Below are 72,089 nucleotides of genomic sequence, written 5' to 3'. Positions count from 1 at the left end.
TTGGAAGTTTATTGTCCCTCAGCGTGTTCTTAAGTTTCACCGCTGAAGCCAACAAGTATGTTGTATTTTGGACTTATTTCAGTCTCGGGTATATTCATCTTTTTTAGAACATCAGCCTGGATGATGTTCACAAAGCTCCCGCCATCCGCAAGAATCATGCGAAGGTAATGATTAGTTATAAATAATGTAATAATTAACCCATCATGATGAGGGTCATGAAGATGCATTCAATCTTCCTCATCAAAAATTATGACTCTTTGATTAGTCAAAGTGGTTGTTTGGATAGGCCGTTCTCCATTCTCTAACTTGGTCTCTTTGGCGTGTGGTTTTGCTAACGAGAAAGAAGTTCCACAGATGACTGATCCTCAAGAGATGAAGTTGATTATTTGTGCATTTGCCGGAGGTGGAGCAGCCTTTTCTGGAACTTCCTTAAGATCATGGATCCTTAATTTTTTCTACCCAACAATTCTTTAAAATGACCTTTGCTGAGGAGGTATCCTATCTCTCTTCAAAGGCCGAAGTATTCATCGGTAAGGTGACCGAAATCTTCATGATAATCACACCACTTCGATTTGTCATTGTAGGAGGTTGACTTTTTGGTCTTTCTTGGCCATTTTACTTTTTCTCCTAGATCCCTCATGGCACATATTAGTCCAGCAGTGTCAACGGAGAAATATTACGATATGCTCGAGTATTCTTCTTCATCCCCGTCTTCTTCTACTGCACGGACATTCTGGTTGTTGATTTTTTGTATAAGGCTTAGAGTTGTTATTTCTGTACGAGTATCCTTGTTTCTTATCGAGCTGCTCATGCTTTGTTGAAGTTTGTTGAAGCACCCAGATTTTCTTGGATCTTCTTGTCAGTGTCTAACCTTATGAACCTTAGAGTCATGTTCATGGCTTCATCTAGGTTCCTGCACTGAGTCATAACAAGATCATCACAAATAGGGGAATCCTTTGGCAATCCCAACTTGAATGCTTCGACAGCCGTAGCCATATCAAGGTTTGGGATTTCCAAGGCTTCCCTACCAAATTTGGTGAAAAAATCCCTTAAGGATTCATCACGAGATTGAATAATACGATATAAATCACTAGTTAACTTCTCAAATTTTCTACTACAAAGAATTAATTATTAAAAAGATAAACTAAGTGAGAAAATAAAGTAATTCAATAGGGAGGAAGACTAAGAAGCCATTTTATAGTAGATCTAGTTAGCGTGGATCCATAACCATTTTATAAACATGCTTCTTTAAGTCTTTATGGGATGGGGTTAATCTCCATTCTTTCTCTGTATTCGGCTACTGTTGTGCCATCAAAAACCTTCATGATGGGAGTATGGAAACACTTTGGTATCTCAGTATCATAGATGGGTGGAGCAAACCTAGATATCTTGTGACTTCCATCTGGGATTTCAGGAATAGGCCTGACCACTCCTGGAATACTAGATATCATATCCTTTAATTTTTGTAACTCCTTAGCCATAGCTTGATTGATACATTTATTCTGCATAAAGCCATGGTTAGTGTCTAAGGATATATTATTGTAACTGTTACCTCTTGGTTGATTAACGGATGGTATCCCAGAAAAATATCCAGGATAGGATGTCTTATCCATGGCAGTTGGTCCACCAAGAGTGATAGTCTGCATAGGAACGATGTCCCTTTCATTTACATCCGACGGTCTTTGGTGTTGGATTCCTAAGAATCCCTGACTCTGCATAAAGGATCCTTGTGGCTGATAGTTGGAGGGTCCTTGATGAAACATTCCTAAGGATCTTGATTAAAAGATGGATGATTCTGGTTGAAAGATGCCTAAGATTCCTGGTTGAAGGATAGATGATCCTTGAGCATGTTGAGACATGGATTCTGGTTGAAGGACAGAGGATTCTTGAGCATGTTAAGCCATGAATCCTTCTTAAAGAATAGAGGATCCTTGAGCATGTCGAGCCATGGATCCTGGTTGAAGAATAGAGGATCCTTGAGCATGTTGGGCCAAGGATCCTGGAGTGGTGAAATCCAGCATCCTAGGCACCAAGGGATTTTTATCCTCCGTTGGCCTTTTTGCTTTCTTAATGTGTTCAATCTCACGCAGGATCCTCTTGTTAGTCTTTTTCTGCTGCTCCATGTAAGCCTTAACCTGTGAACATAAAGCAAAAACATCATTGTTAGTGGTTACCATAGGAATGGCAGCAGAGGATTTTGAGCTTTGGAAGACTGGAGTTTACGTCTTGCTCCCAGTGACGTTGGTCCTTTGCAATCCTACAGTGGGGGAGGAGGTATCGGCAATGAGACTTTGGATGAGAGAGAAAAGAATAATGGCATAATGGTTAAAGCAGGGATTTATTGAGAGACCATTGGTTATGGTATTGGTTGAAAACGTTGTAATTGGTGAGAATTCTTCTGGATTGAAGCACCACTTACCCCACGGTAGGCTCCAAATTGTTTTGGTCAAAAATTGAATACATGGATAATGTAACCAAATCAGTTTTGTGAGGTAGGGTGCTTAAACAACAACAGTGATTATGTATGTAAAAAATGGGAATGAACACAAGGATTTTGTTACGAGGAAAAGCCTTGGACCAGTTGTTTGGCCACAAATAATTGAGTACAGAGGATATGTTATTCTTGAAGACGAGTCTGGATCAGTTATCCTTCTGAAGAGTTCCGGAGTTGTGTCATGATCAAGGATCCTCAGTAATTGGTAATTTTAACAATTGTTTCTTGTGTACAAGTTGATATTTAATAAGTGTAACGGCTACAAGACCTATTCCACTTGATATCTCGCTACTGGACTTGTCAAACACGTGGTCAAAGTCATGGATAAATATAGTGGGAAGATGGCCGATTTGTAGGGCTTGTTTGTTAGTTGTATTTTTAGTTATAAACTGAGTTTATGATCAAATCTAGGTAATGAACATGTTCACTGGCAACACACATTCAGAAATACTCTCTCAAGAACTCTCTAAGCAGTTCATACACACACTTAGCTTCTTTGTAATCTTTGATCATAAACTCCATCTTTGTAACCCGATTTTTACATTAATAAAGTGGTGATAGACGATTTGTCATCACCCGGGGATTTTGTGCCGGAGATCCGAACCAGATCAAGGGCTTTTCCTCGCAACAAATTCTTGTGTTTGTGTTTGCAATTGATTAATTATCATATTTGTCAACTTAGCACTAAACCTCACCAAACGAATTTGGTTACTTAATCCTTATTAGATTTTTTGACCAAAACAATCTGGCGCCCATTGTGGGGCAATTGGTGCTATAATCCAGAAAATACCTTATCGATATTCAACCTTTCATACCCATATCACCATCAATGGCCTCTCAACAATCTTCTGCTTCATCAGCCATGCCTTCCTCGGTTTCACTCCCACCGAGATCCTCACTACCAATGCCTCCTCCAATTGAGGAAGCACCAAGGGCTACTATTTCTGGAAACAAGACGCAACTACTAGTCTTCTAGAGCTCGAAAACCACTGCTGCCACTTCGGTTGTTAATTCTAACAATGATGTTTCTGCTATGTTTTCGCAGGTTAAAACATACATGGAGCAGCAAAACAAGACTAATCAGAGGATCCTTCGGGAGATAGAAGACCTCTAGAGAACTAAGAGTCCAGTGGAGGATCAAACGCTGTTAATGCCTAGGATGTTGGATTTTACCACTCCGGGATCCTTGGCTCAACTTACTCAAGGATCATCTATCCTTCAGCCGGGACCCGTGAGTCAGCAGATTCAGTGATCCTCAGTTTTCCAACAAGGATCATCCATCCTTAATCCAGGGTCCATGGGTCAGCAGGTTTAAGGATCCTCGATCTTTCAGCAAGGATCATCCATCCTTAATCCAGGGTCGATGGGTCAGCAGGCTCAAGGATCCTCGATCTTTCAGCAAGGATCATCCATCCTTAATCCAGGGTCAATGGGTCAGCAGACTCAAGGATCCTCAATCTTCCAACAAAGATTATCAATCCTTTAACCAGGATCCTCTAGGTTGTATCATCAAGGATCCTACAACTCCCCGCCTCAAGGATCCTTCTTCCAGAATCAAGGATCCTTAGAAGTTTAGCATCAACAGTCCTCCGAGGTCCATAAAGGAGATATTATCCCTATGCAGACCATTATATCTGTTGGACCAACTCCCGTAGCATATGCTTCCTACCTCACCTATTCTTCTGGGATGCCAACATTCACACAAAAAAGAGGTAACACCTATAACTCTATATCCTTATATGCTAATCTTGGTCCTATGCAGGGTGCAAGTTTCAACCAAGCTATGGCTAAGGAATTGCAGATGCTTAAGGATATGATATCCAACGTGCCAGGGGTGGTCCGACCAATCCCTGAAATACCAGAAGGGAGCCACAAGTTGTCCATATTTGCTCCACCTATTTGTGATGCTGAAATCCCAAAACTATTTCAGACCCCCAACATGAAGGTGTATGATGGAACAACTGATGCCGAAGAGCATGTGACTCGATACAGGGAGAGGATGGAGATTAATCCAATTCCTGAAAAACTCAAGGAGGCTTGTCTATGCAAGGGTTTCGGATCCACACTAATAGGATCTGCATTTAAATTGCTGCTAAGTCTTCCTCCTTATTCTATTACTTCTTTTTCGCATTTAGTTAACTTGTTCAACAGCCAGTTTTCTTGTAATAGGAAATTTGAAAAGTTAACTAGTGATTTGTATAAAGTTGTCCAGCCTTGTGATGAATCCCTTAGGGATTTCGTTACAAGGTTTGGCAGAGAAGCCCTAGAAATCCCTAATCTTGATATGGCTACTGCTGTTGAAGCATTCAAGATGGGACTTCAAAGGGGCTCCCGTTTTATGATGATCTTGTGATGACTCCATGCAGGACTCTAGATGAAGTCAGAAACAGAACGTTCAGATTCATACAGCAAGAGGATGACAAGAGGATCCAGAAATGGTTAGGGGTTCAAACGAAGCAAGAATCTCTCGACAATAAACAAGGATCCTCGTTCAAGAAAAACAACTCGAAGCCCTACTCCAAATTCAACAATCAAAATGTTTGAGTTGTTGAAGAAGGAGATGATGACAATGAAGATTAACCAAGCATCTCCGAATATTACTTCTCAGTGGATACTCATGGTTTAATTTATGCCATGAAAGATCTAGGTGAGAAGGCAAGGTGGCCTCGGAGAAACGAGAAAACAACATCCTTCAAAGACAATTCTAAATGGTGTGCATTCCATGAGGACTCCAGCCATCAGACTGACGATTGTACTGGTTTAAGGAGGGAAACTTGATACCTCCTAAGTAAGGGCCATTTGAAGGAGCTCTTAGGAAGAAAGAAGTTCAGGATCTAGGATCCTGAAGAGGTCCCACAAAAAGAAACCCTTCCCCCACCAGACACACAAGTAATCAACTTCACCTCCGGTGGCTCAGATTTATGCGGTACTTCATTCTCCAAAGCAAGAAGAATCGCCAAAGAAACCAAGTTGGAGAACAAGGAACGACTAGTCATAGCCACTACTTTGACGACTGACAAAAGTATCTTCTTTGATGAAGAAAATAAGACAATCATCCAGTATCCTCACCATGACAATTTGATTGTAACTTTGTTTATTGCTAACCATTTTGTGCGCAGGATTCTAGTCGATGGTGGAAGCTCGGTCAACGTCATCCAGCATGACGTACTGCAGAAAATGAACATCCCAGACTCGGAAAATCATCCTGAGAACGTCGGTGCTAGTAGGTTTCAGTGGTGAAACCAAGAAAACATTGGGGGACATCAAACTCCTAATATACAACGAAGGGTTAAACTCTTACCAAAAGTTTTTGTGTTATTGACAATCTTTCTTATTGCAACGTTATTCTTGGTAGGCCTTGGATACAAGGAATGAAGGCTGTAGCCTCTACGTACCATCAGTTTATCAAACTACCAACTCCTTGGGGAGTAGTAAGGATAGATGGTGACCAGGTAGAAGCCAGGATTTATTAATCTTCATCCTTGAAGCCAACAGCTAAACAAAAGATAGCATAGCAACCACAGCAGCATCCTAGGAACGTGTTGGAAGCTCAGGAGCAAGACATAAAAGAAGTATCCTTGGATCTCAAAGGTCCAGACGTGAAGTTGTTCCTAGGATCCAGTATCCCTAATGAGATCGAGAAAGATATAATATCCTTCCTAAAGCGAAGAAAGTCCACATTTGCCTTCAGTCATTCAGACATGACAGGTATTTCTAAGGAGGTAATTATTCACAAGTTGGTAACCTGTTGCCTTCCATAGTGAGCAAATGATATGCCCCCTTTCCTGCCTCCGAATCGATCAAATAAGGGCCTTCCCATTTGTGTGCTAGCTTTCAATCTTCCGGATTGGTTGTATTTTGGAAGGTTTTCCTAAAGATCAGATCTCCTTCTTGAAATTTTCTGATCCTAATACTCTTGTTGTATGCCCCAGCTACCTTTTGTTGATACGCTGCCATTCTGATCTTGGTTAGGTCTCTGAGTTCTTCAACAGTATTTAGGTCTTCGAGAAGGATTTCATTATTGACCTTAGGATCACGGATGCTTGTTCTAGCAGTAGGGACCACCATCTCTGTAGGGATTACAGCCTCTGAGCCAAACACCAATGAGAAATGTGTTTCACCTGTTGCACTCTTGGGCGTTGTCCTGTCAGCCCAAAGAACATATGGTAGCTCTTCACCTTTAAAAGCATATGAGCCATTAAAGTGGTTAACTATTAATAATGAATCTATATACACCTAAAGATACCTGATTCTCATCTGTTTCGCTAAAAGTAAACATGCGATAAGTGCTTCATATTCTGCCTCATTGTTGGTGGTTTGGAATGCACATGCAATGGACTGGGGTATTATGTCCCCCTGTGACGATTTCAGTAGGATACCCAATCATGTTCCTCTTACTTTGGATGCTCCATCAGTAAAGAGGATCCAAGGATCCTTGGTTTCTTCCAGTTGCTGAACTTCCAAATCAACTTCCTCTTGCATGTCACTACTGAAATCAGCCACAAAGTCTGAAAGCGCTTTTGATTTAATGGTTGTTCTAGGCTTATAATGAATATCATATGCACTCAGCTTCACATCCCACTTGGCCATCCTTCCTGACAATTCTGGTTTTCTAAGCACATTCTTAACAGGATAGTTAGTTCTCAAAATAATAGTATGTGTTTCAAAATAGTGTCTCAACTTGGTTTTAATTAAAGCAAGAATTAATTTTTCAAGGTGAGAATACCTGACCTCTGCGTCTAAGAGGCTTTTTACTTACATAATATACTAGATGTTGTTGACCTTCATGATCCTTGGCCAGAACAGCACTGACTAAATTACCTGAAACGGCTAAGTATAGAGACAATGGCTCACCATCTATTGGCTTCATCAAGGCTGGTGCTGATGATAAGTAATCCTTAAGAGCCTTCAGTGCATCCTCATGCCTTTGAGTCCACTCAAATTTCTTATTCTTCCTTAAGATATCATAGAAGTCTTTGCACCTCTCTGAGGATCTGGAAATGAATCTGTTGAGGACAGCTATCCTTCCCATCAACCTCTGGACATCTTTAGCATTAACGGGAGACTTCAAATTGATGATGGCTTCAATCTGTTTAGGGCTTGCTTCTATTCCCCTTTTGGTCACCATGTATCCTAGAAACTTCGCAGCCATAACACCAAAATGGCATTTTGACGGGTTCAATTTCATATTGTACTGATCCAGGATATTGAATGCTTATTCAAGATCTCTGAGGTGATCCTCAGCTTTCTTCGACTTCACTACCATGTCATCTATGTAGACTTCCATGGTTTTGCCTAACTGATCCTTGAACATCATGTTGACCAATCTTTGATATGTTGCCCCTGCATTTCTTAGTCCAAATGGCATAGCAATATAACAGTATATGCCAGCAGGAGTCATGAATGTTGTATCCTCTTGATCAGATCGTTCCATCTGCATTTGTTAAAATCCATATGAAGCATCCATGAAGGTAAGCATCTCATTTACTACCGTTGCATCCACCATGGAGTCTATATGTGGTAACGGGAAAGGATCCTTGGGGCATGTCTTATTTAAATCGTTGAAAACGACACATACCCTCCATTTTCCATTCTTTTTGGAAACAACAACCACATTAGCCAACCATTGAGGATATTTAACCTCTCTGATCATACCGGCCTTAAGAAGTTTTTCAACTTCTTCCTGTATGATCGCGTTCCTCTGAGGATCGAATTTCCTTCGCTTCTGATGGACGGGTTTAATAGAATAATCAAGGCCCAAATTTGTGAGTAATTATCTCCTAAGAAATACCTGTCATGTCTGAATGTCTGAAGGCAAATGTGGATTTCCATCGCTTTAGGAAAGATACTATATCCTCCTCGATCTCAATATAGATATTGGATCCTAGTAAAACTTTCACGTCTGGATCCTCGGGATCCAAGGATACTTCTTTTAGGTCCTGCTCGAGCTTCCAGTACATTCCTAGGATTTTGCTGTAATTGTTATGCTATCATCTGTTTAGCTATCGGCTTCATGGATGAGCCATAGGTTTTAGGTTTGATTTTTTACCTGTTGATTCTAATGATGGGTTCGTTGGATTAGCTTTGCTACTCGGATTTTTGGTTGAAAAAGTGGATAACCTAGAAATAGGGGATAGTCCATCATTTTTTACATTTCTTTCTTGGCACCCACTTGGTCACCATCTATCCTTACTACTCCCCAAGGAGTTGGTAGTTTGATGCACTGATGGTAAGTAGATGCTACAGCCTTCATCCCAGTAGCCATGGCATGCCAAGAATAATATTGCAACAAGACAGATTGTCAATAACACAAAAAATTTTGTAAGAGTTTAACCCTTCGATGTGTATTGGGAGTTTGATGTCGCCTATTGTTTTCTTGGTTTCGCCACTTAAACCAACTAGCACCGACATTCTCGGGATGATTTCCGAGTCTGAGATATTCATTTTCTGCATTACATCATGTTGGATGATGTTGACCGAGCTTCCACCATCGACTAAGATCCTGCGCACATAATGGTTAGCAATAAATAAAGTTACAATCAACCCGTCGTGGAGAGGATCCTGGATGCTTGTCTTATCTTCTTCATCAAAGAAGATTCTTTTGTCAGTCGTCAAAGTAGTGGATATGACTGGTCGTTCCCCATTCTCCATCTTGGTTTCTTTGGCGTGTCTTTTTGCCTAGGAGAAAGAAGTACCGCATATATCTGAGCCATCGGAGATGAAGTTGATTACTTGTGTGTCTGGTGGGGGTGGAGTTGCTTTTTGTGGGACCTCTTCAGGATCCTGGATCCTGGATTTCTTTCTTCCCAGGAGCTTCTTGAAATGGCCCTTGCTTAGAAGGTAACCAATTCTCTCCTTAAACCAATACAATCATCAGTCTTATGGCCGAAATCCTCATGGAATGCACACCATTTGGACTTGTCTTTGAAAGTTATCATTTTCTCGTTTTTCCGAGGCCATCTTGCTTTCTCTCCAAGATCCTTCATGGCACAATTTAAACCATGAGTATCCACAGAGAAACAATATTCAGAAATGCTTGGGTAATCTTTATCATCATCATCATCATCATCTCCTTCTTCGACTGCTCGGACATTTTGATCTTTGTATTTGGAGTAAGGATTCGAGTTGTTGTTCCTGAATGAGGATCCTTGTTTCTTGTTAGTAGATTCTTGCTTCGTTTGGGCCCTAACCATTCTTGGATCCTCTTGTCATCCTCCAGCCGTATGAATCTTAGTGCCATGTTCCTTACTTTATCTAAATTCCTGCAAGGAGTCATCAAAAGATCGTCATAAAAATGGAAGCCCCTATTTAGTCCCATCTTGAAAGATTTCATCGCTGTAGCCATATCAAGATTAGGAATTTCTAGGGCCTACCTGCCAAACCTCGTAACAAAATCCCTAAGGGATTCATCATAAGGTTGGACAACTCTATATAAGTCACTAGTTAACTTTTCAAATTTCCTACTACAAGAAAATTGGTTGTTGAACAAGTTATCTAAATGTGAAAAAGAAAGAACAGAAAAGGGAGGAAGACTTAGCAGCCATTTTAATGCATATCATGTTAGTGTGGATCCGAAACCCTTGTATAGACAAGCCTTCTTGAGTCTTTCAGGAATTGGATTGATTTCCATCATCTCCCTGTATTGAGCCACATGCTCTTCGGGATCAGTTGTCCCATCATACACCTTCATGTTAGGGGTCTGAAATCGTGTTGGGACTTCAGCATCACAAATAAGTGAAGCAAATATGGACAACTTGTGGCTTCCTTCTGGTATTTCAGGGATCGGTCGGACCACCCTCGGTACGCTGGATATCATATCCTTAAGCTTTCGCAGTTCCTTAGCCATAGCTTGGTTGATACATGCACCCTTCATAGAACCAAGATTTGCATCTAAGGATATAAGATTATAAGTGTTACCTCTTTGTTGTGTGAATGTTGGCATCCCAGAAGAATAGCTGAGGTAAGAAGCGTCTGCTATAGGATTTGGTCCACCAGAGACAATGGTTTGCATGGGGATAATATCTCCTTCATGGACCTCTGAAGACCTCTGATGTAGAGTTTCGTAGGATCCTTGATTCTGGAAGAAGGATCCTTGAGGTTGGGAGTTGACGGATCCTGGATGATACAATCCAATGGATCCTGGTTGAAGGATGGACGATCCTTTTTGAGGGAACGAGGATCCTTGAGCTTGCTGACCCATGGACACTTGTTGGATGATTATTGATCCTGGCTTGAGGGACAAGAATCCCTGAGCTTGCTGACCCATGCACCCTGGTTAAAGGATAGATCATCCTTGCTGGAAAATCGAGGATCCTTGAGCTTGCTGACCCGTGGACCCTGGTTGGAGGATAGATGATCCTTGAGCAATTTGAGCCAAGGATCCTGGAGTGGTAAAATCCAGCATCCTAGGCATCAGAAGAGTCTGATCCTCCACTGGCCTCTTAGCCTTCTTGAGATCCTCTATCACACGAAGGATCCTCTGGTTAGTCTTGATTTGATACTCCATATATGCTTTAACCTGCGAAAACATATTAGAAACATCATTGTTAGAATTAACCACCAAAGTGGCAGCAGTGATTTTCGAGCTCTGGAAGACTGGTAGTTGCGTCTTGTTTCCAGCAGCAGTAGCCCTTGGTGCTCTCGCAAGTGGAGGAGGCATTAGTAGTGAGGATCTCAGTGGGAGTGAAACTTATGAAGGCATGGTTGATGAAGCAAAAGATTATTGAGAGGCCATTGATGGTGATATGGGTATGAAAGGTTGACTATTGATAGGGTATTTTCTGGATTATAGCACCAATAGTCCCACGGTGGGCGCCAAATATTTTTGGTCAAAAATCAACTAAGGGTAATGTAACCAAATTTGTTATGTGAGGTTTAGTGCTAGATTTATAATAACGATTATGAAACAGTTTCAAACACAAACACGGGGATTTGTTACGAGGAAAAGCCCTTGATCTTGGTCGGATAGCCGGCACAAAAACCCCGGGTGATGACAATTGTCTATCACCACTTTATTAATATCAAAAATGAGGATATAAGGTTTGGAGAATATGATCAGTATTACAACGAAAGCTATGCGTGCGTGTGTATGCTGCTGAATTCGTAGCGAATTGTGTGTTTTTCGGAAAAACACACAATTAATTTGGTTGTGATGCATATGCGTATTTGGTATTAATTTATGATCAATTTATTGTTCCATATGCGTCTTTGTGAATGTCTTTCATGTATGGATGCATATTAGGTTGTTTACTGTGTGTTTACAACTAGTTTACGGTATATAGTTAACGTATTCCATAGGAGCGGTAATTAAGAGTTTAGAGATACCTTATATTCTGTCACTTGAGAGACCGGGTGGTAATTAAGTGTCGTCTGCTTTGGTCTTTTGCGGGTTTGGGTAGTGATTGCACGGGAGTGAGTTACCCTAGATTCTTTTAGATTCTTACGATTCCGAATTATAACCGAATTCAATAAAAATACCCCTTTACGCCTTAGGGTGTTTTGTGATTAGAGAGACCGGGAGGTAATTTAGTCTTTGGGTACCTTAGCATAGTTAGGTAAGGTGAGACCGGGAGGTGATCCGAACCATTTAACCGTTGATATTTACATGATATATATAGGGTTCTTAGGTATTGTTGGTGAGACCAGGAGGTGATCTAGCTTACTTAGTTATTCCTTAAATTTCATATTTTTAGAATTCGGTTACCGATCATAAATCCAACTCCGAGAGTTTACGAGTTCACTAGTAGGATTCCTTGCCTAGGTAGTTGTTTCCCCTATTTGAGTTCTAGTTCTATTTGTCTGTGTCTAGTTTAGAGTAAGTATTATTTATTTTATATTATTTAATATTTAATAATTAAAAAGACAAAAATCAATAAAATCAATTTATTTAAGTTATTAGTCAGAGTCTAGTTTAGGTGTCGCTAGTATCCTGTGGGTTCGACAATCGAACTTCATTAGGCTTTACTGCAGTTGATAGGTACACTTGGCTGTCTAGTGGTCTAGCATTAGGATGGTCTAGATTTATAAATTTAAAAGTAGAGTATCTAGCTTAGGTTAAGTTTTTAGTAAACCGTTTTGCGCATCAAGTTTTTGGCGTCGTTGTCGGGGATACTTAAGAGATAGCGAAACTAGCTTTGATTGAACTTAATTGATTAATTGGTCTTTTTGTCTTGAGTTGTGGTATGACTTGTGAGTATGTATCTTAGGTTAAGCGTGTCTAGTCGTGTTTAGGATATTTAGTTTGTGCTTTATTTTATCAAGTCTAGTTAATATGTTTAATAGATAGAGTCAGTTTAAGAGTATTTTATATCGAAGATGTTGGAAAGAGATGATGTTGGAAAGAGCCGAACAAGAGGAACGTGATAGACTCCAAAAGATTAATGCAATAGAAGCCAGGCTTGATAAGTTGATCGAAAGAGAAAGACTCCGTAAGATAGAGGAACTCGAAGCTAGGTTAGATGAGATAAGTGCTAGATTTCAAATTGATAGTTTTTCTTACAAGGAGAAGGAAGTCGTCTATGAAACAGATGATGACCTCTGGAATGATGATGATGATGAGGGTATGACAGAAGAAATGGAGTTAGGGCTACCTGATTACACGGATCTGAGCGAAGATGTCGTTGTGGAGCCACTTGGCCAGATGGAAGATGACGAAGAGGAGGAGCATGCACCATCTTGGGAAGATGAGTTTGGTGATGAGTTAGTGGGTTTACCAGTTTTTGAAGAACAAGAAGAATTTGACCCTGTTTGCGATCTTATCTATTTAGAAACACTAATCATGGGGAAGCCAACAATGGAGATCAAAACGTCACCAGAAGAAGAAGAGGAAGTAGAAAAGGAGGATGATCAGAATATGGTAGTAGTTGAGTTGCCACATCATATGAATGTTAAGATTTCTATGGAGGAACTAGATAGTGAATCTCCACCGAAATCGACAAAGCCACGGAAGAGGAAGCGGAAGTGCTTGGATCAACACGTTTTGAGGGTTCAAAAATGGTATATTAAGAGTTGTAGGAGAACAAGGAAATGCAAGAATAAACATTTTCCTCATTATATGCCACGTATTAGGTTTGGTCCGGGTAAGTTTAAGTATTGGTGGTCCGACACGTTTGAATTTTTTAAATTACTCTTTAGTTTCACTATGTGTTATTTGATTAAATATGTTGGACGGGTGGAATTAAATGGGTTAGACCGGGGTTGGATAAAAGAAAAGCCTCCTGATTAAGATTTCAGGAGCGAGTCTGGCTGAAGACTCTTCTGTAAACTTAGTGCTTCCCGGGAGGCAACCCGGTAGAATGTTTTTGTTTTACTTTTATTTTTGTTTTGGGTTTTCTTGCTTTCTTGTGCTGGCTGTTTCTTGGTTTGCTTTTAGGTTGCTCTAGGATATTGGATGATTGATGATACATGGTTTGATTCAAGTGTGGGGAGGCTATTTGCTTATTGATCGCCCCTTTCGTTCATAAGTGACAGCTTGGTAGAGAAAACTGGAGTATGAGGCTTTCGTTCGAATTGGAGGGCACGGAACACAACTCGCAAGCAATATCATCATATTTACCGGGGGAGTCTGTTCCACTTTACTTATTTTTGAATGTGCTTTAATTTTTGTCTTTTTCCTGTCTCATTGAGGACAATGTGACACTTAAGTGTGTAGATGGGAAACTGACGTTTTTATATTATAAAAAAAAGTCAAAGATTTTAAAAAATAATTAAAAGAATATTCAAAAAAAATTCCCGAATATTTATTGAATTTTTTGCAAATAATGGAAAATGATAGAAAATTTTGAGATTGGTTTTTAAAACTACTATTATATATGAGATTAAATAAAAGATAACGCACTAAGCTTGTGATGTGTCGGTAGGACCAACTAACTTTGATAGTCGTCTTTAGCAAATTTTATATATCTAATAATTTGAAAAACGGTGAAACCGAATTTCGATGTTTAGGGAGGATTACCATAATCTAAAAACTTTGAGATGGTAAGACTTAGATGCACTCAACCCATCACACCACCGCCATGTCCACTTTTTATACGAGTTTAGAAAAATAGTTATTTATTAGAATAAAGATGCCTAAGAGCACCCGAAAAAAAAATATGTTTTGAAAATGTATTCCAAGAATTGATCCGAAAAGCAAAAGAAAGAGAAAGTTATGTATTTTAAAATGCCAAAGAAGCATTCTCAGAAATAGAAAAAGATGCCAAAGTGCACATACTAAAAGGGACTAAGAGTTTACGTGTTACCAAGGGGATGGTGACTCTGAGGATACACTATTGGGGCCCAAGGTTTTTAATCAATAAATATTTTTTTATGGAATATATATGACAAAGTCCAATAATATTTAGGGTATGCTCGTACAGCCACCACATGACCATTCATCCATCAAATTCACCGAGTGCATCTACTTAGTACCAATAACGAGTCCTTGGCTTATGGTGATTTGTCAAACCAGTCTGCTTTGACTTTAGTTTTTCTAGCTCTCTTTGTCTGAGATGGGGTAGGTGTAGCCGTGGTTTTTAAACTTAAAGCGCTTAATGCAATTGGGGGCTTAATAGGCTAGTGGTTGGGTTTAAGTAGACAACAATATCGGCAATCGCGGTTTTTGCGTTTATTTGTGCTTAAAAGATAACCTATATGTTTTCAGATCAATTTCGAATTATGATTTCATTGCAAAATACTTTTTCAGGGACAAAAAAGATTTTTAAGTGTGGGGATATTTGATGTGGTCTAGAATATACATATTATTATATAAATATTTCTTACACTTTAAAATACTTGGAGCCATGTTTTTGTTGAATATTATTATTAATTGGTTAATATGTTGGTTTATAAGCTTTTATGAGACTACGAGCTAAAATGAACAAAAATGAAGAGTTATTGAAAATTGAATATCATATATTTATGCTAATTTAAATAATTTATAAGTAAATTGTTAAAAAAATCTGATTGCAAATTAAAAATCATTCATCACCACATAAAAGGTAAAATATTTATGTTTACTTGACTTTGTTTTTAACATAGAACCCACGAGGGCTACAAATTAATGTTAAAAGAATGTGGGATGCCCTTAACCCAAGAGAAGTAACACAGATATTGCCATGTCTATTCAGGCTGAGGTGAAACAAGAATATAGGGCCGACTTGAATGGAATCAAAAGAGAATTGAACATGGGCTGCTAATTAATTAATTAAAAGTTCAAGTTATTATTTTTGCCTTCTTGGGCTTTGGAGTCGGTTACAACAGAAAAATGGGGAGGATATAAAAAAGGAATATCAATTCAGGTTTAGGGTGGTTAGCTAAGGGGGCGCCCCTGTTAGGCAGTTAGAGCTCGGAACGAAAGGAAAAAAAAATGTTGATAAGCAAGCTCCCAAGCACGTCTAAATAAGTCACGGAAAGAAATAAAAAGAGAATTATTCAAGCAAGCAGGCTGATGAATTAATTTTACGAGGCACATAGCTCATTATTTAAAAAGCAAGCTAGTAACTCAATTAATTTTATTTCTTATTACGATGAACTGTGTTGGTGCATGACACCAGTAGTTCATTTATCTAGTGTTTATTGTGTCTGTAATCGTTACATTGTTCTTATCTTGATAAACGTGTTAGTTTGCTTTTTGTGTTGAGCGAACTTTTTAGTAGCGAAGTTAGGAACAACTTCGCCTAGGATGTTTGGAGAAGTTGTCACACTATATAACCTAACTTCGGCCACTTTTAGAATAGACTTTTTGGCTGTTAGGTTTACGTAATAAGGTTGTTACTTGTTTGGCTCCTTTGGTTCTCGATTTTGCAATACAACAAGTACTCGTTTGTGTTTACGTGTTTGTGTGTCATTCAAGTATTGCTCGTGTAAACACTCGTATCATATACGTAGGGGATTGCGCACCCTCGTGTTATGAGATACTCCTGTGTAGATCCGGCTGGGAACCTTCAATTGGTATCAGAGCCTTAGGCACTTATGCTATGGTTCGAGATCTGCGTTTTGGTGTTTTTGGCACGTTTCAGATTTGATTTTAGTTGGGGAAGACGGAAACGGCGAAGTTACAGGGTTTTGGCGAAGTTGTCGATCGATTTTTAGGGTTTTGGCGAAGTTAGTAAGTGGTGAAGTTAAAGCCAGGCGAAGTTAAAGCCAGGCGAAGTTATAGTCAGGTGAAGTTAATTCCAGGCAAAGTTAATGAAGGACAAAGGGTGAAGTTATCTGAAGTTAACAGGTGGTGAAGTTATCAGCAGGTGAAGTTAAAGATGGGTGAAGTTCACAGGCGAAGTTATGCGATGTTCACCCCTAGGTCAGTCTAACGATATGTTTTCCTTTCCTCCGACGTTCAAGATATGATTATCCAAAAAAAATTCTGAAAATTTTCTTGAACGAAAATTTTCATGTCATTCATATGAAGAGAGGATCGTTGAGGGAAAATTTGGTGATAATATTTTTTTGGAGTTGACCAACTGAAGAAAGTCAAATTTTGTTCAGGTTTTCGCCATTATTGGATCGTGTTAAAAGCATATTATTTATGTTATTTTCAAGGCGTTCGAGACTTGGATCCTGAAAACGTGGGATATGAGCATCTGAGATGCTTATTTATTAAGGTGAAAATTTTTGAACAAGTTGGATTTAATTAGGAATTAAATTGTTTAAGCTCTCAACCTAAAAACGTGGGTTACGAGTATCTAGGATTCTTATTTATTAGGGGTGAGCTACTTAAATAATTTCATTCTCGGAAATAATAAGAAAGTCATTTGATCGTTATCCCTGGTGATTGAAGATGCTTCGGTTTTATCGGGTTGATTCGTGAAGATGCGAGACATGGTTCAACGAAGTTTTTGATATCATAAGTCAAGGGGGTGATTGTAAGGCCAATTTTAGTGGCTTGAGACATCAAATGAGGAAACCCGTTATATATTTATGGTCAAGTGTGTTAGATTCTGTCAATGTGGTTTTGTGATGAAACTGATCACTTGATGTTGAGTAGTTGAAGATTGAACCTTATCTTACTAACCAAATGGTTGAGATGATCAATTAGGCACTGGGATGCAGGTCATAGATCTCGATCGATATAGTTCAGAGGGGCTTACACTGAAGGAGAGATCTGATATGGAAGACGCCGGGTGATTGGTAGATTTGTGAAGCTACAAGAGAGTTTCAGACACGGCTGGTTGAAGACATTATTGATGTTGCATGTATATGTGAAGTTCAACCTTGAAGATCACAGTGCAATGTCTGAAGATCGAGTCCTACAAGAAGAAGAAACAGAAGATTATCAGTTTAAGGGGGTGTCTGTTGATGCATGTTTTGTAACAGGTGATCATTTGTGTTTGTTAGAATTGAGAGCACCGGTCAAGGGGGAGTCTGTTGATGCATTTTGTGACCGTCTCTATGCAATTCCGACTAGATGGGGAGAAGTTATAGAGGGAGCCAACTTCGTCATAGGTGAAGTTAGAACAACTTCACGTGTTGGTGAAGTTAGGAACAACTTCACTTGTTGGTGAAGTTAGGAACAACTTCACCTTGAGGCCCAAGCCTAAGCCCACGAAGATATTTAACTATATATATGTATGTTATGTTTAGGGTTTGTGGTTACCTGTTCAGTTGTTTAATTTCGTGGTTTGAATAAAAAAGAAAAAGTTAGTAGTTCAATTGTCAGTTGTTTAGTTGCATAGAGAGAAACAGAAAGAGAGAGTCGCGTGGGCAGACCCGAGGTAGAGCTCACCTCGGGTCGACCGTGTTTAGTTTTCTCGTTCGGTATGTAATGCATTTTGAATATTATATAAAGGATCTGTAGATTCTTTTATTTCTTTCGTGTGTATGTTTGTGTTTATTCGTGTTTATTCGGGTCGGCCGAGGTAGAGCTCACCACTTGTAAGTCCCCGGGGCGATGGTGATCGATACGAGATCCGCACGATGTCTAGGAGTGCGGAATCCTCCTAGACTCGTTTATGGTGTTGGAGATGAAGAACATGATTAAACACAAACAAACTCATAAATGGGAAATATACACAGTCTTGATAAGAGATGATAAAGATTTTGAAACTTTTGAGTTGGAAACGGTGGTCAATAAGTTACGTAATTATGAGCTAAATATGATAAGGAAAGAGACTCCTACTGATCAGGTTCAGGATCCGGGAATGTATGGTGCAAAAGGGTCTCCAAACTCAAGCTCTAAATCAGAATCGACTGCGTATTACTAAGGAGGCGAACCAAATTCTACTCAAGATGGTCATGTGGTGATGAATATGGATGGAGACATATGCTTTGTAGCGGGTGGAAGTAGTTCGTCAAAACCTCAGTCCTCAGCTGGTAACTCCTCAGCCAGTGCTTCTAGCAAGAATTACTCACAGATGCCTATGAGTGTGAAATCAGCTGAACAACAATTTGCTCTTTATGCCTCTTTCATTGCTTCTTATGAGAATTACATCAAAGGAAAGATAGTCGACCCTGCAACCTTGGATGAGGACTATGATCAGATAGATGCTGATGACATGGAAGAAATGGATCTTCAGTGGCAAATGGCAATGATTGTAAGGAGGGTGAAGAGATTTATGAAGAAGACTTGTAGAAAGTTCGTTGGAGAGAGACCGGGGTTCGACAAGTCAAAGGTTCGCTGCTACAATTGTCAACAAAATGGACACTTTGCTAGAAAGTGTACAAATGAAAGAGTCGAACAAAGTCAGAACACGCCTACTCAACAGAATGGAAGTGGAAATGAAGTCAAGGCCATCGTGTCTCAACAGAACGGTGGGTATAATTGGAATATACAAGTTGAGGAAGTGATGAACAAGCAAATCTGGTGAACATCGAGACTGGAAGATGTGACAAAGAGTCAGTGGAGGATCAAGCATACATGGCTGAAGTGAATGATCAGCTCTCAAAGGTATGTTCTGAAACTCAATGTGAACAATGTGAAAAACTATCTGATCAACTGAAAGCTTTAACGGATCAGTTTGTTAGTTTGGATAAAGAATTAAAAACGTTAAAAGAGGAACATTATTATTCTAAAACTAAAGAAAATAGCTATTCGGTAAAAATAAAGCTAGTGAAAAAGACATAAGAAGCCTTAAGGCCACCCTAGCAGAAAAAATACAAGTCATTGATCTTAGCTATGAAGTTGTAGAAGAAAAGACCAAACTGATAGCTGAAAAAGATAAACAGATAGCTGATTACCAGTTGAAAGTGGTGGAACTGAACAGGAAGATTGAACAATTTAGGAATTCCTCAGTAATGCATGATCATATACTGAGAGTTCAACGTTCCCCAAATATAAAAGAGGGAATTGGATACACTAAAGTTCCACCACCATTCAATAATAATTATACTTACAATCCTAGTAATCAGTGATCCATTTGTGTTGAAGCTGTTCAGACAGTCCCCATCAAAGTCTCTTCAAACAATACCGATGTTAATGTGAGCAAAGTGGCTCAGACAAGTTCTAATGTCACAAGTCCTTGTTCATCAAATTCTGACAAATCTTTTGAATCTGTTAAAACAAAAGATGAAGTTATGTTACTCAAACGGGGAGAGGATTACAAGTTTGACAAAAAGAAATCCTCGTTAAACCCATTTGTTCCTCCCTACGTGAGACAGACTGAAAGTAACACAGCCTCATCGTCTACAACAACTTTTGATACGAACGTTAAAGGGAACACAAATTGTTCGAACAAGAGTTGTTTTAGATACAACAGGTTAGGACACTTTGTCAATGACTGTCCTCTGAAAAGGAGAAATTCTAGAAATGTGAGGACAACTAAAATTGAGAATAATACCAACTTTAAAACCGATGCTGGTAATAATACTAATGAATTCAACTTTAAACGTTGGAAAAATTCAAGATTTCAAAGAAACCAACCTCATTTTTTCCGTAAAAACCACAGATCAGGTAATTTTGAATTCAATAATGCTAGATGGCCTCAAAACCAGTTTCCTAGAAATCTTTCATTCAGATCACATGGATTCATTCCTCAAAATAACTTTAGACATCCAAGGAGTTTGATGCAGGCTAACAAGTTTGACCAACCCAAGACTAGAAGGTCTTGGGTCCCCCGCTTCTAATTCATTTCTTTAATTGTGCAGGAACAGTCGAGCAGGACTGTAAACAACATGTGGGTTGTAGACAGTGGCTGTTCCAGGCACATGACAAGTAACAAGAAATTGTTACGTGATTGAAGAATGTTCAAGGAGGAAGGGTTAGTTTTGTGGAAGATTTAATTTTGTGGAGGGAGAATTACTGGAATTGGTACTGTTGCAAATGGGAGAATCAAGTTGGAGAAGGTTAATTTTGTGGAAGATTTAAAGCACAATCTCTTGAGTGTCTCTCAGATCTGTGACAAAAAATATACTATGCATTTTACAAAAGATGAGCCACTCGTGCTTTATCCTGGTTTCAAAATTCCTGAAACCTGGGTTGTGATGAAAGCTCCAAGAGAGAAAAATACATATGTAATGGACATGCGGTCAACCGAGATGGCGACGGAAGAGTAATGTCTACTGTCAAAAGCAACAGAGTCTGAGTCAGAATTGTGGCACCGAAGAATGGGTCATATTTATCTTCGTAAGATGAACTACATTGTCAAGAATGGGCTGGTACTTGGGGTTCCATTAAAGAACTTCAACTTTGAAGATCAATGTTTGTCATGCAAGAAAGGAAAGCAGCACAAGAAACCACATCACTCCAAGAGGGTTAACTCAATTTTCACCCCTTTGGATTTACTTCACATGGATCTTTTTGGGCCCATAAATGTCAAAAGTCTATGTGGAACGTCATATTGCTTGGTTTTGACTGATGATTACTCACGTTACTCATGGGTTTATTTTCTGAAGGCAAAATATGAAACAGTTCAGTTGGTAATTAACTTGATTACCAAGGTGGAAAATATTGTTGGGAGAAAGGTTAAGTTCATCAGAAGTGATAACGGCACGGAGTTCAAGAACTACCAAATGGAGATGTTTTGTTTGCAGAAAGGGATTGAACATCAGTTTAGCGCACCATATACTCCGCAACAAAATGGAGTAGCTAAAATGAAGAACAGAACTCTAATAGAAGGCGCCAGGACTATGCTGGCAGACGCTAAACTTCCTGTGGTGTTCTGGGCCGAGGCTGTTGCCACGGCCTGTTATATCCTTAATCGTGTTTTAATTGTTAAAAGATTAAATAAAACCTGTTATGAACTTATGCATGGTAGAAAGCCAAATCTGAAAGGTCTTGAACCTTTTGGGTCCCCATGTTCAATATTAAAGACTAACTCAAAATTTGGTGAGAAAGCTGACGAAGGTGTTTTGGTTGGCTACGTAGTTGGGACACCCAATAGAAGAGTCTTTAATTTATCGAACAACAAGGTTGAGGTGGTCTGTAACACTGACATTACTAGTTACAAATCACCAAAGCCTAGCATGGGACCAGCTGAGGCTTTCGACTATGATAAATTATTTAAATCTTTTAATATACCTTACTTAGATTTTGTAGACACGGACGAGAGAATGGCCACCCAGATGCTATTTGATGAAGAAGAGGCTATTTTGCATCGTCTACAGTGTAATGAAAAACAATCTACTACGTCAAGTGCGGTTGAAACTCCAGCTGTCTAGAGCGATGATGACTTTTTCAATCCGTTTCACACTCAACACAACTCAAATGAACTCTCTTCGAATCTTGAAGAAAACTTACAACTGGGTCCCGTTCAAACTACTAGGATCCACAAGAATCATCCCCTAGAGAACGTGATCGGCAATCCTTCTGATAGTGTGCGAACCAGAAGAAGTGTGGAGGAAAACACATATTTGTATGCAAGCATTAAAGACACTGGTATTATGAATGAATGCTTGTATGCATGCTACATCAGTCAGATTGAACCGAAGAACTATTAGATGGCATTAAAGGATAACTCGTGGGTAGAATCCATGCAAGAAGAACTGGCTCAGTTTGACAAAATGGAAGTATGGCGTTTAGTTGAGAAACCACGAGACGTGAATGCAATCGGTACGAAGTGGGTCTTCAAATGCAAGAGCGATGAGAAGGGGGTAATCATTCGTAACAAGGCAAGATTAGTTGTCAAAGGGTTTAACCAACAAGAAGGGATTGACTATAATGAAGTGTTTTCTCTTGTGGCAAGATTGGAGGCAATTCGACTGTTCCTGGCCTTTGCTGCACACAAAGAGATGAAAGTGTTTCAGTTGGATGTTAAAAGTGCATTTCTAAATGGAAAAGTTGATGAAGTGGTATATGTCGAGCAACCTCCGGGTTTCCCTGACCCAGGCTTTCCGGATAATGTGTACAAGCTCAGTAAAGCGTTATATGGTCTACATCAGGCCCCACGAGCTTGGTACGCAACCTTGTCAGATTATCTGCTGGAGAATGGGTTTGAAAGAGGAAAGATAGACAGCACATTGTTTGTAGAAAGGAATGGGAATGATTTTCTTCTTGTCCAAGTCTACGTGGATGATATCATCTTCGCTTCCTCAAAAATTTCTATGTGTCAAGAGTTTGAAGCAGTCATGAAGAAAAGGTTTGAGATGAGCGCCATAGGTGAATTAACTTTCTTTTTGGGTTTACAGGTAGATCAGAAGAAAGATGGCATGTTCATTCATCAGAAGAAATATGTTTACAATGTGCTCAAGCGTTTCAAGATGGACTATAGTACCCCGTTTGACACTCCAATATGTGTCAACCACAAACTGGGTGCTGATTCCGAAAATGATGAAGATGTGGATCCCACTCAGTATCGAGCTATTATAGGTTCTTTGATGTATTTAACTGCCTCTAGACCTGACATTATGTTTGCAGTTTGTCTCTGTGCTCGTTTTCAGGCCAACCCCAAGGAATCGAACATGAAGGGAGTGAAGAGGATCTTGCGGTACCTTAAAGGAAAGCCCAAGTTGGGTCTCTGGTATCCAAAAGGAGGTGAACTAGATCTGGTAGCATACACCGACTCTGACTATGGAGGATGCAATCAAAACAGGAAGTCAACAACCGGTGGCTGTTAGTTTCTTGGAGGAAGATTGGTGTCATGGCAGTGAAAGAAGCAGACCTCTGTAGCCATATCCACCTGCGAAGCAAAATACATGGCAGCATCAAACTGCTGCTCCCAGGTTTTATGGATACAACAAAAATTGCGCGATTATGGTCTGAATTTCACTCAAACTCCTATTTGCATTGATAACACTGTTGCAATCTCAGTAACTAACAATCCCGTCAAACATAGTAAAACTAAACATATTGACATTCCTCATCATTTCATATGGGATTGTGCTGAGAAGAAATTAATAGTGCTTGAAAAGGTTGATTCATTGGATAATTTTGCCGATCTTTTTACAAAAGCGTTTGACCGATCCCGTTTTTAAAACCTTGTTGAGCTTAATGGGATGATCAATCCCGAGTAACCTTGTTTTCTTTGTGTTTTTATTTAAAAAAAACATCACTATCGCTGAAAATTAGGTCGTTAGCTTAAGTTTGAAGGACATATTCTTGAATATGTTTGGTCCTTGCATCTACTTGTAGACTATAAGGATATCCATTAACCTAATAACTGAAAGCAACCGGGGCGGTTTATGATGAGTTTTTATTCTTTCGCTGAAAATTATGTCAATTATACTTACTCGGAGGGACACATATTCATATGTGGTTGGTCCTGCTAATCCACTGGATTTTCTAGGATAGTCGTTTACCTAAAGACTTCAATTGATCGGGGCGTCTGAATATAAATTTTTTTTGGTTAATGATATATTTTTTCAGTCTATAACTTCGCACGAAGTTTCAAAATTGGTGTTAAAATTGAAAATTGATCCAACCTTAGAAAGTGATAGATAAACTGATTTTGTGTGCCTAACCGGTTTATTAGGCCTAAAAGACTCTAGAACAGTCATTGTATGATATGGTAGCTTTCTATGGTGCGTAAAAGTAGAAGTGATACAAACTAAACATACTCGGTTTACTGTGGAGAGTCATTTTGAAATATGCATGTCTTCACATATATCCCGCCGAATGATAGGCAGAAAAGTGACTACCCAGTCATACACGAGCCCGTGAGTGTCTTGATCCCCGCGAAGATTGTGTTCTTTTTCTGCAGTGATCCAGATTCGGGACTTGCAGCTGTTCGTTATGTTAAAAAAAAAAACTTACGATCATTATGTCTTATGAAGATTATCAGTTCACAAATATCAAGGATGAGGCATCGACTGAGTCTAGTGAAAGCAAATTGAAAGTATTGTAAAGAGGACTTGTATATATTGTTTGATTGGACACTACGGGTCAAGGTCAAATCGGGAAGATCTGGGAAAGCCAAATACACCTTGAGAATAGATAGGAGGCATCACAAGTTTCCCAAGTTATGTCCATATAAATTTTGAGCTTAATTGAACATAATCCGTATCACAGAAGCAATGAAAACCATACTAAGTTTTATACCTACCTACAACCTGTTTCTCTATGTCATAATAACGCTGAACATGAATCCGTGTGACAGCCTCTTAATCAGTATGATTCCTGTTCGGATCTTTTCTAAAACATGCAGGGTTTCCGCAAGACTGAAATTTGATCCCGTTCTTTTATTTACCTTTTGTTATGTAGTGTGTTATATGGTTTATCTTCACTAAAATCTTGGTTACTCGTTTTTGATCGACTCATAAATTTTTAAATTCACTGTGGCGAAGTTAAGGACATGGGCGAAGTTACCATAACTTCGCCCCTGGGGTTTTCAACAACTATATAACTGGAAAACAAAGGTCAAACCAAGTCAAACTTTTATTTCTTAAACCCTTGGCGAACTTATCCTTTGAATCAAACTCATTATAATCCATTTCTCGTCTGCAATCAAGGTTCGTCAGCATATTTTGACTCATAATTTATATCTTTTGCATGTGAATCAGTTCCACAATGTTTGTTTTTTATCTTTAATCCCTAAGCGAATTAGTTATTTTTTATCTAATCCCTATTTGTGTCTTTTCACCTAATCTTTTTGGCAGCTTTTTGAAATTTGAATGCAATTTGACATTTGTGAATTTATCATCAACCGCCAAATTGGGGGCAATTGTTAGGCCCTAAATAATTGAGTCTTGATCATTTATCCTTTTGAAGAGTTCCGGAGTAGTGTCATGATCAAGGATCCTCAGTTATTCTTGAAGACGAGTCTTGATCAGTTATCATTTTGAAGAGTTCCGGAGTTGTGTCATGATCAAGGATCCTCAGTAATTGGTATTTTTAACAATTGTTTCTTGTCTACAGGTTGATATTTAATAAGTGTAATGGCTACAAGACCTATTCCATATGATATCTCGCTACTGGACTTGTTAAACACGTGGTCAAAAGTCGGGTTTGTTAGTTGTTATTTTTAGTTATAAACTGAGTTTATGATCAAATCTAGGTAACGAACACATTGACTGGCAACACACATTCAGAAATACTCTCTCAAGAACTCTCTAAGCAGTTCATACACACGCTTAGCTTCTTTGTAATATTTGATCATAAACTCCACCTTTGTAACCCGATTTTTACATTAATAAAGTGGTGATAGACAATTTTTCATCACCCAGGGTTTTTATGCCGGCGTTCCGAACCAGATCAAGGGCTTTTCCTCGCAACAAATCCTTGTGTTTGTGTTTGCAATTGATTCATTATCATATTTGTCAACTTAGCACTAAACCTCACCAAACAAATTTGGTAATTTAATCCTTATTAGATTTTTGACCAAAACACCCGTAAGTGATCTCTGGCATAAAAACCTTGGGTGATGGAAATCGCCTATCACCACTTCTATTAATAATCAAAGTAAACAATTACAAGGTGGAAGCTCAGGCAATGATTACAAGAGAAAGCTAAGTGTGAGTGTTACATGTGAGTATTCATTGTGTGTCCTATATTACTGCCAGGGCATCTATAAATAGAAAAAATACAAATAACTAAACTCCTACTTTTTTGTCTCTATTCAAGCTCACTTCTCACATGTAGCTGTTACATGCTTTGACAACGTTGCTAAATGACTTGGACGGCGAAATAATAGGGTAGACTTGGTCAATAGCCGTTTTACCTGCTATAATATCAATAATAAAGAGAACAATCATTAGTAAACAGTAATAAGTGCTGAGGATCCTTGATCCTGACAAAATCTGGAACATATGCTAAGGATAACTGATCCAGAACATATTTCAGGGTAATATATCCACAACATCAAATTTTTAAGCCCTAACAATAACCTAAAGCTAATCTATGTGATCTTCAATCTTCACTTCAAACCAAAGAATAATCTGCAATATACCTAAAAATATATATTTTTTTTTTCAACACAAGGTTGAGTGAGAAAATTATCAGTTTTCGACACTAATTATAATATGAGATAAAAACTGCAAATATATCATGAGTATCAACAATTAAATGAAAGTAAGTAATGGGTGTTAGTTGACCATGCCTCACTAATGAGCTATGGAAACTATGACGACATGCTAGAATCAATGATGGACCTCTCTGAATTGCTAGTATTAATCAAATAAGCAAGTAAGCAACTAGCAAATAAACATTTAATTGATAAACAACACAATAATCATGATTTGCAAGTATGTATAATATGTAGTATGAAAAAAAAAGAATAGATATGCATAAAGTCCCCAAAAGTATCGAAAAACGGTAAATTAGGGGAATGATTACTCACCTTATTGGCTAGGCGAATAAACCGAAGATTACGATTAAACGAGTGAAACTAGTGTGTCAAGTTATCTGACCCAAACAGACCTAATACTTATACAATTGAAAATAGAGTTAAAACCGAGAACATAGATGCTGGAATCAATCCAAACGGATGCATAGAACTTCGGTTAGGATATTTTTAATGAATAAGTGAGTTGTACCTTACCAGAATCTGAACTGCGAGTAGGGAGTCGGGTTTTGTTCAGTAGACTCAAAATCTCAAAATAAACATAAAAGTCTTTTGGCCTGAAAGCTAACTTTGACCAGAAGATAGAGAATCGAATAGCCATATATTTTGACTATTATGCCCTAAAACGGACCGTCATCAAATTGGCACGGTAAATCCCCTCACTATCATAAGATTAAGGACTTTTGTAAAGGAGATCAAAATCTACAACTCGAAGAATGCAACTTACCCAAAAGTGGATTGGAACTAAGAGAAAATTGTGGTCAACGAGGTCTTGAACACCAAAGTCACCTAGTCTTGATTAAATCTTGAAAAATTTGATGACAGGGAATGGAAATTTCATGGGATATGGGGAGGATGGCTGGAAGTCAGTAATTTTTAGGGTTTAGATATGTATTTTGATTAAATATTAAAAGTTATAATGCATTTATGAAGTAATCCACTCGATTAGGAAATGAAATAAGCTATTAATGAGAAAATCATGTATAATAACTAACAAATATTCAGCTTAGACAACAAGAAAACAATTATGATGTTTTAAAACATTATTTGACATATCTTGTAGCTTAAGTTTTGTTAATTTAGTTGAAAATAGGAAAGATTTGGCACAATTAGTCATTGTACTTCTGTAAACGTGATTGTTAGCCGTTTTAAGTGATTTTAAAAGTTTCTTAGCATTGTTTGGCGAGTTTGAAAGTAAAGAAAATATAAATTAAGTTAAACAAAGTTAAATAACAATAAAGAATTTCATTCCCCTCCCTAATCGGGTAAACGAATGCGAATACAAATATGAAAAATCCGAAATGTTACAGTCTCCCCTAATTTTGGTAATTTCGTCCCAAAACTAGAGAAAACTAAAACAAATATAGTGTTAAAATAATTATTTAAGGAAAATCTTTTTAAATAAAATTTAGCATAACATGGAATGTCAAGTAGTCGGAGAAACGCTTTAAATAAATATCCGATAAGGGCACTTATATATAGGATGTATCAGCGGCGTATCCATTATGATCTTATCATCTTTATATATTTACTGTTACTCAAAACTATTTTCGGTACTAAACTATGACACACAACTGTACGAATTATGATTTCCATGCGAGTACTTAGATAATTATGTATGCATCAATAATTACTTAGATCGTCAGATGGTCCATATAATTCGTCTCATTGTGTGGGTTACAAAAACATTTTAAAGACGTAACTTTGTGAGAAAGTAGAAGTTTTAATTAGTCTTAAACGTAAAATCAGGAGATCATAAATGTATAAAATATTTATAATAAAGCAAATGAGATGAACATTTGAGTTTGATTAATGAAAATAGAGAAATTTTTAAAACTTCTTAAAACTGAAAGGAGACGAAATCCTTGACGTTGATATTAAAATTTTTGAATGAGATAACGAAAAGATTGATTGTGGTGAACGAGCATAGGAATATAAGATAACCAACCAATGAACTTTTGTGAACTTAACAAATAAATATAACAAACAAGATTTTTATAAATTTACAAAATATAAACAACGTGAAATTTTCCATCATGTTAAAGGTTACCCTATGATTTAGGAATTCACTGTATACATAACTAGTATTTTACCGGCACATTGCGCCGAGACAAGTCGGTAACAGTCTAGCGTTGTCGGTCCTAAGCGTTGATATGGTAAGTCGACGCAAATTCAGTCGGTTTCGGTTACGTGCGTTATTGTACCGGAACTAAAACAAACAAATTATAAAATTGAGGTAGACTAATGAGATGGTGTCAGCTGGTATAACTCGAGTGTTGGTAAAACCTGATCGTTGTCAATCCTGGAGTTAAAGCTCAAGTCTACGCAAGTTTGGTTGGTTTCCGGAACGTTCGTTACGGTATCGAATATAAAAGAATAAATCAAAGTCAGTTGGTTTTCGTTATGTTCGTTACGATGGCGGTGGATCAGTGTAGCCAAGGCACTGTAAAATAGGAGCTTTGTCGGTCCCGGTCATGCAGCGGTGTGTTGGCGCGAATTTGCTCATTTTCGGTTACATTTGTTAGAGTAACGAAACTAATACCCAAGTGTTGTGAATATCGGGTTTCGCGGAAGTGAGTCGGCAAAACCATAACATTTTTAGTCCTAGCGTTGCGACGGCGAGTCGACAAAAATTCGTTTACATTCTTTACGATACTAGAACTAAAACATAAAAGGTCGGTTAAACCCGAGTGTTGGTAAAACCCGAACGTTGTCGATACCAGGGATTGCGACATTGAATTGGTAAAACCCGAACATTTTCGGTCTTGGGCATTACGATGGTGAATTGACACGAATAACCATTTAATTATTAAAATTAAAAAAAGGATTACTTAGCCAATATCATAGTGACAAATGGACCAATAATACTCTTGTGTCGTCAAACTTTTCATTTATATTATATAATAATATCTAAAATATTATTTATAATAGTATCAGGCGTGCTTATATAAAAGTTATAAACATCAAGTTGTAAGTAACAAAAGACTTGTATCAAAATCAAAAACCATAAAATCAATTACTAGTACATATGTTTTTCATAAATCCAAAATCAATTACTAGTACAGCTGTTTTTCATAAATCTCAACTACATTTCAGAGTTAAACAGCTCCCAGTTATTTAATGAGAGACGATGTTTGTATTAATGTATTTTATACTAGGATAAAGCCCCGTGTATCACACGTGTGGTTAAAAAAACAAAAAAGTTAAATTTATTAATATTTATAATAATATATCTTATGGATTCATAAGATATAAAAAAATACATAGATTAATAAGAATAATTTGTATTTGTATTTTAAAAGAAATCAACATGGAATTTTGTGAATCCATACCAATTAAGAAAAAGAGAATGATATCATCAATTCATCATAGTTGAGTTGTTAAGCTACAAACATTTTAAAAGCAAGGCAGTGGGTTTTGATTTCCACAAACAACTTGTTTTTCATTTTATCATTCAAGAAGGAAAAATTGTAAAAATGAAAGCATGTACACTTGGCAACCTATACGTAAGGTCTAATTGAATGGCAGTTCAATTCCCATATGTGAAAGGTATAATTAAATAACATGTTTTATATATTATCTTACTTGCACCATATTTTTTTAGCAATTTTAAACGTTCTCCTTTTCGACCTTTTCATGTGTTGTTTCACTTATATGGAATTATGTTTTATATTGAATAGTTGAATGATATGATATTTTAGAATATAATAAATTGTCTTTTAATATTTACATAACACGTTTGGCTAAGTAATTTGTAGTTGTATGCCAATAACATTCGTTTAAAATTATATTATGTTACACTTTATAATAGTCCATACACAATAATCGATCAACAATTAAGCAAACAAGAAAACATCTGGCCAAAACATACTGATAAACATTTTGTCCACATACATTAAAATAAAAGTGCACCCCAAAATGCATCATGTTCCAAACACAATGTCCACATACATAAAAGTAACTAGTTCACCCTAAAATACATCAAGTTTTAAACGTGGTCCACGGCTCGTATAGGCTTGTATGGTCGTTTTCCGGCAGCGATTAAGGCAATCTGAATTTTTCTACAAATGTTTTCTATACGGTTATATAGGCTTATACGAGCCATATAGACATACTAGTTTGATCCTCCCGTGTTACGGGAGTTTATTTAAGTTTTTGTTTTTAATTGTTTTGCTATTTTATGATGATTTATTTTATATTTAAATGTAGTTTGTTTTAATGTAATACATATATATTAGTTTGTTATTATATTTTTTTGCGTTTTGGTATTTTCAATTGAGATGTATAGGTTTTTTAGATTTTTAACGAACAAAAATACACGAACACGCAAATGTTGATTTTTTTAAATGAACAAACATGAACACAAATATCTGTCTAATGAAAAAAGGGACGTTGATGTAGTTGACGATGGCGGGTAGTATCGGAAGTTAACCGGCGATGGAGATGATAGACCAACAATGGAGAACATATAAAGATAAATTAAATTAGGATTTGAGGATGAAAGTTTTTACCAATAAATAAGATATTATAACCCATTTGAGAGCTATTAGGGTTTAGCAAGACATATAACCCGTTGAAATTATTCTCACAAATAAATGAGATGTAATAACCCGTATAAGGGTTATCCGGGTTTGGTGAGACCCATGACCCGCGAAAATTATTGTTTGATTATGAAAGAGTTTCACAAATAAATGAGATGTTATAACCCATTTAAGACTATCTGGGTTTGGTAATACCCGTACCCACGATTTCGGGTCAAATGCATGAGAAGCCTCCATTTAGAAATCTTAGCAATCTGGTGGCTCTAGAGAATGGGGGAGAAGAACAACACGCAAGATGTTATGGTAGACAATTATATAGATAGTTTGATGGGGGTGGTGTCGAGAATTACATCCCCAAATTAATCCAATCTTTTTGTCGAGAGATTTGTGTATATTTTATTGAAGCAAATGGAGTCGGGTCGGGTATAAATAAATAAATATTGTTGGCTTCAAACACAAATCAATCGGTATTCTTTGCCGAAATCTTGATCACTGTAACAAGAACTCGAAGTCACACCTAAATGGCTCCAAAGAAATCAAAGCAGCAGGAATTATTCACACCTAAAAAGATGAAGCTGAAAAAGGATTCCAAGAAGAAGAAATTGAAGAAGAAAAAGATATCAAACGCCGCAGCACCGGCGGCTACCGTCGATTCTGATTGGTGGATTTCCTTCTGTGAGAAAAACCCACCTCTTCCTGGTACTATTATTATTATTATTATTATTATTATTATTGTTTCTTTCTATCATTTTCCTTTCAGTTCTATTCTAGTTTCTTACATTATTTCATCTGTACAGATTTAGGGTTTATCTTAAAATCTTGTGATTTTTAGGTTTGAAATTAATGCCAATTGATTATTCTATTTTCTCACATTATTTCATCTGTTCAGATTTATGGTTTTGGAGCTTATTATTTGTGATTTATATGTCATATAACAACAATCTAAAATTGTAAATGCTGTGCCTGTTGTTTTTTTTCTAATTTCTCAATACACATGTAAAATGCGTTAATTCTTTGCATATTTCGTGTCAATTGAAATCAAAAAACTCGTTTTTAATGCTTTGTAAATTGTTCTAATCAGTTTACAACACCACCATAATAACACGTTTGCAGGTTCAATGGTGCCTGAAGACGAAGAACAAGGATTCAAATACTTTTTCCATGTATCAAAGAAAACCTTCGAGTACATATGTTCGTTAGTAAGAGAAGACCTAATTTCCCAACCCCCTGCGGGTCTCATCAACATTGAAGGAAGACTTCTTAGTGTAGAAAAACAAGTTGCAATCGCATTAAGACGGTTAGCGTCAGGCGAGTCACAAGTGTCGGTCGGTGCATCGTTCGGCGTCGGTCAATCCACCGTTTCACAAGTCACGTGGCGCTTCATAGAAGCCATGGAAGAACGAGGCCGACACCACCTCAAATGGCCCGATGATAATAATTTACAAAGCGTTAAAAACGAGTTCGAGAAAACGTTTAATTTACCTAACTGTTGTGGCGCGATCGATGCCACTCATATAATTATGACTTTACCCGCGGTCCAAACATCGGATGATTGGTGTGATCAGGTTAAAAATTATAGTATGTTAGTACAAGGTATTGTTGATGACAAATCAAGGTTTCTTGATATTGTAACGGGCTGGCCCGGTGGTATGACGATTCCAAAACTATTGAAGTTCTCGGGTTTTTATAAACTTTGTGAGTCGGGTGAGCGATTAAACGGAAACCCGGTAATATTATCTAACGAAATGGAGATCAGAGAGTTCATCGTCGGCGGTGCTAATTATCCGCTTCTTCCATGGTTAATAACGCCTTATAACGAGAGTGATGAGGTGTCGGGTTTGAATGCAGTTCATGAGGCTGCGAGATCTGTTGCTGTGAGGGCGTTTTCACAACTAAAAGGAAGTTGGAGGATTCTGAATAAGGTTATGTGGCGGCCCGATAAGAAGAAGCTGCCTAGTATTATTGTGGTATGTTGTTTGCTTCATAATATTATTATAGATTGTGGGGATTGTATTGAACCGGATGTTTCATTGTCGGGCCATCATGATTCGGGGTATGTTGAACAATGGTGTAAACAGGCTGATCCTGTTGGTAGAAAGATGAGAGAGAATCTAGCTGCACATTTGGAACATATCAAGTGAGAATGATTGTAATTGTTCTTGAAACAAGGATATTCTAATTTTATCTTAATTGCCATTGTAAGGTTGGGTGTAGTGGGTGACAAAAAATGGCGAAAAGGGCGATTTTTTGGTTGAACACCGCCCCCCCAAGCGATATTGGGGCGAAATTTGGGTTGGGGGGGGGGAGGTGATGATTGTTGGTCGCTGGGTGTGTGTGTGTGTTTATTAATACTAGACGGGTGCCCGCGCGATGCAGCGGGAAACATAGACTTGGTAATCATGTAACATATTTATGGGTGTTCATTGTTTAATTTGAAGCCGTAAAACTGTTGAAATCAGTCATTGGTATGATTTCACGGTTGATCTTTTATTTAGCTTTTAGCCAGTCGTTTTCAATTTCAATGGTTCGGTGTCGGTTTACGACAACAAAAATTTTTACTAACAGTTTGGTTCACGGTTTAACTTGAAAACTATCAAAACCATACCGCAAACACCCATACACAAAATGTTATTTTTTTAACTAAAAAAAACTATAACAATATCATACTCAAATTAAAAAGAAAAATATTCTTGTTTTTATGGTAAAAAATTTTTAAATAAATATTAACGTACGAAAAAGTTATTAACGTTTAAAAATCATTGTGGAAGTTGAGTTAAAAATGAAAATATAAATAAACATTAGTAAAAGACTCTTTTTATCCTTGTTTAAATTTATACTATGTGCTTTATTACTTGTAAATTACTTAAAAAGATGTGTTTTAATTTACCCTCATTTAGTGTATTATATATAGTAAAGATTATATGTGTATGTGTGTGTAGGGCTACAACACCGTTACACCCTAAAACAAAAATTAACCATTTGGCAACTGGACGTCACATGCCGTAAATCGCCCATTTTGTAGCCCCTCCACTACACATAGTCTAAGTGGCATAGGTTTTGAGTGTACTTTTATGATGTTTATTTCTTTAGAAGCTATTGAAATGTACGGGTCGGCCTAGGTAGGTAACTATTATTATTATTATTAACTATTATTATTATTATTATTTTATATTTTTGATGTACTTTCTTTTTTTAATCATTTTGTTTTAACCTAACGAGGCTATGTGTAGTGGAGGGGCGACAATTGAGGCGAATTGTGATACGTGGCGCCCAGTCAACAAAGGGTGTGATTTTATTTTTGGGGTGTAATGGTGTAAGGGCTACAAGTTGGGTCTACAGTTTCTTTTTTTATTATTTTCTTTTTATAATTAAACTAATTAAATAAAAACCAATTTATTTTAATAATTAAATAAAAATGTACTAAAATTAAAAAATAATACAAAAAAATACATAAAACTAAAAAAAAACACACAAATAATAAAAATAAATTATAATAAAAAAACACACCACAACAAAATACATATAAAAATACAAATAAAAAAACTAATCTATTCGTCCTCGTCGTCCTCCTCCTCCTTGTCTTCGTCCTCCTCTTCGTCCTCATCTTCGTCCTCAACGGGACGATTATCCCACACGTGTTGAACCAAATCCGCCTTCAGTTGGTAATGTATATCACTTGAGGTGAGCTGGTGAATGTTATACGTTCGTTGGTCTTGGGTTGGTTCAGGGAACTGTTCTGGAACGCTTCCTGGTATATAGTGTTGACATATTGCTTTTCCCTCGTCTTCTAAAATCATATTATGCAATATGATACACGTATACATGGCATCGCTCATTTTTGCCAATGTCTATACACGACAAGGGTTTTTCACATAATACCAACGTTTTTTTAGAACCCCGAAACACCTCACTATATCCTTTCTCGCGGACTCTTGCTTCTTCTTAAAATAATCTCTTTTTTCTTCTATAGGGTCTTGAAACGTCTTGACAATGATCGAGTACTCTGATATATCCCATCTCCCAAATAGTATCCGTGACGATAAAAGGTATCGTTGGCATAAAACGGTAAGACCGGTATGCTACGGCTGATGTAATACTCTAACACGGGTGACGCGTTGAGAACGTTTATATCGTTGTTGGACCCGACTGAGCCGAAGTAGGCTGACCAATCCAGAGGTCGTGTGAACAAATGGCTTGAAGACTAACCGTTTGCATCCCATGGTCACCACGGTGTATTGACCTCGTCATGCGGTTGGACAGTTGGCCCACTCCCAATGCATGCAATTTATACTCCCGATCATGTCTGGAAAAGAATGTTTGCTTTCGTGTACATCATATATGCGAGTCAGGTCGTTTGAAGTAGGAATCCTCAGATAACGACGAGGGTATAATTGTATTATCCCGATACAAATAAATTATTAAAAAATATTTATATTAAAAACAATAGTTAATACAAACAATTTAAATTTTACCGATGAAAAATTCTCCAACGCATCTCTCGTTGTTGTCTCAGCCATCTTTAAATACTCGTCGTTGATATCGGTCGTGTTGCCGTATGCAAGGATGCGTAAAGCCGAAGTACACTTTTGGATGCAGAGAATCCTAAATATCCTCTTGCGTCGGGTTTCTGTTGAAAATACTCATACTCCCGCTCCATATCTCCAGCGATGCACAAAAATAAACGCTTGGACATCCGAAAACGACGTCGAAACATAGCGTCGTTAAATGTAGGTGTGTCGTTGAAGTAGTCCTTCATCAAACGAGCGTTCGCTTGCGTACGATCCCGAAGGATATATGACCGTCTACGTGGTGCCGTAGACGGAGCAGAGCCGGTTACCATGTTATTGGCGACGGCCCGAACCACGTTCGTGACCTCTAAATGCTCTTCCACCACTTGTCGATGAATCTGATGAATTCTTCTGCTCTCGTTGATTAATTGATCCCAAATCTTGGCAGAGTTCGTGGAATCCGGGGAACCCATTGAGTTTGAAGAAGTATGAAAATAATAAAAATGATTGGTATATTTATGTTTGGGTTTGTGTATGATATGGTGAAAATGGTTTAATTGGTTTGATATTTATATTAAGTTTTTAATTTAATTTATTTTTTTATAGCCGTTGCCCCCCCCCCCCCCAACGGTAACATTATTATTATTATTATATTATTATTTTCAATTCTAGTCGGCGACAAGTAAACCCCGCCCCCGTCCCAAATCGCCCACATATCAATCGGGGGGCGGTGTTTGCGCCCTTCCTCGCCTCATTTCGCACCCAACCTTCGCCCACTACGTTTGGCCTGATGACCTATGCTGGATAAGATATGTGTTTGACGATAGTTTCCATGCCATTTGAATATGTTCCTGCGTGTGCATCAATAATGTGTTAAGTTGTTAGAAACATAAAATTATATAAAAACTAAAATGATAGGAATACAGATTTTACTTAAATATGGCCTTTCCCTTTTTTATATAAAAAAAATGAAACTGAGTAACAGGTACACCCGATACCCTCGAGTATGCCCAATATCTAAAGAGTAATTACTTCAGACGGTCAAAAATAAACAAAAACTAAACCCAAATTGAACCGTTAACTTATTTGAGATTGTCGAAAATAGAGAACAAGTTTCTTAACACGAATACAAGGAACACAAAATCTAATGCTTTGATCAACAAGCTTAAAAGTTGAAAATTCTTAAGTAAAAACATTATCAACTTTCTAAACAATAAGCCTAGCCCTCAACTTATAAGTGAGAATCATATTGTAGTTTGTAAATAGTCAATCAGATAATATAGGAAACTCAATTTAAATAAAAATAAAAATAAAAAGCATCTTGATCTTCTCCAAAGAAAATATGCCCAGTCCAACAAACTACAACTCATTGAGATAATATCATCATATATATCTTAAAACGTGAAGAGTCAATTTTGGGTTTCATACCGTTAAACTTAGGTTATACGAAGTATATTTTTTGCCCTTTTCATTTTTGTTTTTCTGAGATGTTCACGGATTTTGTTCTCATTTCTTACAAATTCGGTGTAACGCATGGGTTGTAAAAGCTTGTATATAAGAAAAAACAAAATTAACAACTTGATTTTAATAGCATCGTGTGCCCTGCTTGTGGTGCGCGCATATAATGTATATATGTGTGAACCCTCGGGTGGGCAAAAGTAAAATTGCACTAATTTTGACGTTATTTTACTAATTTTGTGAAAATAACGTTAAAAGTGATGGAAGGTTAATCAGGCATCATGTGGTGGCGTTAATAGACGAAAGACAAGGGTACATGCACCAATCAACCGGCGTCCCGATGATTGAGTGCTATGTGCCTTATGTAATATGTCCAAGGCTTGATGCAAAACTACTATCGAGCCGGGGGTCTCACCGGAAGCAGCCTCTCTATCCCCATGGGGTAGAGGTAAGGCTGTCTACATCATACCCTCCTCAGACCCTACCATAGCTTTGCTATTGGTGGGATATACTGAGTACGATGATGATGATGATATATTTTAATAGCATCGTAACAATCTAGATTTAGTACATTAAAAATTGTGTAGTGGAGTCCTATACCTATTTAAGAGTATCCTAATTTCTATCCACTTTAAAATAATGGCATGATTGACCTAAGATAAAGTTTACCAAACAGTAATCATACAACCACTTTATTCCTCGTTTTCACTTACTGATGATGATCATTTATTTAAAAGGTGTACCTTCCATTTTCGTTCACAAATTATTTAATGTTTTCGTTATCAAATATTAATCGTTGAATAATTAACCATTCAAATTTTGATTTTGCGTAAGATATTGATAAGGTTTATCTTGTCAAGTGATGAGAGTTTAAATCTTATTGAGTAACAAATAATAATAATAAAAAAGAGAGTTGTTTAATAAATACGTGTAAATAAATTTATCTTGATTAAGTTTTGGTTTTCTTTTATAATATGACCTTATGTGACATAAAAGGTATATATCGAAATTACTTTGTCTTACAAAAGTTTTATCATAGTTAAATAATAAATGTTGAAGTGCAAAAAGCAGAAGAGCAAGCCTTTACTTCACCCAAAGGAACGAAAGATTACTTCTAATGGAAAGGGTGAAACGGGTTTCTAACCCCAACCAACCAATAAGTTTCAAAGAAATTGTTGATTGCCAGCTTTAACAAATAAAATTGTTTAATATTTTTTTTATCTTTAATAGCATATGGAGAGAAATCGTGTTATTTCTGTAATCAGGTGTGAATTGAATTAACAAGATAGTAGAGGATATTGATAAACTATAAGTCAAACGTATATTGAAAGAAATAAATCAATATATAAATGATGAAACACGAAATTCCCCTCGGTCTAATAATTACTTAGTTCAAGGGAAAGATCAAGTGTTTCTCACGATGGGTTTAGTATTATCCGGCGTGAATGAGTAGATTCACATATAAAACAAAACACTGTGAACTCGTTACGAGAATGAGATTGGGGGGGGGGGGGGGGTTTCTTCTCGTAACCCCCATCCGACGTGAGAATCAATATTTGTTATGACTATATAGAAACAATATTCTCTCTTGGAAGCTAGAGAGTGTTGCCAAGTAGGTATTCCAATGTTGGATCCTTTACCGTTTGTGGGTAATTTGGTATTTATAGCCGATAGAGAGGAGAGGGTGCCTGGAGACATAACATCCAGCGCCTTGATATACGTGTGGTGCATGAGATAACAGCTGACAAATGAATGTTATTAACTAATTGACGAGTTTGATACCCTACCTCTACAATACCATTAGAACTTAGAATAGTACGATATCAATCAATTAATCAAGCCCTGTATATCCCACCACATAGCACGCTATCAGTAGGGTCAGAGGAGGCTGGGATGTAGGCAAGTCTTTCCTATATCCGTGAGAATAGAAAGGCTGCTTCCAGAGAGACCCACGGCTCATAAAGCTATATAAAGGTAAACATAGTAAAGATACATCCTACAAGTAAAGACACTTAGCTATATATAGATAACAAACTATCAAATAGCAAGGAATCTATAACAAACTAAGAATATGGCATAAGAACAAAAGCAACATCAAACCAAAAATATACATAAACAACAAGGAGCTAGGCTAGCCAACTAGACCTTAAATACAAAGCTAAGCTAACTAGGTACATTCCCCTAGAAGTCGCTAACATTAATCCTACGTCTCCACGAATCTCTATCCTGGACAATCAAATCAAAATCTACCAATATTATTGCTTGAAATAAAATTAAATTTGTAGTGTATTATTTTATTTATTATATGTTTTAATTTTGCCGGTAGTTTTCTTATTATTTATTTTCCATGCAAATATTTAAATGAAATAGAGTTAAAGAGACCCACCGGCTATTATCTTCTCCACCATCAAGATTCCCTCACCGCCCTTTTCATATTAACTTTCAAATTCTCCACTTCATTCTCTAAATTCCCCAATAAAGGATTATATATTTATCCACTTCTTCCCCTTTGAATTTTAAACATTTAATTCTTAAATTTAAATTCAATCCTTTTATTCACCATTCTTCACAATTCATAATATATATTCTTGAGTTTTCATATGTTGCAAATTGTAACTTACAAATGGATATGAAGGAATCAAATATGTCTGAAAAGTCAAACTCCCAATTGGGTTCAAAGTCAACGGAATTGGGTGTTGACTTTAAGAACTTTGATGTGCAACTGGATAAACATTTAGCAAAGATTTGGTCAAAGGAGAGAGAAATTCAGGAAGAATGGGAGATTGATTTGACTAAACTGGATATAAACAATGTTATTGCTGATCATGCTACTGTTTACAAGGGTGTCTATGATGATCAAGATGTGGCAGGTTATTTTTTATATTTATTTTCTTGATATTAAATTGTCACTATGCTATTATAAGGTTATATTTACTGAATTATGGAATTTTATAGTTAAGGTATTGGATTGGAGCGATGGTGGTGGTGTTACTGTTGCCCAGGCTTTCGCTCTTCGTGCAACGTTTGAGCGAGAAGTTGCGGTTTGGTATAAACTCGATCATCCAAATATCACAAAGGTCAATTTCGGTTATTGTTTTATTTCTAACGGGTCAAATAAAAAACAACAGCGTATAAAAAGTGTTTTTTTATGCTTATAGTCTGCTTAATGGTTTTATTTAAAAAAAACTAAATTAAAATGTTTTCATTTCACCTGTGTCACTCTTAGTAACTTTTTTCTTTTTAATTAATGGTGACTTGAATACAATTGTAGTTCATTGGGGCTTCAGTGGGAATATTGAAACTCAAGATCCCATCAAACAACGATTCGAATACGGGCCAAAAGCCTCTACCATATCGCGCTTGTTGTGTTGTAGTCGAATATCTTCAAGGCGGGACTGTCAAAAATTTCTTGATCAGAAACTCAAGGAAGAAATTATCTTTCAAAGTGGTCATTCAATTTGCTCTTGATATATCTAGAGGGTGAGTTTTATTTTTAGCATGGTGTATTGTTTAGTTATTAACTAGTTCACCATTGTTCTCTCAGATTAAGCTATCTTCACTCCAAAAAGATCGTTCACCGAGATGTTAAAACTGAAAATATGCTGTTAGATACAGATGGAACACTTAAGATTGCTGATTTTCGAGTTGCTCATGTTAAAGCACAAAATTGTAGAGACATGACTGGTGAAACTGGAAGTCTTGGATACATGGCACCAGAGGTATGTATAACGGCTATAGGTGATAAGAATGAACGGGTTAGATAACGAGTCATAAGTTCATAATGGGTTGAGTAAACCCAAATTGGTCCAAAAAGTTTAGATTTTCTAAAGATAATAATGGTTATAACAGTTATATATCTTTTTAAAGTAACATAACTTTTATAATATTTTATGCTATGAAAATATATATATTTTAAATTACTCTGTTGTTTAATGGGTTTGCCTTTAGGTTCTTGCAGGAAAACCGTATAATAGGAAATGTGACGTTTATAGTTTCGGGATATGTTTATGGGAGATTTATTGTTGTGATGTGCCTTATGCCGGTCTTAGTTTTGACGAAGTATCTTCTGCAGTTATTCATCAGGTACCATTATAATGATAATCGTTGTTGTAATTACAGTTACTGACTCATTTTCAACTACAAGTGTTGTTCGGTCATTGAACCAGTGACTATTGTTTTTTTTATTTTAACAAAAAGATTGGTTAATCTGGAGATGGGCATTGACTTGTGGGTTTGTTTAATTGCATACAACTTCATTTTCAGTAAATCTATACAGAAATTTAAGAAAATAAATAAAACACAACAATGCATTCCGCTGTCTTATAAATATCGCTATCTGAGATAACGACATTGACTTTTCCGATGACGTCGTTATCTTGGATGACGACATACCCCTTTTTAAACATTTATAAAGAGTCACCTTCGCGGTATCCTTGATTTTATAACCAACCATTCTTAAAAACAAAAAGATTAGACTTAGTAGTTCTATAAATAAAACAAATTTAAAAAGATATATACTATTTAAACTGAACGATATATTTGAGACATTTATGTATTGATATTTTTGTTGCAGAACTTAGTGCCTAACATTCCAAAGTGCTGTCCAAGTTCTTTTGAGAGCATTTTGAAGAAATGTTGGGATGCAAACCCAGAGAAAAGGCCGGAAATGGAGGAGATTGTGAAGTTGTTAGAGGCAGTAGACACTAGCAAAGGTGGTGGCATGGTGTTGGAGGATGACGAAGCCCCCGGTTGTTTCTGCTTCCTCCGCCGTGGTCCTTGATCTTATGCCCACCATCATTTGTAGGGTACTACGGTTGGGTTTTATGCAAAATGATTCAAGAGGTTTATTGCCTTGTAAATAACATTTTTTTTGTTTCTTAGTTTTTTCTCACCTGACCAGCTTTCTTTTAAGGTATATTTGTTATTTGAACTCAAAAGAGAAAATATAACATAATTTAACCCATTCCTAGGTGTTGAAATTGCCATATGATCATCTTAAATAAACCCTATTCCAATCCAATAGGTGGTGGGCCGATCACCTTTATTTTCGGGACACTTGCCGAATCAGAATCATTGTTCGTATATTACACATAAATGTGAGTATGTTGTGGTGCTGCCAAAGTGGCGTGAAACAAGCCAGGTCAACAAGGTTAGCGCCCACCACCATAACACATTGAGCCACATGGGGCGTTAACCCCTTCCATCGGATCTCCTTCACGGACATCACACACGTGAAATGTACGAAAGCTCAACAATTTAAGTTTATTCACTCTTCCACATTTAACCCCACCATAACACACTTGTTAGTTTGTTAAAATGTGAAAGCTCACTTTTATGCAGCTGGTTTCACCCCTCCCACGACACATGTCTCAAACACTAGAAAACTTCAAAGATATTTCTCCCAGTGAGCCCGCTCCAGTACCCGACACTTGAGTCCGCCCCTAATTCTAGTGATGTATGCAGAAATCAAAAAAATACAAAACAAAACAACGTTAAGTTACAATTATAAGCGTGAGCATGCATATATAAAGCAAACTCCCATATAACCAAAATTTCATTAGTATAATGATAGCCGCAACGCTTCCATAACCTGAGACTATAGAACGTATATATGTGTTCTCTCTTGTAACACCTAACATTGTTGTAACATCCAAACTTATCTATACTACATTATATTATTATAATTATAATAAATTATAATAGAGATAGACAACCTTTCATTTCCCGCACTCTCTTTCTTCAGACGCCCTGAAAATTAAAAGTTTATTAAGGGCTCCGGCAACTTCACGGCCCGGTGAAGAATCAAGATCCGGCACATTCAACACAATCATTAAGTCATTTGTTCCCTCTCATTCTCTCCTTCAATTGGTGTCTGTTACGCACTCTCGCATTAACAATCGGCTTAAAATCCATTAAATACTATAAGTTCCATCTTCTCATCATTCATCCGTATAAAGCAGAATCCATTAAATACTATATGTTCCACCTTCTCCTCATTCATCCGCATAAAGCAGCGGCCACTACAAACGGAAGCCAAAACCCTAATTCGAGGAGGAAATATGACCGGATCTGAACAAGCCAAACAAGCTCCTCTGCATCTCCGCCGGCGGTAAGTTTCAATTCTGTAGTTGTATATTGTGTTAATTGTAACTCTATTATGAAGATTTAGTGATTATTTGATGTTAGGTCAAAAATTCACCTAGAATTGAAATTAGAGGATCAGTTTAATTGAATTAGAGGATCAGTTTAACAAAATCATATATCGAGATTAAAAGCATATCAATATGTAGATGTAGTTTTGACGCTTGGAATGTGTTGTTTATGGAAGAAGGCAATTTAGATAGGGAATTATTAGAATATAATGAATAGGTTTACATAATGAATTGTGTTTAATAATAAAAAGTCAAATCTTGATGTAGTTAATTATTTGAAATGTAGATACCAGATGAAGAATTGGGTGATACAAATGCTGATTCAGGCTTCACTACACCAGCTACAGAAACCCTGATAGCTGATACAACTGTTTCTGCTAAAAAGAACAGTTTGTGTAAACAACCGGTAAGTCCGTTAAAGTGTACTCTTCGGTCCAACTGACTTGTTATTTTTAGCGATTTACTGATTAAAGTCTTGACATGTGCAGGAAACTAATTCTGATGTAGTAGTTACTTACAGCGGGAGAAAAGGAAATGGGAATTCAGTTGAAAACAGTTCATGCAGGAAACGATTCAAATCTTTAGCAGGTGTGTGACATTTATATACAACTGAAGTTGTTTCTTTTAACAGGAAGTTATATTTTGTTGATTATTTAAGGTATATGTGGCAATGGAAATGCAAAAGCCATTGTGTCGGTTTTGGAAACAAATGGATCGGATGATATTAATAAAGATTCATTAATGGTAAGCAGTTGTTTTGGCACTCTAAATTGTAAGTTTGTAACTTAACTAATTCACATTTGTTATTGTTGTTAACAGCAAACCCATGAGGCGGGGGATGGACAGAGCCGTCAAAAAAGAAAACATGGAAGACCATCAAAGTTGTCGGTTAATAATGCAATTGGTTTACTAAACGATACTGAAGACACTATTAATCTTGATGAGGCGCCTCTATCTGTGTGGTTTCAAGGCATGCAACCGCTATTAGTTTTAAAATGTAAGCTTTTTTTAAAGACATAACTAACATGATTTCAAATTTTGGTAATCTTATTGTTTTGTAACTTGATCAACACTGGTTAATGTTTATAGAAAGCTCTTGTTTACGTTCTCCTGGCAACTCACCGGCTCAAGCCATGGTAGTCACCAAAAGTGGTGGTTCTCGAACCAGAAACACCGCTGACTACCAAAACGATTGGCCATTTATCAAGCGGTCCCCGATCTGGGCCACCCTTGAAGCACTTGAACTATACCAAACACCGCCTCAAAAGCCACACTTTTCACCGTTGAAGAAAATGAAGAGGAAGTTTGTGAGGGAACAACCATTGGTCACATGGTGACATTTGGGGGCATTGTTCAGATGCTTTGGGGCTTGCAACTGAGTGATTCTGTTGACATAATCAACTCCAGTTTGGCGACTTTATGTGAGCTGGAGACTCATGGGTTTGATGCAGGTTCCGTGCGGGCGTGCTTAACAGAGTTGGCTTTGTTGAAATCTAAAGCGGGCCTGTGTGAGATTAGGCGGAAAGAAGTTGAAAGTGAACTGGAAAAGAGCAGCAATGAAAAGTGTTTACGTCCTCCTGGCAACTCACCGGCTCAAGCCATGGTAGTCACCAAAAGTGGTGGTTCTCGAACCAGAACCACCGCTGACTACCAAAAAGATTGGCCATTTATCAAGCGGGACCCGATCTGGGCCACCCTTGAAGCACTTGAACTATACCAAACACCGCCTCAAAAGCCACACTTTTCACCGTTGAAGAAAATGAAAGAGGAAATTCGTGAGGGAACAGCCATTGGTCACATGGTGACATTTGGGGGCATTGTTCAGAGGCTTTGGGGCTTGCAACAGAGTGATTCTGTTGACATAATCGACTCCAGTTTGGCGACTTTATGTGAGCTGGAGACTCATGGGTTTGATGTAGGTTCCGTGCGGTCTCGTTTAACAGAGTTGGCTTTGTTGAAATCTAAAGCGGGCCCGTGTGAGATTTGGCGGAAAAAACTTGAAAGTGAGCTGGAAAAGACCAGCAATGAAAAGTGTGGAGTCGATAAAGAGTTGGACCAGTTACAGGTGGATATGCATGTGTTGAAAGAAAAGACTGAGCAGCTTGTTGTTGTGCAGAAAGCCTAGGAAGAAGAGGTTGTGTGTGAGATTGAAAACGAAGTTGGATCTTGTTGTTGTGCAGAAAGCCAAGGCAAGGTTCAAAAATGAACGGGTCAAATGAGCTGGATAACAGGTCAATACAACTGATCTATCAACATGTCAAACGGGGTCAAGGTTGCATAAAACACTTTCCCCCCCAAGAAAATAAATAATTAGCGTGCCGGATAAGTATAAAAACTATACCATGTCAATAATAATCCTTTTTATGAGATTAATAGAAAGTTTCATGCATTACTTACACTTTGAGCTCATTTGACCAGTTTCCTTTGTACCCGTTAGATAAGCGGATGGATCGAAATTGCCATATTGGTTCTGAGCATTTTTGTTTATGTAAATGCAGTTGTGTGATAGATTACCAAACCCGATGTGAGAATCTGCAGTTGATTGTAGCAGTCTTTCTTCCATCCCCAATATTGCCTTTACTATTGGTAGTAAAACTTTTGAGCTCACCTCAATTCATATTATATCTGTTTTTTTATCTGTAACGAATTGACTGTATTTTAGGTCAATGCCCTGGGTCCCCCAAATTATATCTATACTTGAGGCTGCTTTATGTGTCCCCAAAAAAGGTATATGCAGTGTAAAATGCATATATTTCTTTGTTGCGGTCAACAAAGGTAGGTAACGTTTTACTTTTTTTGCTTTAAGATGTTGTTATCATAAACATAGTATTATTGTTTTTGTCTTAGGATGGATGTTGTAATTTCTCATGGATCAAAAAGCTATTACGCGTGTGTTGGGAAGAGTCCTAACGCTTACCAAAGCCCGTCAAAGGATCTCAAGGCTATTTTTAGAAACAGACTATTATGCTCATCATACGAAGACCAAGAAGATGATAATCAAATGAGGTGCGCACGTTCTATTTTTTAAAACGACACGTGTGCACGTATTATAATGAATTATATATATATTTTTTATTTAGTCCCCTGTTTTTTTATTTAATTTTTGTAAACTCAGTTGTTTTATTATTTGATGAAATAGTTTATTAAACGTGCTCGGGTTATAACGGTTTCTTTAAAAAAGCTGAAAGCATAAAATTATTTACCCGCCGATCCGGCTCGGTCTCGTTGACTTGTTCAGCTGGTTTGTTGGCCTGTTTGATTTTGGATGTTAGAGGCAAATTGGTCATATTTAATTGAAAGGGACAAACCTTCTTGTCAATTTTGACTTTTGGGTCAAAACTGTTTTCGGACATTTTTGAATTTTCAAGTTAACTTTGACATTTTAGTTAAGGACTCAAGGTTGCCTTTTTGTTAGTCAAAGTTAATCATCAATCTGGGCATTTTCTAGATATCATGTTATATATGACTTTTTGAAGGTAACTAAAGAATTTAAGTAACAGCTATATATATCATTACAGTTACACAATAATAAATTTAAATATAACACTAATCATTTTATTAGTCCCTGACAAAAACATTTTTATAATAATTACTAATACACAGTTTTATAAGTAATGTGTAGTTTTTTCTTTGTCCATAAACTATGTTGTGTAAATAAACATATTTGCAATGCACTTTAATTTTATTTAGTAGGTCATGTTTTGGCGACGTAGTAAACGGTATGAAAACACGACTGTTTGAAAGGCTTATGAGGAAATTAGTGCTCAGGTTGTGCTAGGAGACTGAACTATAGAAATAACGGTATACAACTTTACCTATTCATTTTTTTGTTACTTCAATCTTGAAAGGGAGTATACCTTGCTGATTCTTAATTGGGATGTGTTCACGGGTTGGCAGGTTCATCTTGACATAAACGACAAAACATGGGACCTCCAATTGCTGATTCGATCACTGTTGTTAATTACTTGGTATCACAATAGTATGATCTATCATTAATCCTGTTCAAGCTTTTAGGAGGTCTTTTCGTAGTCAAGGGTATATTGATGATAATGAAAAGAAACCAGTGTTTAAATGTTGACAGGTAGTTTTGTGTTTTTTGTATGTTAATACAAAAAGGGCATTCGGTGTTGTTTTTGGCATCTTGACGAAGTTGGTAACTAAAGATTTGGCATTGTTATTCGTTTAGGATAGAAAGTTTAGGAAACTCGCAACAATACATCGTATATGATATATTTCTCTTATACCTTTTTGTTAAAAATAAAGTTTCACAATATTGATCAATATATATTCACTTTATTACCTAACATGAGTTGTGACTTATGATTAAAGTGTTACATTAAATGTAATCCATATTTGAGAAAAATACACATCCTCTACCAATTGCAACATGTTCCCATACTCAATATGACAACAAATATAATTAACATATGTCAAAATTTAGTGTTTGCTTTCAAGGAAATAATGGACAAGAAATAATGTAACAATAAATCTATTGCTATGGTACCATATCGAACTAAATAGTTATCAATCAAATCATCGTTTGATCACCGCCACATCGCAAACCAAATTCATACCGATTGAATCCCCATTGTGTCCCCGTCGCAACGCGCGGGCACACCTACTAGTACCAACTAATTTTGTTATTCTGGTACATACTTCCTATAAGATCAGTTATGTTAATCTGTAGTAAGTTTTGTAGTAGTGACCATATCAACTCGTTGTATAATATGTGTAGATCCAAAATTACATGTATAACTTTGATAGACCCAAATTAATCTATAAGCCAATAATAAAATTCATAACACACTTAAATGCTTAATAATAAAAATAAAAACTACAAAACTTCAAAACAAAAAGGATAACGTTCCACCAACATCAGATATGGACAAGAGGTGTTTTGTTTCCACATGGAAGAACTCTTCAGTTACACAAGAATGAAACCCATCTTTATTTTTTATTTATTTACTTATTTATTGTTTAGAATAACTGATACTGATTCAAAACAACACATTCTAACCCGAACCCATTTCAACTTATTGCACGCATCCGTTTTCACAAGGCTTGGCTTTATACAAGTCATACATGCCTGCCAACATCTACTCATACTTACATTTTACAATGAGTTATTGTAGTTATATAATACTAATAGAGATTGTGAACTTCAAACGGATTCAAATCGACAAGCACAGGCTGTGCACAGCCCGCTTCAACTGGTAGCCACCGCCATCTCCGATGATAGATGTTGCCATAAGAGCCAATATATTTTGATTTGATAAACATAAATTCCTAAAACCATTCACTTCGAGCTCATTTTAGTCAAAACATGCACATTAAACCCATTCTTAAAACAACACATTCTAACCAGAACCCGTTTCAGCCTATTACACAAACGCATTCGATTTCACCAGACTTAGTTTTACCCAAGTCTTACATGCATGTCAACATCATCACAAAACTTAAAAGTAACATAAACTTCATACATAATGACAACAAAATCAAGAATCAAAACCAGAATAAACCCCATTTTCCCTCAACAACCTCTTCTCTTCTTCAACATAACTCTTTCCTCTACTAGCCTGCCCAATGTCTCTCTTCCTCTTTTCCTTCTGTGAAAATGAAATATTCTTCTCTCTGAGTCCGCGCGTGTGCGAGCTCTTCCCCATCACGTAGTGCGGCCCGTGTTTTTTGCCTTTCTTGATAACTTTCTTCAGTCTCGGTTGCACCACGGGCTTCCTTGCCCGTTGACCATGACCAATCACGGTTCTTATCGTCTTCTTTGGGTGGTGGGACTTTTAAGACGGACAACCCGCCTTTATACCCATGTTGACTTAATGCCTCAAAGTCAATGCCTTTACTCTTGCGGTTCAGGGGTTTGACTGCATAAAAGTCAAAAGTTTAGTTATTATTAGAATGACACAATTTGCATATCCGACACGAAAATTGCTAAATTTTTTTGGATAAAATGTGTTTTGGGTCAAATCCAGTTCAACTAGCCAATAGATTCCTTGGCCCATTCCATTTGGGATTTAGGAAGGGTTGTTCAAACTACAAAGAGCTCATGGTTTGTTCGTAAACAAGCCGATCCGACTCAGCTCAGTTTGTAAACAAGCTGATGTTTAGAGGGCTCTCTGGCTTACTTGTTTGGCCCGTCTAAGTTAAAGCCCAAATTTTAATAAATTACATATTAGACTCAATTTTTATTACATATATGAATTATTTGTACGTTATATATATATATATATATATATATATATATATATATATATATATTGTTTTATGTATATCAATATGTGCAGTGGCAGATTCAGGAATTTTTTTCAGTGGGTTCACTACTCGGTTCAAAGGTTCAGGTCGTTTTGACGGTTCGGGTCGTTTCGACGGTTTAGGTTGGTTAAAGTTTATCACATAATAAAAGTATGACACAAAACAAAAAACAAACATTGTCATTAGAAATTAAAAAACACATAATATAAATACGATGGTCTTTTTGATTTTTTTTAACTAACACTCTATGGTTGTTCTCTATGAGTTTTCATCTTTTGAAAACGTTGCATTACTTCTTCGACCAAAACTTCTTAAAGAGACTCCCTTTATTGTAACAAATGCAATGTTTAAATATCCATCACTCATAATAAAAGCGGCGCTCAGTGTTTGTGTTACTACTAAAATAGTTATTAAAGAGACAGCCCGCCTTTATACCCATGTTGACTTAATGCCTCAAAGTCAATGCCTTTACTCTTGCGGTTCATGGGTTTGACTGCTAAAAGTCAAAAATTTAGTTATTATTAAAATGGCACAATTTGCATATTCGACACGCAAATTGCTAATTTTTTTTGAATAAAATGTGTTTTGGGTCAAATCCAGTTCAACTAGCAAATAGATTTCTTGGCCTATTCCATTTGGGATTTAGGAAAGGTTGTTCAAACTTCAAAGAGCTCATGGTTTGTTTGTAAACAAGCTTATGTTTAGCGGGTTTGCTGGCTTACTTGTTTGGCCCGTCTAAGTTGAAGCCCAAATTTTAATAAAATACAGATTAGACTCAATTTCCATTACATATATGAATTATTTGTACGTTAAATATATATATATATATATATATATATATATATATATATATATATATATATATATATATATATATATTTGTTTTATGTATATCAATATGTGTGAAAAAACTTAAAAATTCTAAAAATAAACAATATGTCTCAGCAAGCCATGAGCTGGCTTGAGCTTTCGATGGGCCGCACTCAACATTTTAGTTCATTAGGATAAACGACCCACTTCCAATCCAAGGTAAGGCGCTCATCAGTTGGCTGGTTGACTTGCTCATTTAAAGTAAAACCCAAATTTTAATACTATATAACTAATAACTCAAACTTTAATATACAAATAAATATTATATATTCTGCAGTTTATAAATTAGGCATTATGTGTATGTTCAAAATACTACTCTTTTTTGTTTTTATACAATAATATTCGTCAAATATACACATTTTAAAAATTCTAAAAGTAAACGAGCTGGCCTGAGGTGAGCCAAGCTCAACGTTTCAGCTTGTAAGATAAGCGAACCGAGCATCCAGAACCCACCTGACTTGGCTCGTTTACAGCCCTACACTTGAGACATTGAGTCGCTAGTTTTATCATCCAAAGTCCAAACAAATATTTTACTTTTTTCTATGGAAACAAAGGTTACCTTTAGATTTGGATGAACCGGCAGAAGTCATTTTGTCCTTTTTTGAAACTTGTTCATTATCAGACGCATCTGTATCGGGACTTGAAGAGGCACCAGATGAAGAATCGTCCTCGTCATCATTATCACTCCATGGCATAGTTTTCTTCATGACGTATTATTAGCTCAAGATACTGTAAAGCTATTCATATATATATATCAAATTATAAGTTTTAATTATACATTTGGAATATTGCTGTTTAAAGTTAATATAATCAAATAATCAGTGGTTTGATAACTTTTGATAATTAAGGGTTTACATCACATGTAATCAGACAATTAAAACCTGATTATCTGCGGGACAATTATTACATAACAATCAGATGACGAAATCCAAAACCCATCCCCCCCAGATTGTGTTGTTCATTATCCAATCGTGATGTTGACGATTGAAATAGTCAAAGAATTTGAGAAGCGTATTTAAATTTAAGCAGAAATCAAAATAGAGCTTAATGTTACCATAGCAATAATAATGCCCGGAGAAACGATTTTGATAAGATAAAAGAAACCTTTCTTTTTTTGTTTTTGTTTCTTTTTACTTTTTTCAATTTTATTATATTAAAAAAGATACCAAGTTGTGGGCATTCAACGGAGCCACAAACGGATGAATACCTCGTCCGCACACACCACAGCAGTCACACTTTAGCGGTCGCTGCAAACGGAAGAATTCAACCGGCTAGCCCAAGCGAATAGAGAAAATGGAGGGTTTGGCTCGCACAAAAGGATAGCGGACCACAACGGGGTGAAGCGAACGACAAAGGGTGAAGGGTTAGGTCCAGTCAACGCCATGTGACGCAATGTGATACGATGAAACAATTTGTTAACGGTTTCCTTGAATGCCCACAAAACACAGCCTTTGTGTATCACTCTCAGGCTATGTGTCGTGGGATAACTAGTTATCGTGTCACGTCACTACCACATAAGATGAAGAGTTTTAGCTTAACTAATGTGATGTGGGTTAACTTGGTTTAACTAATATTTAAAATATTTAAATAAAATAAGTAAAACATAAATAAATGTTTGTGTGTTTGAATATGATCGGTGAGTTTAAAATAGACCTCATCCACATAACGTTGCTGCTGAAATGCTCTAATGTAGATTCCCATATATAATATTAGGGATGAGTAATGAGAATAATAATAGGGTACTTGATGAGTTGATGTGTAATAAAAAAGTATAATTGTTTTGTGATTTCCTCTAAAAAGAGAGTTTTTTAGAAAGTGTAAGAAAAAATAGAGGCGCTTAGATCTAAGAACTAGTGGTTGTGTAATATTTTTGATTTTTTGTATTCGTATTCGTATTCGTTTATCTGATCCGGGAATGTAATTCGGATATTTCGTATTATTAAATACTTGTATTTGTTAGTATTCAACTTGGTTTAACTTAGTGCACACTCTCATAACTTTCAAATTCGTCAAACAATTCTTAAAACCCCTTAAAATCACTTAAAACGGCTAAAAATCACATTTGTAAAAGTACAGGGACTATTTTTGCCAAATATCAAGAAACTTGATCCCCAAGATAAGTCCTATAATGTTATAACAGGTCCAAAATCGTTTTCTTGTTGTTAAAGTTGATATCTCTAAGTTATTACACCCGATTTGTCATTTATTATTGATTATATCGTTTCCTATTCGAGCTCGTTTACCAAATAAATCATCTAGGTCTCATTATTATAACCAAGCTATAAAGAAACCCTAAATACCTATGTAAACTCAGCCCCCACCTCTAAAAAATCGTTCATAATGGTTCATGGTGTTTTATCAAAGAATCTTCATTGTACAGTTTGACTTTCAAGCTTCAAGAACTTTTGACTTGTGTTTTCTCATTGTTTCGTAATCTTTCTAGGTAAGATGGCTTTTTCAACCAAAGACCTCAACCAAGACTTTCAAGCCTCAAGACTTTTTGTCTAACTAACAAAAGACCTCAACCAATTTTACTGATTTTTGGGGTTTTGTCGGTCAATTGCTCTCCGGCCCGTTTTAGGGCATAATAGTCAAAATATTTAACTATCTGATTTCTCTAACTTCTGATCGGAATTAGCTTTCGGACCGGAAGACTTTTATGTTTGTTTTGAAATTTTGAGTGTACTAGTTAGAACCCGACTTCCGATTCGAAGTTCGGATTCTGAACAGTACCAACTCGCTTAAATAGTTAAAATATCATAACTTGAGTTTTATACATCTGTTTGATCTGATTCCAGCGGCTATGTTCTCGTTTTTAATTATAGTTTACTGTCTCAAAGTTCCAGGTCTGTTCGTATTGGATCAGTCAGCTCGCTCAAGGCTCGGGACTCGTTTAATATATTTATTTTATCGTTTAACTCGCCTGAATATTAAGGTGAGTAATCACTCCCCTATTTTACTAGTGTTCAAACGTTTTGGGGACTTATGCGTACCTGTTAGTTACCTACATACTTTTACTATATACTCATTAGCAAACTGTGATCTTTGTGTGTTTATCAATTGAATGACTATTTGATATTTGTTAACATGTTTATTTGTATATTTTATCTCATTCGGCGAGGTCCATCATAATCACATTATAGTATGATCATACAACCTTCGTAGTGGCCAAAGCCCGATTTGCATGGCAATGTTTCACCGACACCCTCATTTATCACATCATGTCGTAGTAGCCAACGTCGAATTCGCATGACAATGGTTTTACCAACACTCATTATTTGCTCAATGATTTGATTGTTTATACTCACATATAATAGTTTTGCTCTTTATTTATATATTATTATATGTAATAAAAAACCGGTGATCTACTCACTCAGCATGTGTTGACAAAAATATATATTTTGTACGCATTTGCAGGTTATCAGTTGGATTATTTATCAAGATGAAGATCACGTAGAGATGACCTTTATGATTAAAACTTATACTAGATTTTTTGATTTTGTTTTATAATTTCCTTGAATTGTTGTACTTGAATTTTAAACTAATTAATTAGATATTGTCACATTAAAAATGCATGATAGTACCTTGTGAGCTGTTAACCCAATCTCACGCCCCAACATATTCGCCTTAGGTTGGGGGTGTCAGGTTGAGATTTAAATTGTTACAACATAAACGTGTTAAAGGATTAAAATACCACTCAAATGAACCTTTGAAACTTACCTGCCCGTGTCATCACTCAACCTTAGAGAGGATATGAATTGGTTAATTAACATCCTAAACCACCAATAATATAAAAAAATATTAAAAGTAAAAAACGATTAAATATAAAAACCTAAATAAACCCTCGTAAGAGGGGGGGGGGGCTTAATATATATATATATATATATATATATATATATATATATATATATATATATATATATATATGATTAGGATCATGCGAGAATAATTTTGAAACTGTGATCTTTGAGAACCATTTTGGACTACAAAAAAAATTCTTTTTAAGAAAAACAAAAAAAAAGTTATAAAAGAAAACACGAAAATAAAAAAAAGTAAAAAAAACCAAAAATTTTTATTTTTCATCCCAGTTTTATAAAAAATATAAATAAAATAAAATAAAAATAAAAATATCGGTTTTAAAAAAATTATACATATATGTATAATATGTATTTTTTAATTTTATAAAAGTTACTTTTTATACACATATGTACAATTAAGATAAATGATAATGTATATATGTGTACATTGTGTAAATCGAGATTAAATAAAAATATACATTTGTGTATAATTAGTTTTTTTTATGCGACACCGGGATAAAAATAAAATGTTTTGGTTGTTTTACTTTTTTAAAGTTTTTGTCATTTCTTTGCTTTATTATTTTTAAAGATTTTTTTGTGGCTTGAAATAGCTCTCAAAGTTCCCAATTTTAAAAAGTTCTCTTATGATCCTTACTATATATATATATATATGTATGTATGTTATGTATGTTGGATAATGTGAGAACCATTTTAAAATTGAGAACTTTGAAAACCATTTTACACCACAAAAAAAATCTTTTTTAGAAAATTTAAAAAAATGAAACAAAAAAACACGAAAAAAGTAAAACAGCCAAAAAAATTTATTTTCATTTCGATTTCATAAAAAATAAATAATAATAAGATATCGGTTTAGCAAAATTATAAATATATTTATAATACGTATTTTTTTTAATTTTATATAAGTTGTTTTTCATACACATATGTACAATTAAGATATATGCTAATGTACATATGTGTACATTATGTAAATCGAGATTAAATAAAAATATATGTATGTGTATAATTTGGTTTTGTTATTTTTTGCGTGCACCTAGACTGGAATTTTTTTTCTTACTTTTTAAAAAAATTTATTTTTTTATTTTTTAATTTTTTAAATATTTTTTTAAGGAGTTTTTTTGGTTACCTATTAGGTTTTGTTATTTTTGCGTGAAACTAGACTGGAATGTTTTTTTCTTACTTTTTAAAAACTTTATTTTTTTATTTTATAATTTTTTAAATAATTTTTAAGGAGTTTTTTTGGTTACCCAAAATGTTCTCAAAGTTCTCAATTTCAAAAAGTTATTTTAGGATTCTCACGCTATATATATATATATATATATATATATATATATAAAATAAGGAGAGGATCATGAGAGAGCTCCATTTTATGGAGAGAACTAGAGAACTAATAATAAAGTATTTTAATTTAATTAAAAAATTATTTTTAAAATTTCTTTCATCCTTCTTATATGTTGTTATTCTTCACCACAAAAAATATAAAAATAAAAAAAACCTGTTGTAATGCATATATGCAATACATCGACTTTTTTATAATGCATATGTGCAATATTATGCATTTTGATATTTGAAATAGTGTTGAATAACATATATATAGTTGTTTGTATTGTATATTTGCAATAGTGTTATATTATATACAAAAATTAAAAAAAAAATCGATATAGTGCATATGTGTATTAGTGTTGTATTACATATATGCAATAATGTGTTTTGCATACAATTATTAGTGTTGTATTTGCATATATTAAATAGTGTATATTAGATAATGTATTTTTGTTGTATTTTATGCAATAAAATACTATTTTATATATACAATACACATTAATGCACATATGCATTACATCGACGGTTTTTTTTTTGAGGAACAATATCATCTTATTAGAAGGAGGAAAGAAAAAAAAACAAATTATTTTTTTAAAAATAGTTAAAAATAATTCTTTACTAGTTCTCTAATTCTCTCTAGATCCCACCCCTATATATATATATATATATATATATATATATATATATATATATATATATATATATAGGGAGGGGTTATTGTAAAAAGAGGAGTGTGTCTAAAAAGTGCAAGAAGCAATCTGGGTGGTCAGATCTTGTTAATCAATGGTCAAGATGAGAAGATGGAATAAATTAAGGTGTGTCTAATTTTACCTCATGAAATTGGTGTGTTAAAGGGTATTTTAGGTATATTAGGTATTTATATCATGTAGATAGTCAACTTATTAATCGGGGAAGCTCCTATTTTTATACAATCAGTTGATGGACCTTCCAAATAACACTCAAGAATAAAATCTTCTTTTATTATTCAACCCATAAACGATTGTAGTCCACAATTTACAACCACCGTCAAATTGCTTCTCTATCTCTCTCCACCGTCGTTCAAAAGAAAGCAGGCGAAGGTTAGAAATTTGTTTTCGTCATTCAATTCCTTTAGGTAACCTCGTCTGGTGTGTCTTTATGTAATCAGAGGTGTGTCTTATCATCGGCTTACTTCAGATTTTAAACTGGGTTTTTAATTGAAGTTGCAGTTGAAGAATAATGGAGAAGAAGAACACTCAATTGAATGCACGCGCGGGTAAAACGAAGAATGCAAGTGTGTTTTTAATGATGTAATTGTTTTTAGTTGAAACCCCCAGTTTCTAGGGTTTCAGTTCCTGGTCTGCTGTGTTTTTTGTAATACACAGTCGTCGATGACCGAGTGTATCAGTGTGTGTTATGTTATAGTGTGTCTGATGTTGTTGATTGAAATGAACAATTTCGTGTGTTTGAGTATTTAAGTTGATGTGTTTTCTATTGATGATTGAGAGTTGTGGTTTTATTAGGTGTGTTACAAATAACACTCAAATACTGGATGTATAATAATTTTATTAATTAGAAATTTACATTCCATAAAAAGAAAATAAATTAAGATTACAATCCTACCCTTTTAATCTAATGGTGGAAAATGCTTCCTACACTTTTTAGGAAAAGATAACCTTTTATTTTAACCTTTCTCTCTCTCTCTCTCTCTATATATATATATATATATATATATATATATATATATATATATATATAAGATGAGTATCATTACAAAACTTTTAAATTATTTGAGAACTTGAAGAAACTCTTAAAAACTAACATTTTTATTTCGATGATAAAAGCCGAGGGATTATTAAGGCGAGGGTGTGGTGCCTATCAGGCATATGTTCTCAAAGCTATGGCCGAGACTAAGGAAGTGAAAGATGTTCCTGTTGTGCGCGACTATCCAGAAGTGTTCCTTAAGGACCTTCCGGGGTTACCACCGGAGCGAGAGATAGAATTTTAGACAGACTTAATACTAGGAGCACAGCCCGTTGCAAAAGCACCTTACCGCCTGGCACCGTCCGAGATGAAAGAGTTGATGTCCCAACTGCAAGAACTCTGCGATAAAGGTTTTATAAGGCCGAGTGTTTCCCCGTGGGGCGCACCGGTGTTGTTTGTTAAAAGGATGGAAGTCTGAGAATGTGCATAAACTATCGTGAGTTGAATAAGCTTACGGTGAAGAACATGTATTCGTTACTCTGGATCGATGATTTGTTTGATCAACTACAAGGTTTGAGTTGGTTCTCACGAATAGACCTTAAATCAGGCTATCATCAGCTGAAGGTGAAAGAGTCAGACATTGATGTGTGCTGTGCGTGTGGTGAAATATAAGAGAATGGAGATTTAAGCTTTTGCACAAGACGTGTTTTAATTTTATAAAAGTGATTTCTACTAAGACTAAACACACACAAAATAGGAAAGTGTACCTATCGTATATGTAGAATAGTATTGGTAAGAACCAAGTATCGTTCCATGGACACAAATGTTTCTAATAATAAATTTTTGGTTTAATTCAATCAGAGAGTTTAAACATTTTGAGGTTCATTTTTAAAATTTTTATAATATATATATATATATATATATATATATGTATGTATATATATGTGACAAGAAGAGAAATTCTAATTGAGTAATTCAAATATATGAAGGTTTACCATCTAATATCAAGAATTCACTCCATTATTCCTTGATGATTATTAATTTAACATATGATAAACTTGTCCTAATAATATATGATAGAATAGTCCCCCATTTCTAAGTGAACATATTCTATGACATAAAAGAAAGTCCATCCTTTCCTAATGTCATGCTACCACGAGAATGTCAATTTAAGTAGACAAGCAGTTTGGTATAGTAGAACGATTAGGATTGAATTCGATTTCTCAAATACCAATCCTAACAACTTCGAGTGATTGTAGTTAACTCACACAAACTCCCCTTGGTTTATTTAACTAGATTATAATTACACATTCCATTGACATATGATTTCTTTAACTAGCATGATAACCTAAGAAATCGTGTTAATAGTGTTATTTTAGAATTATCAAAACTAGAGAAATAGATCATAGCTTATATCTCATCATTTCTAAGTACAACATAAGGATCAATGTTTTATCTTGAATAAAGTATCAAAGTATTCTTTTTACCATTTCTAGTTTCCAAGAACATGAGTTACCATGAATGATTATAAATCATCAACCTTGATGTATTGGAATAAAGTGATAAAACATTTCTTCATCAATGGATAATTGCAAAATAACCATGTACTATACCAAACTAAACCACATGTTTCATGTAATCATCAAGTAAAACAAAGCTTTTTCATAGATTATAGATGGTAATAGGAGTTTAGCTCATAATGAGCATTGTTATGAACATAAAAAGAGGTGATGATAAACACATGATTAAACTTAGAACAATCTAACCAAATGTGGATGAGTCCCCTCTCTTAATGATGGATTATGATGGTGTTGATGATGATGGATGATGATGATAACCTCCAAGCCTTCAAACTCCTCACAAGATCTTCAATATGAGTGTAATATGGGTATTTTTATAAGAGAAACCGTTTAGAATTCTTCTTCAAGCACATTTCTCAAATGCCACAAGAGCCTCTATTTATAGGTTGTCTGGAAGTAGAAGCACGGCCCCGTGCTTTATTTAGCACGGCCCGTGTCCACGTGTCCCAGTTGTGTTGGGCCAAGTTTATGTGGTTTGTACATAATATAGTTATGTTGGGCTTGGGCGCGGGCTCCATGTAAACTAAGAACACCTTTGTGTTCTCGGTGGGCTTTTATGTGTTTTGGGCCAGTGTGTTGGTTTCCCTATATATAAGTCATATTGTGTGTAGGGTTAAGGTTGTTGGTTTTACTAGTTGTTGATTCCAAGTCCTTGTAATCGCATCATTGTAGGTGCTTAAGCACCGGACGTATTAATAATATACGTGTGTTTTGAAGCAATTTCGTGTTACCCTACTTGTTAACTCGTGTTCTTGAATCACTAAGCATAGGTATTCTGCACCTATACTTGTTATATTGATATCATAATTGTAGTGATCCAGATTCGGGACTTACAATTGGTATCAGAGCCTTAGACCTTATTCAGGCTCGTTATTGTGATATCAACGGTTCGAGAATAGCTCTTACGTTAGTCATAGTGTTTTTCCGGTGAAACAGTGACCGGAGAAGAAGAAGAGAGTTTTCTTGGGAAGGAATTGATTTTGGTTTGGAAACAAATCAAAATCCCACTTTTCTCGGGAGTTTGTTACAAGTTGGCTGACAATCACTTCGTTCTCGACCATTGATAGTTCTCGGCAACCATCAGTTCTTGGGAATCGGTAGTTCTCGGTTTTTCGCGGTTCTCGGTCAAGTTCTCAACCTAACATAGTTCTCGGTCAAGACTTGGTCAGTCTCGTGGTTTTCGGTCAAATTTTGGTGGTTCTCGATCAAAGATTGGTCAACGCTCAGACTTTCGGTCAATGCCTGGTCATAATCTGGGTTCTCGGTCATAATCTGGTTTCTCGGTCAACCTGTTTCAACGTGTTCTCAGCCCAGTCTGTTGTTTTGGGCTTGTTTTACTCTACTGGACTCACAATTGATTTAATTGGACTTAAATTTTTCAATTGAACCCAGTTTTAATTGGACTTAGTTGAAATGGCCCAATTAACTAATACTAGTAACTCAATCAACTCGTCACTTCATCAGGAACTTGACTCCATCATGGGAACTGCCACTCGTATACCCCGGTTATTATCCCATGAAGGGTTCAGTGAATGAAAATTTCGTTTTGAACATTACGCCAAGATGAAAGATTCAAAAATTTGGAAAAGTATTGTAAGGGGACCTCAAAGGATCATCTATCAAAGGGTTGGTTCTGACGAGGTTCTTGTGAAACCAGTTGATCAATATGATAATGATGACTTTGCTAAAGTTGAAGAAGATGAGAAAGCTCTTTCCACTCTAACCATGGCACTCTCACATGAGATTGCCCTTTAGTTTAGAGAACTCAAATCTGCTAAAGAGTTGTGGGCTGCTCTGATAGAAGTTTATGAGGGAAATGAAGATACGAAGAGAAGTCGTCAAGATCTGCTGTGACAAAAGTTTAATATGTTTAATCATTTTTTGGGAGAGACATTGGAATCCCAACTTCAAAGGTTCATAACTCTTGCAACTAAAATGTGAATTGCAGGGATTTATCTACGAACCTCAGAAATTAACAATAAGTTAGTGAACTCCCTGCCGAAAAATTGGGACATGAATGTTGCGGTTTTCAAAAAGACTAAGGATTTAAATAGAATGAGTATGACTGAAATGATAGCCACTATTAAAACCTGTGATATGGATGATAAACAGCGGGCAATAAATCATGCTAGTTCTTACAGTGCTGCTGGATACAACGTTGCTTCCAATAGTGCTCTTATGTCTCAAGATGGTTTTTCACTGTTCAAGCCTACTCAACAACCACCTCAGGGAAACTTCCAGATGTTCTCATCTACTCTAGGTCAATCATCATCATCCAATTCGGCCAAACCAGCTCCAACATTTTTTACCAAGTTTGGTTAGTCTCCAAATGACTCTGGTAAAACCATTCCTAGTCAAAACTTCAACCAGATTCCCACCATACCTAAAGAAACTCAAGAGAATATCGCTCTAATGGCGGGATTTATGAATTGTTATCATGCTTTTATGGCCGGAGACTTGGTTCAACCGGTGGTTACTACTGAACTAGATCAGATTCATTCTGATGATGTTGAAGAAATGGACATCTCGTGGCAAATTTCCATGGTAGTTTTCCGTGCAAAGAAGTTTACTAAGAGGACGGGTAGAAATAATTGGAACATGCCTAATAACCAAAAGGTGGGTTTTAACAAAGAGACTCTCAGGTGCTACAATTGTCACGAGCCGGTAACTTTGCTCGTGAATGTACCAACCCAGCTAAGGATGGAAATACGGAAAGGGCATTAGTTCTAGTTGGGAATGCTTGGGTTGATGCTGGAGGAGGTTCGGGTAATGGTGAAAGAGGTATGGTTGCTCAAACGTTCTCTTGGGAAGGTCAGATGGCTGCGCTTAACATTGGAAATCAAACTGCAAATTTCGCAACTGTTGAAGACTTTGAAGAAGAAAACACTGTTGAGGAGAAGGTCACGGAGCTCCAGTTTGCATACATTGCGTTCACTTCTCCGGATTCATCTGAGGTACGTTTTCAACCATGTTCTTTAAATTGTGGTGAGAAAATAGAAATGTATAAGCTTCATAATGATAGTCTAAGTAGAGATATGGAAAGAATAAAATCAGAAAATTTTAAACTTAAGAAGAATGAAAAGGGTTTTCTAGACAAAATAGAAGCTCAGAACAAGGATATTAAAAAACTTAAATATGATTTTAGTATAAAAAGCTGTCATTATCTAGATGCCACACAAGAAATTGCTGAGTTAACCGCTCAACTGGAAGCTTCCAAATTAGAACTTTTAAATCTAACTAGTAAGTTTGAAAGGGCTGAACTTGATTTTAAGAAATTCGATGTTTCCAGTAATGTAGTTAACTCAATGATTGAGAACCAATTGTGGTGTAAAGAAAATGAAGGTGAGGGAATAAGATACAGTCAAGTTCCCCCACCTTACAATAATAATTATGTCCCTACTCCTGTCACCAAGGAACAAGAGGAGAAAATAAAGGACATGAAGTATGGTAAACAAGACAAAGGTAATGGGACCAGTTCCGTGAACGCTGGTCCGTCCACTTCAAATATGAACGATTCTAATGTATCTACTTCATGTGCAGAAGAAGTAATTGCGAAGGAGTGGGCTGATGAGGATAACGACCCTAGTTTTGATTTTGATAATAATTTTGTTCCTGATGTTTCTTTAGAACTTCCTGTTTTGAATTCTGTTATTCCGACTGTTTGTGTGGGCTCTGTTTTAAAGAGCAAGGATACTTGTGTGGTTGATTCGGTTGAAACTTTAAATTCTAATAATATGGTTTCTAATAAAACTAAAATTTCAAAAAAAAAACTAAAAACATCATAAAAATACGTTGCACCTAAGTTTGTCAATGAGAGATGCTCTAAGGACAAGGAAGGTGATAAGTTCAAAAATGGGAACAAGAATTCTCTCAAATATGAGCAGACTGGTCCACACAACCAGTCCAGACAAGGAGGTGCCTAGAATGAATTTTTCATAAAACGCCAAACTTGTTTTAACTGTGGCACTCTTGGTCATATTGCCAGAAACTGTCCACATAGTCCGTACATTTCGTACTACGGATTTTATCAAAGGAATATGCCATATGTGTCTCACAATGCGTACAGACAAGGATTCAGGCATTATCCAACTAGTTTCTTTGACGATGATTGGAATCGAAACAAATCTGGCAGGTTTAGTCCTCATCAGACCAAACCTAACATGTCTAAAAGAAGGGTCAATAAAGGTGTCTCAAGTTCAAGCTCTAATATACACACTAAGACTAGACCGAAACAGGAGAAAAGGGTTGATTCACCTCCCTCTACATCCGAAACTCCAGAGGTTACGACAACCATTCGTACGTACAACTCCAAGTCACACAAACACAGATGGTTGCCTAAATCTCCGACGAAAGTTTCAACAAAATCAATTTTTGATGATCAAAAGGATATGTCATGGCAATCCGTGACAACAGTAGACAAATCAGGGTCACCCAGTGTAAGTATGGACTGGGTACCTAAAACTAACTAATCTCGCGTTTCGTGCAGGGACAGCTATGGAGGAATATCATCAGACCTTGGTACGTTGATAGTGGTTGTTCCCGGCACATGATAGGGGACATTACCCAGCTACACGACATTCAAACATTTAACGGTGGGTATGTGTCTTTTGCGGGAGGAGAGAAAGGAAAGATCACTCAAAAGGTACTGTAAGTAATGGTGTTCTAAAGTTTGAAAATGTTAATTTTGTTCCAGAGTTGAAGCATAGTCTTTTGAGTGTGTCACAAATTTGTGACAAAGAATTTTCAACTCACTTCACTAAGAAAGAATGTCTGATTTTGAAACCTGGTATAATCATACCAGAAGACTGGATTCTTGTTCGATCACAAAGAAAAGATAACGCGTATGTGATCGACATGAACAAAAATGTTCCTGACGAAATAATCTGTTTGTTTTCAAAAGTGTCAGAACATAATGCAATGCTTTGGCATCGTCGGCTTGGTCATGCTAATACTAAAAACCTTAATCGTCTTGCTAAAAATAATTTGGTGCGTGGTCTACCAATCAAGGATTTTGTAACTGTTGAAAAGTGTCTAGCTTGTGCTTTGGGTAAACATCATCGAAAATCTTACAAGCCAAAGTTGATTAATACCATTTCATCAGTTTTTCAGTTACTTCATATGGACATTTTCGGGCCTGTCCATGTTTTGAGTTTGTCTCGTAGCTCTTATTGTCTTGTTATTACTGATGATTACTCACGTTTTACATGGGTATTTTTCTTGTCAAATAAGAGTGAAACTACAGATCTGATCAAGAAGTTTGTTGTGTTAATGGAGAATCAACTAAACCTTAAGCTGAAAGGAATCCGTTGTGACAATGAAACGGAATTCAAGAATGCAGTTTTGAATCATTTTTGTTCAGAAAATGGGGTACTTCGTCAGTACAGCGCCCCACGGACGTCTCAACAAAATGGTGTAGCTGAAAGAAGAAACAGAACTCTTATTGAGGCAGCAAGAACGATTTTGTGCGACTCTAAACTGCCACTGTTTTTCTAGGCAGAAGCCATTAATACGATCTGTTATGTTCAAAATCGGGTAATAATCAACAAGTCTAAGATGAAGACTTCGTATGAGATTGTTTATGGTCATAAACCCACTGTCGCACATTTCTGAGCATTTGGTTGTCCGTGTATCTTACTAAATCTAGAAACCACTCCAAAGTTTGGGGCCGCGGCAGATGAGTGATATTTCGTTGGATATGCGGTAAATACAGCCTATAGAGTCTACAACAAGTCAACCAAGCAAATTCTAGAGTCTTATGAAGTTCGTTGGTTAGAAGAAAATGAAACCGACTCCCGTGTTGGTCCCGATTGGTTACTTGATTACAATGAATTCTTCAAACCTTTTAATGTGTTTCCAGTTATCAATGCAGAACCATCAACTGGTCCCACAGTGGAAGCTGCAGAGGAAACTCCACAGACAGTATCCCATATTTCTCCACTAATAGATGATGATGCTACAGAGTCAACTAATGATTCACCAGTTGCTAGTACTCAGTCCAAGAAATCTCCAAAACCAGAATGCTCGCCAATCATGTCTGAAAATGCTGCAAATGGTGAGGGGGAGAGTTCTATCCGTCAGATCTTCGGGAGCATGTTATTTCACGATGACATTCCAAATGAATATGTAGTCGGCACCTCGTACTCCCATAGTACGGCGACATCTGATTGGAAGAACCCTCTTACTGATTCTGGTGAGAACGTGTCAAATCTTCAACCTAACAGTGATGTTTCTGATCATTTAATTCCATCAAGAAATTAGAAGAATCATCCGATTGAAAATATCATAGGTCCCATTGAAGCAGGTGTGTCCACCAGAAGTCAGACTGGACACACAAACAGTTGTATGTTTTCCTGTTTCATTTATCAAATCGAGCCAAAGAATGTTGAGATGGCTCTTCAGGAACCTAGTTGGGTTGATGCTACGCATGAAGAACTGAATCAGTTTGATAAGTTAAAGGTATGGAGATTGGTTAAACTGCCGGAAGGAAAGAAAGCTCTCGATACAAGATGGGTTTTTAGATACAAGCAAGATGACACCGGGGTTATTGTTCGAAACAAGGCACGACTAGTAGTTCGTGGGTTTCGTCAGGTTGAGGGGTTAGATTACACAGAGGTCTATGCTCCAGTAGCTAGACTTGAGGAAATTAGAATTTTTCTGGCCTATGCCTCATATATGGGGTTCACAGTATATCAGATGGATGTCAAGACTGCGTTTTTGTATGGTGAGGTCAAAGAGGAGATTTATGTTGATCAGCCACCTGGTTTGTTGATTCTAAGAAACCAACTCATGTCTACAAGCTAGACAAGGCTTTGTACGGGCTACATCAGGCTCCTCGGGCATGGTATGCTACACTGACCGCGCATCTTCTTGATCATAGCTACAAGCATGGAACAATTGATCAAACATTGTTCCGGAAAACTGTCGGAAAAGATTTGATTCTGGTTCAGATCTATGTTGATGACATTATCTTCGGATCCACCAGTGCTGAATTGTGCAAAGAATTTGAGGGTGTAATGAAGAAAAGATTTGAAATGAGCTCGTTGGGTGAAATGACAACATTTCTGGGTTTACAGGTTCGTCAAAGTCCGACAGGAATTTTACTGCATCAAGAAAAGTATGTTGAAGATATGCTGGCAAAGTTTGAACTTCAAGATTCCAAAAGTGCTAACACTCCAATGGCAGAAAAACCGCTACTGTCATCTGATCCTGAAGGGAGTTGTCACACCCCCATTCTAGGCCTAGGAGTGTGAACCATAGTTGGTACCATGTTTGTAAATAAATCAGAGTTGCGGGTTTAAGCGGAAGACTTTATAAAAACAAAGGAACGTTATTAAAATATTTACAATACAAAAGACGAGAGGAAAGTCTCGTTTTAAGTTTACTTGTTTATATGTTTTTACAAAACCATCATATTTTATATTTACACAAAATTATCCGAGCCATCGGATTCTTGAGATTCTTCGTCTTTTAAGCTCTATTCCTGATTACTTACAAAATGTTAATAAAATACGTCAGCAACGAATGCTGGTGAATATGCTGACGCTAAAAATATTTTCTTTACTTAATCATCCCTCGAGACCACATAAGTCTCGGCCCATCTTGGCTTAGGAATAATCAAGTTAAAACAATCATTATAAACTCGAGTCTCTACTTGAGATCACCTCAGCAAAACACCGCAGCGTTTATGACATAACTTAGGTACCATAAATATACACATGGCCATTCCCCACTCGGACATAACTTAGGTCAGGCCCATCGTGGCTGGAGGTCGTGACCAAGCGTGGTGCGATGTGCCCACCGCGTTCCACATATGTAAGGATCCAGACAAACGTATACCATAGCCTGAGGGGTTAGCTTATACTCTTATTTATAATGTTTTTAGAGACACATAGTCTCATGTAAACCCTTTTTCATATAACACGTTTGACTCTTTTGAAAACATGTTTGTAAAGTGGGGCGTATTCACCTTTTCAATGGGATCGGTTTCCAACACCGTCCGTGAGTCTCTTCTTGCTATCTCGCACCTATAGTACGAGTATAACATTCATTAGTCGGATACACGATCCGGCTTAAGACCTTTAGTCTTATCATCTCGATGAATCTTTAGTTCATTATTTCTTTTTACTTTAAAACCTTTAGTTAAAAAGTAATCTTTATAAACCTTTAGTTTATATTTCAAAACCCGACGTTTCTTCTTCTTTAAGAAACGTATTTCTTTTATTTAAGTAAATTCATAATACTTAAATAATATATTCTATAACAAAGAATAATTATATATTTATATATACTCATATATATATATATATATATATATATTTTCTTTTCTTTCTTTTCTTTGTTAATTTCGTTTCTCTTTTATATTCATCGAGTATAATTCTGACTTAGGCATTAAGCCTTTATAATATTTTAATATAATTTTGGTCGGGCATTATGCCTACCTTGTTTAGGCTTAGAAGCGCCCTATATACTTGGGCAGCACTTCGACGCCGCTCGCTTATCAACTTTTACTTGATCAATACTTCCTTCCACATTTGGCACGCCTTTCGAGACGTCCACACTTTTGGCACGCACTTCGAGAAATTCACCGGGTCGTCGGGTGGTACTTCCTTCTTGTTCGGGATGTCGGGGAGTGGCACGTAAATCGAGGTAACGGGCATGGAAAATGAGGTTTCGAGGCACGTTTATCGAGGTAGATTAGTGGCACGTAGTTCAAGGTAGTGAGAGAAAGCTAGGGAGAGTAAATGTGTGTTTTTAGGTGTGAGAGGGCTGAGTTCGTGACTGCCCTGTTTATAGCAATTTTTGGATCCCATCGCGGTACGCGATGGGTCACTTAGAAGCCTATCGCGTACCGCGATATAGGCTTGATGACGCAGTATATAGACCTGCCACGTGTCAACACGTGGCAAGCGCTGTGACGCGTGACACCACGTGGTGGCACGTGGCACACGTTGTGCCACTGCTTGCCACGTGGCACACGTGTCACAATGTGTCAGGCCACGTCATCGCGTATCGCGTGACGTTGGCTCAACGGCGGTCGCGTACCGCTCTTGAACTTTTCTAGAAGCTTTGACGAAGTCCCATCGCGGTACGCGATGGGATTGTCTTTTGTCCTGTCGCGTACCGCGAGAGGACAAGAAAACAAAATTTTCATTTTTGTCCTTTGAGTTTAGAAATTGGCATAATTGGTTCATTGACTTTGAAAACTTGACATTTTTTGCCCGAATTTTACGTGATGTTACATCCTCCCCACCTTGAAATAAATCTCGTCATCTAGATTGCTTATGAGAACAAGTGGAGGTATTTATTTTTCATTTCGGACTCGAGTTCCTAAGTATACTCGGGTCCTCTTTGTGAGTCCCATCTTACTTTCACTATTTTCAAAGTTCTTCTTTTAAGTTTCTTTAGTTTTGAATCTTCGATTTGGATGGGATGTTCTACAAATTTTAAATTTTCATTGATTTCTATGTCTTTTAGGGGCATTGAAAGAGATTCATCGGCTAGACACTTTCTTAGATTTGAAACATGGAATACGTCGTGTATCCCTTGCATTTCCTCGGGTAGTCGCAAGCGGTATGCGACGGTACCAATTTGTTCGAGTACGTTGAAGGGTCCAACGAATCGAGGACTTAGTTTGCCTTTCTTTCCGAATTGGACTACGCCTTTCCACGGCGAGACTTTCAAAAGAACTTTGTCATCGACACTAAACTCTAAGGCTTACCACGGACATCGGCGTAACTCTTTTGGCGATTACGTGTCGTCTTAAGTCCTTCGCGGATTTGAAGAACTTTATCGGTGGTCTCTTGGACTACTTCGGGTCCAGACAATTGATTATCTCCGGTTTCAGACCAGCACACGGGCGTTCTACATTTACGACCATATAACGCCTCGAATGGTGCGGCTTGAATACTCGCGTGATAGCTATTGTTATACGAAAATTCCATTAGGGGTAAGTGGTCGTCCCAACTTCCACCTAAGTCAATCACGCAAGCGCGGAGCATATCTTCCAACGTTTGGATAGTCCTTTCTTTTTGCCCACCAGTTTGTGGATAATAGGCGGTGCTAAGGTTTAACTTTGTACCGAGTGCTTGTTGGAAGCTTTCCCAAAAGTGAGACGTGAAACGGCTGTCTCGATCAGAAATTATAGATTGCGGTACTCCATGCAAAGCAACGATGTTGTTCACATAAATACGCGCTAATCTATCCATTGAATACGACTCATTGATAGGTATGAAATGTGCGGACTTAGTTAAACGGTCCACAATCACCCATACAGCGTTATGTTGTCGAGTCGTCTTTGGGAGTTTGGTTATAAATCCATGGTTATTAACTCCCACTTCCACACGGGAAGTTCGGGTTGCTGGAGCAATCCCGAAGGCTTTTGATGTTCAGCCTTGACTTTCAATCCAGTAAGACATTTCGCAACGTGCGGAACGATGTCCTTTTTCATTCCGTTCCACCAGTAGTTCGATTTAAGATTTTGATACATTTTGTCACTACCGGGGTGCATCGTATACTTGGACTTATGGGCTTCGTTCATGATCTTTTCGCGCAAGTCTCCAACGATCGGTACCCAAACCCGGTTTCCCATTCTAAGGATACCATCATCACCTTTTACAAGCGAGTCAATGGTGTCGTTTCGTTTTTCATCGGAGATCTTGTTTTCGTTTATTGCTTGAGCTTGAGCGGATTTGATTTGGTCAATAAGATCGATTTGAAGTTCTAGCCTTAACGCTCGGACTCTTTTGGCTTTTCGTGCTCTTTACGGCTTAAGGCGTCGGCCACAACATTGGCTTTGCCTTCATGATAAATGATCTCATGGTCATAGTCATTAAGAGTTTCCTTCCTGCGTCTTTGGCGCATATTAAGCTCTTTTTGCTCAAAGATGTGTTTTAGGCTTTTATGATCGGTGTACACGATAAATCTTACGCCATAGAGATAGTGCCTCCATATCTTAAGTGCAAAGATTATGGCGCCTAACTCTAGATCGTGCGTCGTGTAGTTCTTTTCGTGCACCTTGAGTTGACGAGAGGCATAAGCGATCACTTTCTTTCGTTGCATTAGCACACATCCCAAACCGGAATGGGATGCATCACTAAAGACGACGAAATCTTCGGTACCTTCTGGAAAAGCCAGTATAGGAGCTTGGGTAAGCTTTTGTTTAAGTACATCGAACGCCTCTTGTTGCTTTTCTCCCCATTCATACTTGATATTTTTACGTGTTAAAGAAGTTAAGGGAACAGCGATTCGAGAGAAGTTTTCAATAAACCTTCGATAGTAGCCGGCCAAACCTAAGAAACTTCGAATCTCGGTTGGCGAATTTGGGATCTCCCACTTCGAGATGACTTCAATCTTAGCGGAGTCTACTTGAATCCATTAACATTGATGACGTGACCAAGAAATTGCACTTCGTGCAACCAGAATTCGCATTTCGAGAACTTGGCGTACAATTTCTCGGTTCTAAGGATTTCAAGTAGGGTTCGAAGGTGGACTTCATGATCATCCTTAGACTTAGAGTAAATAAGTATGTCGTCGATGAATACGATAACGAATTTATCCAAGTAAGGTTTGCAGATACGGTTCATCATGTCCATAAATGCGGCTGGCGCTTAGTAAGTCCAAACGGCATGACCGTGAACTCATAATGTCCATACCTTGTTCGAAAAGCGGTTTTCGGAATATCTTCGGATTGAACTTTAAGTTGGTGATAGCCGGAACGAAGATCGATTTTGGAAAAGTAGCTAGCACCTTGAAGCTGATCGAATAGGTCATCGATACGTGGAAGTGGATAACGGTTCTTGATTGTGACTTTGTTGAGAGCTCGGTAGTCAATACACATCCGCATGGATCCATCTTTCTTCTTAACAAATAGTATCGGCGCTCCTCATGGAGATGAACTTGGTCGTATAAAGCCTTTCTCGAGAAGTTCGTCCAATTTTTTCTTCAATTCCTTCATCTCAGTTGGTGCGAGGCTATATGGAGCTTTAGCGATTGGAGTAATTCCAGGAATTAGATCAATTCTAAATTCTACTTCACGGTCTGGAGGAATGCCTAGGAGTTCGTCGAGAAATACATCGGCATAATCAGAAACAATGGGAACGTCTTTGATTTCTTTAGGTTTTGATTCTTCGGTGACGTAGGCCATGAATGCTAAGCATCATTGATTTAAACATTTGTTAGCCCTTATCATGGAGATTAGGGTAACTCGGCTTGCGTCTTTATCCCCTTCAATTTGTATAGTATGTTTTTCAGGGGCTTGAAGTTCAACGGTCTTGCTGCTGCAAAGGATACGAGCATGGTTGTCGAATAGCCAATCCATACCCAATACAACATCAAAACCGGCAAGAGTCATGGGTAACAAATGAATAGGCAAAACGTAACCGGCTATAAAGATTGTTCCATTTTCTAAGGCTTCGGTAATTTTTACAGTTTCTCCATTAGCGGTCTCGACGCTTAGAGTTTTATTGAGTTTGATTAAAGGTTCATTTAATAGATTACAAAACTTATAATCTATAAAACTTAAGTTGGCACCTGAATCAAACAAGACCCTAGCATAAGCGTTGTTAACAAGAAACGTACCGGTGATTGTTTCCGGTGCGTCGGCCGCCTTCTTCGTATCAAGGACGAAGATTCTTGCATTGCCCTTCTTGGGCTCGTTCTTCTGACTGCTACCACCCGCACCACCCATCGCGGGTTTGTTTTTAGGGCACTCAAAGCTAAGATGCCCCATTTCTTTGCAGTTGTAGCACGTCATCTTCTTTTTCCAACAATCGGCCGTGGCGTGGCCGGATCGATTACATGATTCACAGACTCGTGAGGCGAAGTTGCATCTACCTCTATGATACTTCTTGCAAATTTTGCATTGAGGGATGCCAAGATTGGAACCAGGCCATCGTTGGTCGATTCCCATACCCTTGAAGCGGGTATCTCCGCATTTCCTCGAATCATGTGCTGGCGCAACCTTCTTATCCTCCTCCTTGTTGCGGATCATTCCGCCTATCAGATATCCAGCCAACTCCATCGCGGAGTCAGCGGTTTGTGGTAGGTGTGACCTTACCAT

At 36.8% G+C, this 72,089-nt stretch overlaps 2 protein-coding genes, 2 long non-coding RNA genes and 1 pseudogene across 6 annotated transcripts; 4 read left to right on the top strand and 1 right to left on the bottom strand.

The window, feature by feature from the left end:
* The first annotated feature begins 31,858 nt into the window (after positions 1-31,858).
* On the top strand, positions 31,859-33,607 carry LOC143622163 (protein ANTAGONIST OF LIKE HETEROCHROMATIN PROTEIN 1-like). The gene is made up of 2 exons (XM_077093382.1): positions 31,859-32,078; positions 32,493-33,607. The coding sequence occupies exons 1-2, from the start codon at positions 31,901-31,903 to the stop codon at positions 33,518-33,520; spliced, it is 1,206 nt and encodes a 401-aa protein (XP_076949497.1). The 5' UTR covers positions 31,859-31,900; the 3' UTR covers positions 33,521-33,607.
* Positions 33,608-39,943: 6,336 nt separating this feature from the next.
* LOC143622162 (serine/threonine-protein kinase 54-like) lies at positions 39,944-42,291 on the top strand. The gene is made up of 6 exons (XM_077093381.1): positions 39,944-40,215; positions 40,301-40,422; positions 40,617-40,825; positions 40,890-41,064; positions 41,294-41,428; positions 41,919-42,291. The coding sequence occupies exons 1-6, from the start codon at positions 39,969-39,971 to the stop codon at positions 42,123-42,125; spliced, it is 1,095 nt and encodes a 364-aa protein (XP_076949496.1). The 5' UTR covers positions 39,944-39,968; the 3' UTR covers positions 42,126-42,291.
* Positions 42,292-43,861: 1,570 nt separating this feature from the next.
* LOC143622160 (uncharacterized) lies at positions 43,862-44,788 on the top strand. 2 transcript variants are annotated; one of them, XR_013151649.1, is made up of 4 exons: positions 43,862-44,085; positions 44,156-44,241; positions 44,317-44,494; positions 44,666-44,788. It is a non-coding gene; the product is annotated as an uncharacterized LOC143622160 (long non-coding RNA). The 2 variants fall into 2 exon arrangements; XR_013151648.1 differs by lacking the exon at positions 44,666-44,788 and adding an exon at positions 44,587-44,631.
* Positions 44,789-45,925: 1,137 nt separating this feature from the next.
* On the top strand, positions 45,926-46,700 carry LOC143622159 (uncharacterized). Its single transcript, XR_013151647.1, has 3 exons — positions 45,926-46,083; positions 46,160-46,224; positions 46,345-46,700. It is a non-coding gene; the product is annotated as an uncharacterized LOC143622159 (long non-coding RNA).
* A 2,106-nt stretch (positions 46,701-48,806) lies between these two features.
* LOC143622158 (uncharacterized) lies at positions 48,807-51,392 on the bottom strand (annotated as a pseudogene). Its single transcript, XR_013151646.1, has 2 exons — positions 51,191-51,392; positions 48,807-49,373 (listed from the first exon to the last, which is right to left on the bottom strand). The product of XR_013151646.1 is annotated as an uncharacterized LOC143622158 (transcript).
* Between the last annotated feature and the right edge of the window lie 20,697 nt (positions 51,393-72,089).

This window comes from Bidens hawaiensis, unplaced genomic scaffold (assembly GCF_021521415.1).
Source record: "Bidens hawaiensis isolate Kalapana, Puna unplaced genomic scaffold, B.hawaiensis_p1.1 tig00003058_1, whole genome shotgun sequence".
NCBI lineage: Eukaryota > Viridiplantae > Streptophyta > Magnoliopsida > Asterales > Asteraceae > Bidens > Bidens hawaiensis.
The sequence above is the reverse complement of the archived record's forward strand: the minus strand, read 5'-3'. Positions and strand labels throughout refer to the sequence as shown.

Bases quoted from the DNA above. Each gene is read 5' to 3' on its own strand.
- LOC143622163 (XM_077093382.1), top strand. From the start codon at position 31,901: ATGGCTCCAAAGAAATCAAAGCAGCAGGAATTATTCACACCTAAAAAG. The intron at 32,079-32,492 runs GTACTATTATTA...ACACGTTTGCAG, and splicing joins GAAAAACCCACCTCTTCCTG to GTTCAATGGTGCCTGAAGAC.
- LOC143622162 (XM_077093381.1), top strand. From the start codon at position 39,969: ATGGATATGAAGGAATCAAATATGTCTGAAAAGTCAAACTCCCAATTG. The intron at 40,423-40,616 runs GTCAATTTCGGT...ATACAATTGTAG, and splicing joins ATCATCCAAATATCACAAAG to TTCATTGGGGCTTCAGTGGG. The intron at 41,065-41,293 runs GTATGTATAACG...GTTTGCCTTTAG, and splicing joins TTGGATACATGGCACCAGAG to GTTCTTGCAGGAAAACCGTA.